We start from the raw sequence: 72,089 nt of genomic DNA on the forward strand, positions 1-72,089 counted from the left end.
AAGTGATACTAAGTAGAGAGAACAAAAACAGAAAATGCTTACCAACAAAATAAAACATCCATTTAATTGTCTAAGACTTAACTTTAGCAAGTTACAGTCTTTGCCCAGCACCTCCAGCCCTTCCAGCAAGAGGCTCATAGAATCAGAGGGTACTTTCCCTGCTGTCCCCTAAGCGGATAACTAAGGGTTCTTTCTCCTTCTTTTTACAGTCAGTAAACCTTTGAAATGTGTTTTTTGAAAAGTAAACCCTGACAAATTCCTTTTCCCTACTGGTATGTAGACACCATGCTATCTTTCTCATCCTTTGGTCAATTTGCTTTTTCAGTGGGCTTAATCACTTTGTTTACCTTAGAAGTAAATGTTTCCATTGTGTCTGGCCTCACCTTGCTCAATTTATGTTGGAGATACAGGTGAAACACCATTTCTCTGTCAATGGTCTCTGCTCTATTCAGATTGCTTGATCTGACCACATTATAATAACATTTCCAGCACACATACTTATATCACTAATATCAATAATATTAATGACCCGGGTGTCACATGATACCCCTCAAGATGCTATTTGGCTAAATATTCTGACAATTGTGTGTTGGGTGCTCCTTTGCCAATTGGCATAAAGGGGCTCTAAGGGTCACACTATCATAAATTTTTAGAGCAAATTTACATATCACATGTCTGCAAAGGGCCAATGCCAAGAGCTTCAGAAAGAGGTCCATAAAGTTAGATTTCTGCGTCCTTATCAGTAAATGACCTTATGTTCAAAAGCACTAAACACCCACAGTTTCAATTAAATTAATTGGGAACTGTGGGATGGTAGACAAGGAGGTGATTTACCATATATAGGTACCTAAATTTGGGTTTGGAACAGAGACAGATTTACAGTAAAACACAGGGTGCCCCCATGACTCTTGGTCCTGCCAGCTCCTGGAGCTCGTGCTGCAGGCTCCACACCCACCGGCAGCAAAGCTCTCCCCTCCCGCACCTCCTCCCCCGAGGTTGCCTGTAGTGCCCCATCACCCCGCCGAGGGACAAGCCCCAGCTAAGTTCCCTTACAATGCCACATTTCTGCCCCTCCCAGTGCTTCCCCTGCCTCCAAACAGTTATTTGCCAGTGCTCCGGTCACTCGGGAGGGAGTGGAAGAAGTGGGGCCTCAGCACACCTGGGGAAGGAAGTTGAGAAGAGGTGGGGGTGGGGCTTTGGGGAAGGGGGTAGAATCGGGGCAGGGCAGAGCAAAAGCGGACCCCTGCATTCCCCCTACACATACTCCCCCCTGCCGTGAGCTGCTCAGGGCAGGGTGGGGGTGGGGTGGGATGGGGCACTGGGAGCCATGACCCAAGTCCACAACCCAAGCCCACACCCCAGCCCCCTGCCATGATTCCTGCACCCCCTCACACCCGCCTGCCCTCCCTCCCTAACACCTGCACCCCCCCACACGCTCCCAGCCCTGACTCCTGCACCACTCTCACACACCTCCAGCCCATTGCCTTCCCTGACTCCTATAACCTCCCCACATCCTCACCTGCACCCCTCACAGCAAACAGGAGCTGCCTCAAGTAAACGCTCCACACCCCTGCCCTAGCCCTGAGCCCTTCCCAGACCCGAACTCCTGGCCAGACCCTGGACCCCAACCCGCAGCCTGCTCCTGCACTGTAACTTCCTCCCAGACCCTGCAAGCCCAGCCTTGAGCCCCCTCCTGCACCCTAAGTCCTGGCCAGACCCCGCACCCCAATGTTTTTTTTTTACTTTTTTTTAAATAAAGCACTCTTATATAAAGCGCTTTACAATAGTTTGCTAACGGTACAAACAATATCTGGAAAGATCATTAAATGGTCCATCAAGCCCCCAGTGATTTTCAAGTGGGCTGTGGAAAAATAAGTTAGACTACAAAAACAATCAAAGTACCTCACTTTATTTTCATTTACTTCCCATTACTTATAAGAGGAGGATGAAGAAAAAAAGAATGAAAAATGGGGGCGGAGTGGAGAGATAAGAGAGAATGTTCTTTTTCTTGGCTGGGTCCCAAAAAGGGGCCCCAAAAAAGGAAGTTGAGCACAGGGCCCCACTAACTCTAAATCCACCACTGATTTGGAAACCTTATTTAGGAACCTGTTTTTGAAAACGCTGGGCCTAAGCTCTTTATGCTGGGCTTGAAATGGGCTGTGGATCTAGCATAAAATGTGGGAGTGTGTGCTCTTGAAGATCTAAAGAATCTTACCACCCACATCCCTAGGACTAGCATGTTAGGATGTTTTAGAGTTGGCAGCCATTGCAGCAGATGCCAGCTGCTGCTGTCTGGTTTTACTTCAGTGGCATGGAGATGAGGGAATTTTGTTCCAGGTTCCAAGACCTGATATGCCTGAAGAGAGAAGGAGAGCCAGATTCATAGGCGTGTCCACACTCTGTGCAGTGCAACACAGCACCCAAAGGGGGTAAAGCAAAGCCTTTCTCTTCCTGGTATGATTCTTCACCAATGAGCAGTTTGGAAGAGAGGAAGGGGGCACTAAAGCTGAAGATTGAGAAGGATTTCCAGCAGTGGGAAGTGAAGCAGCTTGGGATTCCTGCTTGGAGTCAGTCTTGAGCTGCCCTCTCTTCACTGCTGGAAACCATCAGCACTTGGTCTCCATCTCACATGATCTGCCCCTCTTCTATTGGTGCTAAGTCATTCAGCAACCCTACCAAACACTAGGGGGGCAATAGAATAAACTGGGTGGTGGGTTCATAGAGGTTGGGAAGGAACCGAGTTGGCAGCATGTTGGGTGGCACTGGGCATTGGGCAGGGAGAGGAAGGAAATTGGCTTTGATGGGTTGGGGATGAGTTAGGGGTCTTTCAGGTGGTTGTCAAAATGGTTAGAGAAGAAGAGGGTTTCTGTTTTAATCATCTTTAGTGCATATCACTAGTGACACCTAAACTTGTCCTCAGTGTCGTAAAGGTTAATGGAAATACTAAAGTGTAATGTGACATTTGTTTTTCAATGCTACTTGCTTTAAAAAAAGTAAAGTTTTATGTGTATGGAAAAGTTCTTCAGCAGAGGAGCAACACAATGATGATGATAGGTTATTAACTTCCAGAATTCTGCTAAGTTGTAATGAATTATATTTACTGTGCAAGCTTTCAAGCTTTTATCTTAAGTACATGCAGCCAACCCATTAACTTCTCTTATGGCTGATTCTTAGTTTAAAAAAGATTTATGTAAACAGAGCATGGCGGTGAAGCAAAATACTTTTTAAAAGAAAAGAATGGAATCAGTTCACAAATGTTGACTTTGTTGAAGTAAGTATTGTATGTGCATTAGGGAAGTGTTTTCCAAACAAGTGCAAGCTGAGCACAGATCAGGAAAATGGAACCAATCATATCTCCCCAATCCTGCCATGTGTTTTTAAAGGCCTACCCAAAATGAATGGTCACTCAGCATATACTGTGTAGACCTTTGTGATACATCTTCCCTCCTTTCTTATATGCTTTGATCAGTGGAACAGTAACACTTAAAATACCTTAAGTAACACTTAAAGTACCTTAACCATCATATAAGTAGTACCCATTTGAAATGGGACAGTTGACACCTCAGAGCCATTATTCCAGGCTCTCTGCAAACTCAGACAGACATTGCTCCATCAGTTACACTTGAGTCACAGTTGATTTCCCTCCCCTCCCTCCCCCACAACACACACTATAACAGCTAGAATTTAGAGTTTTTTTCCCAAACAAAGGCTGAGACTGAAGAACAATTGAGAACTCAGTATTAACAAGGTACATCTGACATTCTTTCAGATGTTTAGTTCTTACTAACATTATATCTGTGTAGAAGTGGAACCAATTCAATTAATATTGTGCTTTAATAGAATATACCATAATGTAAATTTGGGGAAATGGTAAACACCTGATTGGCATGAACTGTATAAATTCTGCTGCATGTACATTGTGACAGGGATAACAACAGTGCTCCTTTGCAAATGTCTTTTCTCATTCATTTTATGGCACATTGCATCACAATAAAATTATGTATAATTGCTTGAAAAAGCACTTACACATCTAGTCCCCTTGGGGTGCAACTTTGTGAGAAGCATTGCACGGTCAGTGTTTGACTAAGGAGGGAAGTTATCTGCACCAGTACATGGTGTTCTCTGGGACTGGAAACATTTGCAATGCCTCCCACAGGAATGAGCTCCACTGTAGGGGGGCTATATCCTACATACCTTTAATTCATATTTAAAACCTCATTATCTGCCATCTCCTGTAATTACTTCTCCCCTACCCTGTTATCTAAAAACATGTTTCTGATCAATTTAGTTTACTTTGTACTTTTACAATGCCTGCCATCAAGTTTTACAGAACTAATTGATTTTCACAGCAACTTCCATTTTATAGATGCGGAAAGTGAGGAACAAAGAAATGGAGTGACCTGCTCAAGGGCACAGAACAATTCTGAGACAGATCCAGGAATGAAACCCATGTCCTCCATTTCAACCAATAGATCTTACTCCCTCTCCTTCTTCTGTGTAGATAAATGACCATTCTCCCCTTCCTCTCTGCTCCCAAAGAGTAACACTCGTCATCTCGGTTACCTGATATCCCATTTAAGACTTCTGAGATTGGTTTAATTCTCCTTACTAGAGTTGTGTGAATTTTTTTGGATGAGTAGTTGATTCCTCAAAAAAAAAAGTTTTTGGTCCACCCAAAACTATTTGTGGATTTGATGCGCACAGTTTTGGACACTTACAAAACCACAGGAGCAGGTGAGGGTGCTGCTGCCACCACTGCCCCTACCCCTACCCCTACCCCTACCTCTACCCCCAATGTATAACCTTGAGCCCAGTGGTTAGGTCACTCAGCTGGAATGTGGGAAGGACAGGTTTGAATCCTTGCTCCAGGAGGGGACACCCCAAAATGCACTTTTTTTGATTCACCAGAAATGTTCCGATTTGGTTTGACCCTGAAAAATCACTTATTCACCAGCTATTGTCTTTGCTCTCTTTTTTGGAAGGTTCTATCTTGACTGAATTGGGGACCGGGTCTTCTCAGTTTAGCAATTCTCAATGTGTGGAACTACCTCTCTGAGATGGTCAATTGGAGACCCTCCACAGCTAAAATCTTGGTTCCGGGTCTTTCTATTCCAGTCAGTCCATCCTTGACCATTTAAATCACCCTTCTTTATTACCCCTTCCAAGTGTTTGGGTTTTCTTGTTTTGCCCATATTTGTCATTTGTGAGGAACAGCCAGTATCATCAAAGCCAGAATGACGGCAATCACCGTTAAGCTTGTTCTATGGTCCATCCATGCAGATGCTTTTTAGGTATTTTATAAAATTCCCAAACAATGAATAATACACCAACATTTCTAATATGAATGGCATAGCATGTACTATAAGGCATGATCTATTTGTATGGCATTCAGACTCAACAGTGATTAGTAAGTTATCAGTGCTTAGGCAGACTGATGGTGTGGTTTTTATTAATATTGTTTCTGTATGTTACCTCAGTAGTCTGGATCTTGGGTTTGGAAAACCTGACTTGACAGTAGGTTGAAGTGTTCAAACTTTAGAGGCATGTAACATTTTACAGAGATTCTTTTGCACTGTGTGGCAATTTGCCAGTACAATTATGATGGGTCCCACATTTCCTCTTCTTGGGGGTGGGGGGGAGAATTTCCTGTCCCTGAACTAGGGTATCTACTGTCCCACTAGTAACCCAGAGAAGGGTAGTGGAGAGGGAGGGACCCGGGCCCGCCCTCTGCTCCGGGTCCCAGCCCAGGGGCCCAAGGGATAGTGGTAAACCACTTGAACTAGTGCTTCCTTCCCCTGGGCTACTTCCCTCTCTTGCTCTTTAGCCTGTGGGGCTTCCTGCCCTCTCTCTCTCTGCACAAGCCGGGTGTCTCTTTACCTAGGGTCTTGGTCTTCTAGCCAACCACAGCACTCCTCCAAACTCTCCTCTACTTCAAACTGCTCTCTGCTCCAACTCCAAACCAACTCCTTCCCCTGGCTGATTGAAGCAGGGGGTTTTTATCAGGTGACTAGCTTCAGGTGCTCTAATTGGCTTCAGGTGCTTTTAATTAATCTATAGAAACCTTTCTTCCCTCTACAGGGAATAAGGCTTCTCCTCATCCTGGGACTTACATATCTCTCCTAGATCACTCTCCTGCTGCCTTCTGGCCATGCTGTATCACCACTGGTTCAAAAGTAAGCAACAGCTAGAATAGAAGCATGAGCTGAAAGCATGCCTTGCAGTGGCATACACAATTCTCTATTTCTGACTTGAGGTCAGAATGTCCTGTCCTGCAGAAGTAGCTCTGGGAGGGAGTTAGGAATGGAAGGATGTGTGCTTCCCATGGGAGGATTCCCATGCAGAGTCATCGTGGGATGGCTCTGTGGGAAAATTGAAGGGGTTTGCTCCTCTCCCCCTTGGTACAGTCATCAGAAGCCACAGGTTCTATATAAATCCTGGGGAATTTAGAGGAGGCAGAGGCCATCTGCATGGTGGCTCTGTGCAGGCTAAGATACTCTCACTTGATCCTGTGCTGTGTAGCTCCATTGAGGCTGCTCTGGCAAAGGATTCCTTAGTGACAGCTGCCCCAGGGCACAGCTTTTAAATAGGTGTTTCCCAGTGTGGATAGGGTAACTGGAAAGTTAATGCATGGTGGGAATGAGAACAATGTGCAATCTGCTCCTCACATGCCCCAACTGTGGCTCTCCCATAACAATGGGTGGAGAGTGTCACAAAGACAGCGGACATCCTCTATCTGTTGAGATGGGGCAGATCCATGTGGAGGGCACCACTCTTAACTGCCCTACCATATCTGAGTTGTTTATTCCACAGTATTTATAGCTCAGTGAATTCTAAGGATTTTCCCTCTTAGGATATCACTACCGAGCAATATATTATTGCTTTAGCATTACTAAACTATCGATAGATTGGGTGACTGATAAGATAAAGTATGTCTGTGTATAGTAAGGCCACTATCAACAGGCAACAGTCAGAACTGTATGTCAATCTTTGTGCCATCCTGTCAAACTAACACTAACAACCAAACCAGTCCAAGCCGCAGTCTGCCAGATGTCAAACTACATGAGTAACAGCTCCTTATATATATTCTGACAGTGTGAATGGGAAACATCCTGGTGGCTGCAGGAGGGGGGAAAATATCAACATTAATAAAGTCAATTCTGACTTTTGGCCAAAATGTCTACAGTCCCAAACCAGAGCACTCAGTGCAGATATGGGAATGATTTCACTGCCAAGTCTTAGCTATTAATACTACTTACAACAATCATATCATTCTAATCAGCATTGCTTTGCATTAACTTGATTTCAAGCCTATTCCTCTGTCTCCCCGCATTCTGGAATTTACACAACATGTTGGAACACTTAACTCTGTATGGTCTTTGTGATGCATTGTATTGAGTTAAGCAGTACTTGGGGGGAGCACTCTGAGGTAATGACTTCTCCTCAAGCTAAGGAACCCTCATCGTGATTGTCCAGTTCTACTCATGGTTAGATCTAATGATGGGGCTGGCCCAAGGCTCCCAGATCTTAATAATCTCTAGATTTGAAGTTCAGATCCAGAACTGCAATCCATGTCTCTACAGCAGGCAGATCTAAACCCCTTTACGTTGGGGCTGGGACCAGTCTTCACTTAGGTCAAATTTGCAAGAACCATCTCCATGTCACATGATTTTATGAAGCAAAGCCCCTTTCATTTACAAGTTCTCACAATTTCAAAATTTCAGGTTCAGACCAGGCCGCTAATAACCAAAACTTGGGACCATCTGGTGGTGGTTTAGCTTTTGCTAAAATGTGGTAATCTCAGTCCAGATCCAAGTGGACTGGTATTACCTGACAGACATCATTGGTATCAAAATTAGAACCAAATGGCCCTCACATTGTAGCAGCCTCAGTGTACAGACAAAGATTGAATGAACTAGAGACTGTACTATCTTCTAAGGGCCTAATCCAAAGCTTAGAGAAGTTATTAGAAAGATTGCCGCTGACATCATTGCGAACTGGGTCGAACTTGAAGGTTGTTCTTCTAGATCAGAGTTAAAGTGTACTGGCAGGATAGTGTGGGGTATTGGCAGTAAATGCAAACCTATACTGTAGCTTGGATAAATACCGGACACCAGCCTCCAAAGTTGCTAGCCTGGTACTTTTCACCAGTATTTAAAGAACCCATTCGTCACATGACATGGGCATGTATAGAAGATTGTGCTGTTGTTTCAGGTTCCAACCAGACAGCACCATCACTGCATGTTTCCACCCATCTGAATTACAAATTAGTGGCAACTATGTTACAACACTAGTTGCTATATCAAATAAATCAATTAGTTCAAAGGGATGTATTAATTTACTAGTTATAGTAGCAATAACAAGTAAATATGAGATTTCCACCATTCATATAATATTGATTACAATAAAAACACCTTTGAACTTATGTTTTGTGAAAATATCCTACATTGCTTTAAAAAGAAAGTAAACTCATCAGGACAGGGAATGTGTTTTACACTGGTCTATCTCTCTGTCTGTTTTGGTACTTCTGCAGCTGTTGTCAAAGGAGTACTTGAGTTCCTTACATGAATTTTGATGAAAATTAGTGAATTTATCCTCATAACTCCCCTGTTTGTAAAGCGTCTTGTAAATGTACAGAGCCACATAAATGATTACTACAACTAAACAGCACTCTTGAAGGAATGCTTGATCTTGTTGTTCAAGAACATTTCTTGAGCATATGTAAGCATAGGTGCCGGCTCCGTGGGTGCTGCAGCCAGCAGCCAAGCTCCCCCTGCTCCCACCACACCTCCTTCTCCCCTCTCCCTCCTGAGCGTGCCGCATCCCTGCTATTCCCCCTCCCTCCCAGCGCTTTCTGCCTAACAGGTGTTTGGCGGCACTTAGGACTTTCCAGGAGGGAGGGGGAGTAGTGGGGATGAGGCGTGCTTGCGGGAGGAGGTGGAGAAGAGGCGGGGACTTGGGAGAAGGGGTGGAATGGGGGCAGGGCAAGGGTGGTGCAGGGCGAGGCTGTTGGAGTGGGGGTTGAGCACCCACGAGGCAGAGGGGAACTCGGCGCCTATGTATGTAAAGCCAAAGTAAAGCAGTGTCTATGGGATAAAAATGTAAAGACTGTGGATGAGATGGCTTTTATAGCTGATGACTTGGAACAGACTCAGGCGTCTATTTAGGGCAGGCCACTGAAAGAGGGATTTAAAACTGGTGGGAAGGGAGGATCCCATTTTGCCCCTGGGAAGAGAGAAGGGGGTTGGGAGTCTAAACATTCTCTTACCAAAAATCATCCCTCTACTGGTAAATGCTATCCCAAACTTCCCAGCAAAACAGAGGAACCCAAAAGGTGGTATCAGTGTAATTCCACTGATCACCTGAGGAATACATGCCCTATGCTAGGAGGAAGCAGGCGACCAATAGCTCATGTTAGTTCTGTTGTCCTCAACACAGAAACCCTGCAAGCAATTGAAACCTATCATATTGGTTTTGTGAGATCAGCCTCTGCAGAACCAGATCTGGAGAATGTTAAGGTTGTCCAAATTAATGGCAGGGAATACTTGGGGCAGAGGGATACAAGGGCCCAGATCTCTCTGGTTAAGCAGAGTGTGGTCCCAATGGCCAGTATGTTACCCGGCCAAATGGCAGAGGTTGTGGGGGTGGGCGAAAGCAGATTCCTCATACCACTAGCTAAAATTCATGTGGTTTGGAAAGTGTTTTGGCTGTCGGGGTAATGGAACATCTATTTGACCTGCTCCGTGGTAATGATTTTTTTCTTGTAGTTCAGGTTAAAGTATTTGCCTCACATAGGTGGGAGCAGCTTACATTCTACAGGCTGTGCGTGAACAGCCAAGGAGCGGGGGTTCTCACAGCAGAGCAGGGTAAGGCTGGCTCCCAGAGTCAAGGATTGGAGTGACCTAGCAGATCACCAGTCCAGATAATACCAGGGGAACGTCACATACAGATTTCAGGCTGATCTTAAAGCTCTTCTAATAGAGGGAGAGCAGAGAGAGAGAGCTCCCAAATCCTACAGTCTTTGCTCCATAAATTGCACTGTGACATTACATCTGTATTTGATGTGGTTTCATTGCAAAAACACATAAAAGCCTGCAATCTCCTCCCTCCATCAACCTTGTAAAAAAGGCACATATAGGTTCAGAGTCTGGCTGTGATTGATTTGGTTTCTCATCATAACTTCGTCTGGTGCCATGAAATGGCAGCTTCAAAGAGAATGTTACATCCCACTCCCACAGAGTCAGGATTCACTTAAAAACTACAAAGGAAATCGTACCGGGCATTGTGATCCTCACCCCAAAAAACACCCACCCGCTCTCATGACTATCCATCTTTAGTAGTCTTGGAAATTAGCTGCTAAGTCACATCTTGCCTCCTGTATCTCCAAGAGCCTCTGCTTCCACTGGAGCACCAATACTGGACAAATGTACTCTTTCCTATTTCCTTGCTCTCTATCTTCTTTCTCTCTACTCATCTTACAGCTTGTCTCCTCCTTCACCTCTCCCCTTGCATCTTTTTTCTCTCCCAATCCTGAAAGGTTCTCCCTTCCTATCCTCTACAGGTTTCTTTTCCTTTCTCTCGTCCCCACACCAGAGGGCTGCCATCCCAGGATAATGTATATAGACAGGGAGTGAGGCAGGCAGCACTGGTGATTGCCTCCCTGCCTGTGGACTTAGATAGACGTATTAGCAATGAACAAGAAAGGAAAAGTGGCAGCTATAACAACAGATGGAATAGCTACTCCTAATGTCAAGAAGAGAAAAGGAAGGATGGAAAGAGTCATTCTGGAATCTTAAGGACATGGAAGTAACTCGCCTGGACCTGGGATATGCAGAAAATTGGGGCAATCCCAGGCAAATATGCCCCCTTCCCATTTTTACAGCATTTCCAGAATAAACAGATGGATAGACTCTACTAAACTGCTACTACCTGAAAGGGGGTTTCAAAGAGGATGGCTCTAGACTGTTCTCAATGGTAGCAGATGACAGAACGAGGAGTAATGGTCTCAAGTTGCAATGGGGGAGGTTTAGATTGGATATTAGGAAAAACTTTTTCACTAAGAGGGTGGTGAAACACTGGAATGCGTTACCTAGGGAGGTGGTAGAATCTCCTTCCTTAGAGGTTTTTAAGGTCAGGCTTGACAAAGCCCTGGCTGGGATGATTTAACTGGGACTTGGTCCTGCTTTGAGCAGGGGGTTGGACTAGATGACCTTCTGGGGTCCCTTCCAACCCTGATATTCTATGATTCTATGATTCTATGATTCTACTAGACTTTGCTATAACACCCTGGTAGCAACGGAAAATGAAAGCAAATAATGCAGCAGTACCCCATTTATCCAAAGATCTCAGGAGCACCAGAAGCCTTTGGCTATTCTGGGGATGTGATAAATGAAAGGGGGGCTAGTTCCCTTTGATGGAAACCCAGCCAGCCAGTTAGCTATAAAGTCCCTCTTTGTGGCTGTTCTCTGCTTGCTTTACCTGTAAAGGGTTAACAAAGTCCCCCAGGTAAAGAAAAGAAAGTGGGCACTGACCAAAAGAGCCAATGGGAAGGCTAGAACTTTTTAAAATTGGGAAAGAAGCTTTCCCTTTGTGTCTGTAGTTGTTCTCCAGAGAGCGGAGACACAGAGCAGCAATGCTGTAAGCAACTTTAAGCCAGGTATGATCATAAATCATCAAATCATACCTAGAACTACTTATCTGGAACTCCCAAATGTGTAAGTAGATCAGGAATGTTTAGAAAGATGTGATTAGGTTTATTTCTTATGGCTAATGGACTCCTCTGTGCTAACCCCATATGCTCTTGTTTGCTTGTAACCTTTAAGCTGAACGCCCAAGAAAGCTATTTTGGGTGCTTAATTTTTGGAATTACTCTTTTAAAATCCAGCAAAAGCCTAAGTTCCAGATGTATTTTCTTTCTTTTTTGTTTTTAATAAAATTTACCTTTTTTAAGAACAGGATTGAATTTTTGGTGTCCCAAGAGGTTTGTGCACATGTTGTTTGATTAGCTGGTAGCAACAGCTAATTTCCTTTGTTTTCTTTCTAAGCTCTTCCCCAGATGGGGAGTGGGGGAGGGGTGGTATGAAAGGGCTTGAGGGTATCCCACAGGGAGGAATTCCCAAGTGCTCCTTCCTGGGTTCAAGGGAGTTTTTTACTTTTGGGTGGTGGCAGCGTTTACCAAGCCAAGGTCAGAGAAAAGCTGTAACCTTGGGAGTTTAATACAAGCCTAGAGTGGCAAGTATTAATTTTTAAAATCCTTGAGGGCCCCCACCTTCTGCACTCGAAGTGCCAGAGTGGGGATTCAACCTTTACAGTGGAGTTGGTCCAATCTGCTTTGAAGTCTATACCCAGGGTTTCCTGTTTATAGATAATCAGCTTTCCCATTGATGGAGGTGCTGGCAGTTGCCTTATGGTTTGATTGGACTTCAGTGGATAAAGATTACTGTGCCGAAGACAAGCCCTGGGGGACATCTTCAATCTTGGGATAAGAGAGAGCTCCAGTTAACTGCAGTTTGAATAAGAAAGGATTGATAGTACTAATACTTGACAAAAAAAGAAGAAATAATTAATCAAACTATGCCACAAACATATTTACAGTATGTTCAAGGATACACATGTCCAAGTAAGGACATATTGCCAACCCATAGTAATTTATATGAATTTTAAACAGCAGTAGATTCTGAGCTGGCTGAGCCTCTTTCTCAGCAAAACATGCATAAGCATTGAAAACTGGCATAGATTGGTGCTAAGGAATAATCCTTCTTTTCTTTGCCAGGGCTTGAAAACCTTATACATTTCCAAATGAATGCATGAATTAACTCTGTTATTTGAATGACATTCCTCCTTCCAGTGGACTATAGAAGCAATGCAAATGATATTCAATCAATCTGATTCAATTAGTTTGTGTAATATTGATTTTAACCTCATTGATAAAAAACTAAAGAGACATTTTAAATGATTGTTTCCGCTTTTATTGTCTTCCTTCTTTATTCAAATTCAGCACAGCAGAGTCAGTAAAGGAAAAGACTAAAACTCTTTAAATCATTTTTAATTTATTTCTTTGGATTAATCAGCTCCTCTTCTCAAAATGAGAATATTAACAATTATGTACAAAGATGCATGCTGAAATTATAGACTAGATAAATACCCATGATATCATCTTCCCTACCCAGAAAACTCCTCATGACTATGGCCTTTCTTTAACACACTTATATCCTTCTGAATAATATGAGAGATATAGTCCCAATAATATGCCCTAAAAGTCAACAAACATAGACTCTGTCATACCAAAGGATGGGGAGGAGGAGGGAGGGAATGGGGAGGAAAGTATTCCAGAGCTGAAGCTTCTTCCCTGAAGAACTTCACCCTTAACTGTTGGACTTCTCCTATTTAAATTTAAGGGATCTAGATCTCCTCAGCTGAACTCAGCTGCCACACCAGCATATAAGCAAGACAGACAGGCCCAGATCCTGGCAGTTAGCAGCCTTAATATGTTTGAGGATCTGGGCCATGGTCATTAAAATTACCGGGACCCAATCATTTAGGACCTTAGGTCAAAACCAACACCTTGAATTGTAAAAGGAAATAAACTGGAAGCCAGTGCATTTTGTGGTGCGTGCATGTAAAATGTTCCTTGTGAGAATCATTAATGACCATGTGGGATGTTTCATTTACAAGGATGGAGGTTTTGAATATATTTCAGGTGTAGCATTATTTAAAGTACATCGTATAATCAACTCATAAAGTTCTGTCTGAAAGGAAATTCAGCTCTTTGCAGCTGCAAGTTAGGACCTATATATCTAGTGGCAGCTTAGCAGTCAACAGTATCTTCAGGCTGTGAACTTAAATTACAAATTGTAGGTGATCTCCCTCAGCTGAGGAATCTGATAGAATCTCTGCAATTTCTTCCAGTTATTTCCCTCACACCCCATGTAATAGCATTAACTCAGTCTTATTTGGCTACAGCAGGAAGGGCACATAAATAAATTCCAAATTAGGAAGATTTTATAGAATAAAGTTTTTCTAGAAGTACCTCATCAGCGTATGTTAGTGCAGGCCTTTTCAGCATCTGTATTTTATTTCTATCTGTTGTTCAGATGCTTTATTCTCTCTGGAAATGTGGCTGCACATTGAAATAGAGATGCACCAGTATCTGAATAGTAAGCACCAGTCAGATAAAAGGGGTGTCTCAAGTATTAGGGTAGTGATCTATGGCTCCGTGTCTAGTTGGCTGCTGGTATCAAGCAGAGTGCCCCAAGGGTCAGTCCTGGGGCCGGTTTTGTTCAATATCTTCATTAATGATCTGGAGGATGGCGTGGATTGCACTATCAGCAAGTTTGCAGATGACACTAAACTGGGAGGAGTGGTAGATACGCTGGAGGGTAGGAATAGGATACAGATGGACCTAGACAAATTAGAGGATTTGGCCAAAAAAAATCTGATGAGGTTCAACAAAGACAAGTGCAGAGTCCTGCACATAGGACGGAAGAATCCCATGCACCGCTACAGACCAGGGACTGAGTGACTAGGCAGCAGTTCTGCAGAAAAGGACCTAGGGTTACAGTGGATGAGAAGCTGGATATGAGTCAACAGTGTGCCCTTGTTGCCAAGAATGCCAATGGCATTTTGGGCTGTATAAGTAGGGGCATTGCCAGCAGATCGAGGGACGTGATTGTTCCCCTCTATTCAACATTGGAGAGGCCTCATCTGGAGTACTGTGTCCAGTTTTGGACCCCACACTACAAGAAGGATGTGAAAAAATTGGAAAGCGACCAGTGGAGGGCAGCAAAAATGATTAGGGGACTGGAACACATGACTTATTAGGAGCGGCTGAGGGAACTGGGATTGTTTAGTCTGTGGAAGAGAAGAATGAGGGGGGATTTGATAGCTGCTTTCAACTACATGAAAGGAGGTTCCAAAGAGAATGGATCTAGATTGTTCTCAGTGGTAGCAGATGACAGAACGAGGAGTAATGGTCTCAAGTTGCAGTGGGGGAGGTTTAGGTTGAATATGAGGAAAAACTTTTTCACTAGGAGGGTGGTGCAGCACTGGAATGGGTTACCTAGGGAGGTGGTGGAATCTCCTTCCTTTGAGGTTTTTAAGGTCAGGCTTGACAAAGCCCTGGCTGGGATAATTTAGTTGGGGATTAGTCCTGCTTTGAGCAGGGGGTTGGACTAGATGACCACCTGAGGTCTCTTCCAACCCTGATATTCTGTCTGTTTATAGATGTCTGTGTATAAATGCACTCAGAAGGATTAGAAGGGTGCCTGTCCAAATCATACTGACTAAGACAATGGATGCTAAATTCAAGACCAATGCTTTCAGCTGATTAATTTAAAAAATACTTTTTACTCTTCTGTGGAGAAAAAATTAGAACAATATTCAAAAGCTGAGTAGAGAGAACACACTTAAATGACTTGTTTGGTTATACTTTTATGGTCGTGTTCTGCCAAGTAGTTTTTAAATCAGAAGACAGAATAGTATGGGGAAACCCTGTTAATCCCTGACACTGTTTTCTGACCTGTTCTTGTCAGAGTATGAGCTTTGGAAGCAGCAAACTACAGAGAGTCGATGCCACCTCTCTAACATTATTATCCCCCCCTGCTGTTTTAATTTATGTGTTTAATTTTGGTTTGCAGGCTGCAATATGGCTAATTGCTTGAGAACTGCACAACTTTACAAGTGAAATTTTGCTTTTTATAATTGTGGCACATCAAGTGTAATAATGTACATTTAATTTCTCAAAGATAATTATGCTAATAGAATTATTTGAATAAAAATTTACACTTTATGCAAGATAATGGCCTCCACCTCCTAATTTATACTAATGTACTTCTCTAAAGAATTTTAAACAAGCCACTTCAACCTGGAGCTGGCAGGGTGGAAGCACTGGACTGACAGTGCACCAAACCATTAGGGGGAACAGAAATACTTTATATACATTGGTAGTAAACCCTGCCAGAGGTCAGGTATAGGAGCAGTGCTTGACAGACCCCAGAAGGAGCTTCGTCCAGCCCCACTCACTTGGATGGCTGTGTGAATGCAAGTTTGGCTTCTAGAGAGAGAATAAACAGGAAAAGAAGGGTCCATATGTAAGGTCCTTCAGTGATATACCTCAAAGATTCGGTCCTTCAGGGAGCTGAGCACTCCTGCAAAGTGCTGAGTGCCCTTGACTCTCACTGACGTGAGTGGAACTTAAGGGAGAACACATCCTCACATGACAACTCAGCAGCTTGCCCAATATTCAAAAGCGCTGAGCCCTCAGCAGCTCCCATTGACTTTGAAAGCAGCTAGAAATGGGGGAGAGGAAGAGAACATTCCCAGTCACTAAAGGAGTTTGGTTTATTTTTAAGGCCCCTTCTTAAGCAGTGGTTGAGTTTAAGGGCTTGAAGAAGGCTCTGAGCAGGGGCGCTGGAACATGAGCATAGTTTGGGAAGCAGGAGGCTGCATTACCCCCCTCAAACTGCAAGCCTTGTGCAGGCATGGAGTGGTGCTGGCAGGGGCTGCGCTTTGTGACAGGGGAGCTGACAAGGTGATCAGCTCCCCCACTATAAAGCGTAGCCCCTGCTGGTGGCACCAGCCTCTTCTTGATCGGGGAGCTGAGGTAGGCCTTTACTGCAAGGCCTGGCCCCTCTCTGTGGGCCCCTCTCCTGCTCCTCCTCTTCTCCTGGAGGCCCTGCTCCCTGGTCAGGCTGGAAACCATAGCTGAGTCATAGAAAGAGCCATGCAGGGAGCCCAGGCCACTGTGGGGAGCCCCAGATCCTCCACTGCCCTGGACAGTGCATCTCAGGGGGGTGGGGACACAGGCCGGGGGCTGCTCTCAGACACACTGGCCCCTCACCAAGGGCAGGTGGAGGGTCCAGGGCTCCTCACAGAGGCCAAGGCTCCCTGGGCAATTCTTACCATGGCCAAGCTCCTGCTTCTGGCCCGGCCAGGGGGTGGGACCTCAGGAAGAGAAGGGGTGGGGCCACAGAGGGGCAGGGCCTAATGTCCCACCCACTTCTACTTCTATTGAAGTTCTGGTGCTCCTGGCTCTGAGGAGACAAGACACTCCATATGCTGCTCTTTGATATCCACCCACTTAAATGTATTTCTAAATGTTTGAGCAATGCCCATAGAAGAATTTTCATGTGGAGACAAAACTTTCAAAGTTTCCAGTGTGGCTGAATGCAAAACAGCGTCTACTGAATATGAAATTGTACAGTCCTGCACTTTGTCCCACCAAATTATTTCTAACGCAATGGCACTGGATAGGTCAATGCTGTTTTATATTTTAAAATCCTGTGAGCATGTCTTAAATAGATCAGTAATTGAGTCAGAGCCCTGAATTCTCTCCAGATGCTTTGTGCTGCTCTACTGAAGGAAAGGAAATGGTGAAGGAAAGGAGATGAAAAACCAGGCACATTAGGATTCCCTCTGTACCGTTTCTCTCCCTAATCACAGGTGGGAGAGAGGGGACATGGCTCAACAGCTAAGGAGGATCCAAGCTTATAGTGTTTATAGTACCTCAAAATGTCTAACATGAATATCCAGTTGTTGCTTGTAAAACCTTGCCATGTACCTGTTTTACTATTGATTACATCTGCAGCATTTCCCTGTCATTAGAATGAGGAACTATTGTAAATTTCATGGGAACTGCTTATCAGTGAAGTGTGATAAATGAAGGCTTTTAAAGGTGCCGACTGTAATACTGGTTTAATACAAAATGGCATGATTAATGTCTAGATTGTCAGATCATAGTTTTTGCTTTAATTATTGCAGTACTCTTTTCTAAAACCATAAGTGGATTTACTGGTGATGGAAAGTACTGGGTTGACAGCCCTAGAAGTTGAAGAAGTTTATTTATCCACTGAAAAGCTGTATACACAAGCAGCAGGCTGTGCAAACTGACCCTATGCTCTCCCAGCAGTGTACCTCTACTCCGTTCTGGATGAGCCTTCACTCTCCATACTCAGTTAACCATCCCTACCACCTACTGAAATCACAGACAAAGGGTTTTATTTGGTGGTCTTTTTGCAGTGCGGACATCTACCTACTGGACAACAGATTGAAGTCACCCCACCCATTTCACAAACAATGGTTATGATGGACCAAACTATATTATCCAAAATATCCTCATGATTTCCCATTCTGTGTACGGACAAATACTATTATGTCTCAGATACCATTGAGTAGTAACTGTTGCTATGTAATATTGACCATTGTAGGCCATCAATTTATAACTACTTTTACTACCTACTGTAGCAGGTATGGCTTCAATATGGTGATTTACAGGTAAAAGGCTTCAAATCTCTCTTTTTTTTAAGCTCCTTATTTTCATTAGGGACTTCTGAAAAATTGATTATGTGAGAGGGACTCTTGCTTTTATGGAGTTAAGTTATTTAATGTTAGTGTAACACATCTGTAGTTTGTTCTTCTTTTGTTTTCCTCTGATAAGGCAGAGTGCCTTATAACCCTGGATGGGAGAACTGGTCTGCATAAAATAAGAATGGATATGGGTCTTCACAGAAAACACAAACCAAATCTTCTTTATTTTTATTGCTGAAATTTGCAGAATAAACAGATTATAAAAACAGAATAGAGAGAGGTGATAACGTTATTATTATTTATATAGCACCATAAATGTGCATGCTGCTTAACAGACAAATAAAAGCCATCTGAAGAGATCACCTCAAGTTTATCTTCAGCATGGAGTGCAACTTTCTCCTGGAACATTTTTCCTTTTTCTGAATTAGAAAAGCCAACGTTTCCAAACTTGGTTGCCTTAAGTTTAGGAACTTAGGGCTAGAGATTGAAAGTCTTCTCCTTAAATCCTTATTTAAGCACATAAAATACGAGGTTTGATTTTCAACTGTGTTCCGCAGTAGATGACATTGGCAAAACTCCCATTGATTTCACTGGAGCCAGGATTTGATGCTCAAAACTCCCATCGAAGTCCGTGGAGGTGGCCTGTGCACTGCTTCTGAAAATCAGGCCTTTAATTTAGTTTCCTAAATATGCATTTAGGAACCTCGCTTTAGGTTAAAAATGTTGGCAAAAGTTGCTGCTTAGCAACACACCAAAGAGTGTGTTTATTTGTCACCCATCACCAGATTTCCAGTAAAACTATATTAAGTTTTTGTTAAGAGGAGAGAAACTGAAGTTGGTCAGTCCTATAATGAGTCTGTGTGAAAGAAAAAGCATAAAGGAAGGACTGAGAGAAAGCATAGTTGGAGGACTGGTTTGAATTAGTTTATACATCAACACTATTGCACCCACTTCAGGAAGGAAGAGTCTAGATTTTTTCCTCATTCTGAACAATCATTGACTTCCCCCTTCTACCTCTTCTGTCTTGTCTATTTATAGTATAAGCTCTTCAAAGCAAGTGCTGACTCTCACTGTGTGTTGTGATAGTACCTAGCACAAGGGACCGCGATTGTGGTTGGTGACTCTAAGACAGAGGTGGGCAAACTATGGCTTGTGGGCCACATCCAGCCCGTGGGACCCTCCTGCCCAGCCCCTGCGCTCCTGGCCCAGAAGGCTAGTCCCAGGGCCCTCCCCTGCTGTTCCCCCTCCCCCGCAGCGTGGTTGGCCAGGCAGTACCATTGCAGAGCCATGGCCTGACCCTGTGCTCTGGGCGGCGTGGCTGTAGTACCGCCAGCCACCGGTGCTCAAGGCAGCATGGTAAGGGAGAAGAAGGGGTTGGATAGAGGGCAGGGGAATTTGGAGGTATGGTCAGGGGTGTGGATAGGGGCTGTGGCAGTCAGAGGGCGGGGAACAGGGGGGTTGGATAGGGCAGGGATGCTGTGGGGCAGTCAGGGGTGGGGGGTCCTGGGGTAGTCAGGGGATAGGGAGCAGGGGGTGGTGGATGGGGCAGCAGTCCCGATGGGAGGGGGCATCAGGGGACAGGGAACAGGGGAGTTGGAAGGGACAGGAGTCCCAGGGGAGCCGTCGGGGCAAGAAGTGTGTGGCGGGGTGTTGGATAGGAGGCAGGGGCCAGACCATGCCTGGCTGTTTGGGGAGACACAGCCTCCCCTAACCAGCCCTCCATACAATTTTGGAAACCCAATGTGGCCCTCAGGCCAAAAAGTTTGCCCGCCCCACTCTAAAAGCAGTACTATAGTGCAAAAAATAAGTAATAGTAGCCTTAAGCAGAGAGAAACAATTGTCCAGCTGCAATAGTTCCCTGTGTGTAATGGCCTAAAGGTACCCCTGAATCAAAAGCTCAGCTCTTAACATCTAAACATATTAAATGTAGATACACATCTATACTAGGTTTCAGAGTAGCAGCCGTGGTAGTCTGTATCCGCAAAAAGAAAAGGAGTACTTGTGGCACCTTAGAGACTAACAAATTTATTTGAGCATAAGTTTTCGTGAACTCCAGCTCACTTCATCGGATGCATGTTCCACTACATGCATCCAATGAAGTGAGCTGTAGCTCACAAAAGCTTATGCTCAAATATATCTATACTAGTCTTATAACTCACCCTTTCTTCGTCATACACATGGCTTAGGGTTGTGAGGTATACTCTTTGAGTTTCTGTAGCTCCACAGACCATGAAATAATATCCCAATCACTGTACTCCTTCCAGTACTCATCCTTATCCATTTGAGAGATAGTGGAGATGTGCAACCATGTACCAATGGGTGATAATCTTAAATTAAGCCTCCCGCAGACCGAAATTTGGAGAACAAAAACATAAACACTGCATTACTTCCTGCAAGATTTTGGGATTTAAATGCATGTTCCCAGCTCTCTATGTGTGTTTGGAGGTAAGGGATGTAATATTCAAGCTTTTTAAAATCTGCCAAAAATACATGCTTGTCAATAAGTCCTAAACAAAAATTGATTTAAAGGCAAAAATCCCTAGTGAATGCTTGATTTTCAATGTCACCTGTACAAATAGGTAGATTAATAAATAGAGGGAAAAGGGGTAGTAGTCATCTAATTCTCATGTCCTTTAGAGTAAGAACTGACACTCTTTCTAAGAACTGTGAATAATAAAGTAGATATTTTAGTACCATATTAGTTTCCTAAATTGCTCAAATTAGCAGGCCAGAAATGTGTGTCATGAATGGAATTTAAATTTGGAATACACTTGTTCCCACATGGTCAAAGTGATTGCAGTGATAGGGAAGATGTTATTTTTGCTTCAGAATGTTTTATCCTGACAGTTTCAAGGCCTATGCAACCTCTCTCTCTCTCTCTCTCTCTCTCTATCTCTTTATGTTCACGTTCTAATCACTGGAATATTCGGTGAAATTCTGGCTGCAGTGAAGTGAATGGGAGTTTTGCCATTGACTTCAGTGGAGCCAGGTTTTCGCCTATTTATACAGACAAAAACAAAACAAATCTATCAGAGATGGGTCACTGTACAGGGTCAGCTAAATTAGAGCCTGACCCTTCATTTTCTTAATCCATATCATACTGAGGATGGCATCCAAAGAACGTAACGAAGGAGGGGTAAGTAGTGGATGGCATTTATTCCTACAGTCCTATTTCTGAATAAATGCTTCCAGACACAATCCTCTTTCTGAACCATGGAATCAGAACAGAGAGATTATAAATAGGCTTCGAAAGGTGGGCTTTTTGTTGGGAGATGTCAATAAATGTCAGTTTCATCCTGTGCTCACAAACCAACGAAAAAGTAAGAAAAATGCTGCTAGAGAAATTACTTGAGTTTGATTTAAGGTCATTTACTTTGTCTGTTTTGACATGTGATGTTGACAATTTGTGTTTTAACAGTTATAAAGCTTTAATATTTTGAATCTTAACGTCTACTGTCATTAAATAATTGTTTGTCCAGCCCATTCTCAGGGACCACTTCCCCTCATTTCCCTCAACCATGAAAATTTAACTCAAGCATCTTTTTCATTTTTTTTATTAAACACAAATATTAATATTATCTGTCAAAATTATCAAAAAAGAAACACTGAATTCTGCTAAGCCTAATTATAAAACAATTCCAATGACAGAGATGAGAAATTTACCCTGACATTTTATTTTCAGGCATCAGTGAAAAAGGGCAGATAGTCCCTATCTGTCTTTTAAGGGTCTCACTCAGAGCCTATTAAAGTCAATGGGAATCTGCCTATTGATTTCAATGGGCCTTGGATCAGGTGCCAGTCCCAGGGGTTTCAAAAGGCAAGAATTTGAGGTCTATGAATGCACTTACCAACATGCCTTTCCAGAACCCTCCAGGAGGAGCAGTATGGTTGCACTTGGAGCAGTGATCTAAAGAATCATGTGAAGTGCTATGTGACAGTTTACTCAAGCTACCTCTGGCCTTGATCCAGTAAAACACCTAAACATGTACTTCACTTTCAACACATGAGTGATCCCATTGAGGTCATTGGGACTACTCACACACTTAGAGTTAAGCACATGCTTAAGTGTTTTGCTGGATCAAGGCCTCAATTCCCTGAAGAATTTATTAATAATTACAGGGGACATCCCTGTGACAGGGTGTCTGGAATGGACCACACTGAGAGCGCCACACTCAGAACAGACTGCAAGAAACAGGGCAGACAATCCCCATAGACTCGTGGTTTATTCTATAATTAGATTCACCAAAATAGTAACCCAGGAGCTTCTGTAGCACCTTTAGGCATTCCAGCCCTTGTCCCATCCAGACAAACAGGTCTAATATAGTGAGAGGTTACTGAAAATCCAATTCACCATATGTAAGGTTCTACTAATCCCAAAGGATCAGACGCTTACCCCAAGGTCAATGTGTATCTCAGATCTTTCCCAAATATCATGCTGTCAGCCAATCCTGAGTTTATTAACTAAAGATTTTACTAATAAAAGAAAAGAAGAGAGTTATTGAATGATTAAGGAATATACATATAAGTGATTTTCAGTGTTAACAGATCAGGATAATTGCAGTGATGGAATAGACTTCTGGCTTGCAAAAGTCTCTCTGGTAACTTCCAAAAGACTGGAAGGTCTTCAGACCATTGTTCAAAACACTTCTTTTAATTGTAAATCCACAGTCCAGAGAACTGGAGCAGGAATGAGGTAAAATGGAGATGTCTCAGGTGTCTTTTATATCCTCTGCCATGTGAATGAAAATTTACGGTCCCAAACAAAGCCCACAGCTCCTGTGTATGGAAAGTTATTGACAAAGATGGCATCTGAGGTCACATGTCCAAATAACATGCTCTTACATGTTTTGCTGAATCACAGGGGTGACCATTGGCTTCTTATTGTCTGAGGCATCCGCAGGAAGATGCATTGAAAAGCTAATCTCCATTAACGGCCCATCATCATTTGAATGGTCCATCAACAATTGAACGGTTCATCAACACTGGGCAGGCTAGACTGGATGTAAAACTATCTTGTGGGTGTCATGCAAGAACAAAACACATGTTTGAGATACAAATACATAGCAAATATTCATAACTTCAAATACAAAGATGATACATGAGTAAAAAATGGGATTATCATATTTAGTAGATTTACAACTTTTTCCATTGATACCTTGCATGAAATACTTTGTATATGATTTGTTGTAATTGTATAACAGTGGTAGCAACAATGATATAAATGGCCATTTTCAATCATATAGCAGCACAAGCCCTTTACAGAGTATGGAGACTCAGCACACCCTCGTTGGGGTGAACGCAAGACTGTCTTTATTTCCTGTTTACTTCTTGCTCTGTGCTCTTAATGGCCACTCTGAACATCCACAACTAATACCACAAGTTATCTGTCATACTACTGGTCAGTACTAAAATTGATGTCTTTCCCCTTTTTACAGATATCCTGACATTTGGCTTGGCATGCAATGCTCCAGCTTAGTCCAAGAAGTTCTTCTAACCAAAATTCATCTTCTTTAACACCGCAAAGGAATAGTTCCACTCAACACAATCAAACATCTCAGCACCTAAATAGATTAAGCTAAGAACCCTGGACCCACAGTCAGCAGACTGATGATGCTTAATAAAGCCTGTTTAGTCTCTGAATAAAAGAATTAACCACCATATCTAACCATGCTGCTAGGACGCTTCCCAGAATTTTAACATCTCTCTTTAATTGTGAAATGTTCCTATCTAAGGCACATTCTTCTCGTGCTTTCCTTCTATTGGTATAAGCATAATAGTTGCATTGTAAGCAAGGGAGCAATCTCGTTTTATAATTTTTGATAAATTAATTGAAAAACTGTTGGAGCCCAGCATCCTGGTCAATTTGCTCTTTCTCAAGGATTATAGGTAGTTGGTCCTTGGCTAGAGAGGAGGGTACAGTATATTACCTTTATTACCTACTTTGTATGAATACAACTGATTAATAACAGTTCTGAAAAATATTCTTTGTGTCAGGGAGGGTGAAAGTTACTCCCTGGACTTTAGATTCTTTAATTAGTTTTCCCTGAATCTATTTTCTGAGTTGTCCTGGTAAACATGAATCAGCTTTGTTACACCTAAGAAATAATTTGCTCTTATTAAGATCAAGTACTCACTGCTATGATTTAATATGTTAAGTTCACCACTAATATTAGAAAGCCTGAATCAAAGCTCACTGAAGTTAATGGAGAGACTCCTAATGAGTCCAATGGTTTTAGATCAGGCTTAAGCAGGGTTTCAGTCTTACTCTACTTAATGTTTCTTAGTGGTAGGGATTTGATTTTATCTTTTCAATTTGAGATAAGTCCCTGACTGTTATTTACTTTAGATGGTGGCTGGATCATTTCTCCCTTCTTGTAGGCCTTAGCAGCATCCCATACAATAGTCATTTGTGGCACTATTGTCATTTTCAGCTATAATTTTCCTCACCCCCCCCATTTATCTCTTGAAACAGTTCTGAAATCATTCCTATTGCAACAGGTTAACGTTTATTTCACCAACTGTACCCTCCTTGTGGATTATCTAATAGTAATACATTAGTCCCCAGGTGAATCATAATGTCGTTGGACACAATTATATTGTCGGTTGAGCCCACAGAAACTTTCTAGCTGGATTTTTTTCCAGGGTCTGGGGTGGGGGAGGCCATACTGGTACTGAACTGATGTCTGTCTGAATAAAAATTGCATTACTGACTGCAGGCATTATTTTCCCTTCAAGTTTAACTCAAACCTAAATCAGAAAGGCCTTTTACAAGTGTCTAGTGCATTTGTTTATAACACTGGGAATTCTCAGAATACATATGAATTTCAGAAGAAATGGAGCAATTAAAACCCTTCATTAAACAAAACTAACCTCACACATTGTGTAGTGCGAGGGACTGTACGTTTAGGAAAATGACCTTTTAAGGCATTTTAGTAACAGTTGAACAAACTGATAAATTAGGAGTTGCTAGTGAGCAGTAAAGAAGACAAAAGAGAGGAGCTAGGGATTGAGGGGAGGAAATACTGGGAGAAAGGAAAAGGAGGGAAAGGGCAAGGAAAAATTGTGGTGGTGCCAGACCTGAATGTTCCAAAGCTTGAGTCAAGCCCCCCAAAATCAAGAGAAGGGCCTAAAATCATATTTTTAACATATAACAAATGTTGAGTTCCTTTACTTTGCTGTCTCATTTCTGAGCCTTTTAGGTCATGTTTTTGAGCTTTTCTCCACAAACATGATGACTAAAACGTTCATTTTAAAAAAATGAAGATTGAGATTTTCATGTAATCACTTCACTCCAGAAACGGAGGCTTCAAGCAAAAAACCACTTATCATGAGACTCGTGATAAAATCTTTCAAGTTGCAACACTGGAACTGGGCTATGCAATTCAGTCACCAGAAAGGGAGAAAGAAGAGGTCATGTACATGGATAATGGAAAGTATTACCAGGGATTGCTAAAAGAAAGAAAAGATTAGAGAGTTAATCCATTAGTAGCCAACATCTGAACTGTCGAACCAACAATGGAGTGCCAAAGAACTAAAGGCTCCCTGTGTTCCACTATCAATAAGTGAGACAGAAAGAATGGTAGGAAAAAGATCTTTATAAAGTATGCTGAGCAGTCACATATATAATGTTAATAGGCAGATCATATTGTATATCTAAAACCTGCCTATTATCATTTTCTGTATAAGCTTCTTGAGCTGTGCATGTGCATTATTCATTATTTGTATTGTGGGGTCTCAGTGGGCTAGACACATTACATAGGTAGAAACAGTCCCTATTCTGAAGAACTTATAGTCTAAAAAGGAAGGCAATATATGAAGGGTGGGTAGAGAGATATCAAGAAGTGTATAAAGAAAATGTTCATTAATAGGCACATTTACAATGTTCTAAAAACTCACTATATAGTCATAAAAAGCTGAGTTCAGCGGTCAAATGAAGTATAGAGGAATTGCACATCTTGCTATCTAGTCTTCTCCAGAAGATGCAAAAATACAAAGATGCAAAAAAGCTTAAAACTCCAGTATCAATGTGTAGACAGCACTATAGCATATTAATTATCTACCATAAGCCAGTCTGAACATTATTGCTGGACAAGAGAAAAATAACTTTTAGTGATGTAACTAAAAATAGGTTGTTAAACCCCATGATTCATCCTATGAATTCCAGTGAGAGTCTGCTACAATAGCCCTTGCAAACTTCTCTGCCTTTTCAATGTGCTCTAGCAGTGGCAAAAGGTGTTAGTAAAATACAAAAAGGGAACGTGTTTTGTTCTTGTTCCAGACTTTAGATGCAAAGTACATATTAGCTATTCCTCAGACAATACTTGGTTTTTAATGGGGTTAAAGGTTGCACAATGTGTCTGAGTCTCTAGAGGGATATCAGGGAGGAAGGAAAAACTAGTACTATGAAAAGGACAGATAATACCATTACTTGCTTCTTTCAACATGAGTTCTCTGACATGTTATCTAAAATACTTGACTGTGATCATCCTTGGTCTATGACATTTGGAGGGAGGGTGGGAGCAATGTGGTTTTCTGTGTATGTTTGATTTCCAGTGCAGTTTTGCCCTATTGGACCCAGAGTCTCAGGGATCAGAGCTTGGATATAATAAATCTGCACATTTTGTATACCAAAAATCCTCAGGTTTGGCCTCTCTAAGTCCTCAAACTAATCTGTTGTCCAAGTGCTTTTTACCCAACAATCTGATCTTTTTCTCTCTTTCAAGATGGAGAATTGTATTTTCCACTTCACCAAGATGAGAGTCAAAAGTCTTTGATTCATACTCCCCAGTTCTCTCATTTACCGACAGTTCCATTACAGAAATTTTTGACTATCCATTTTGCTTTCAGGTAAGGTTAAAAGCCTTCCAGTTCTGACAGCTGTGGAGCTACAACGGGCTCAGGAGACTTGCAGGAAGGAGTTGTGTGTCCTTTAATGGCAAATGAGAAGGAATTCACATTTCTCACACCGTGGTTTTCTTTTCTTTGATCAACAAGAGTTACTTCTAAGTATGCTAGGCACCCGCTGGTAGAATGGATCAGCAAAGTGACTGTTATTAGGGAAAGGGAAAAATGTATGATATGTATACAGTGTGTATGATAAAACCCATTGTTTCATGTTCTCTGTGTGTGTGTATATAAATCTCCCCATTGTATTTTCCACCAAATGCATCCGATGAAGTGAGCTGTAGCTCACGAAAGCTTATGCTCAAATAAATTTGTTAGTCTCCAAGGTGCCACAAGTACTCCTTTTCTTTTTGCGAATACAGACTAACACAGCTGCTACTCTGAAACCTTCATAAAAGGTGAGAGTACCATCCATTCCCAGTTTCTTAAGTTCGTCAGATCTCTTTACATCCTTTACAATGTCCAGAATGAGATTCCAAACTTTGGTAGTTTGACAAATGTTCACTTAGCCTTTTTCATTATTTGAATGAGAGGAAAACATTTGTTCGCCACTTTGCACTTCCCAGTTTGGGTTGGAAGCAGTAATACCAAAATACCACAAGAAATACAACAGAAGTGTCATGGTACTCTTGGTCTTCAGAGAATAAGGAAGTACTGATAATCTCAGGAGAGCCTGATCTGGTGAGATCCAAAGTGGTTTGGATAAGCCAAAAATTGGAATGGTTAGCTGAGCCCCTGAATTGCCTGAGATTTCTTCTTCATGATGTATAAGGCATTTTGTAAAATTATTTGGATGTTTACCAGATATGCTATAACAACTGCTCTAAATTCATTTTAAATAAGTGTTTACAATATATATTACTGTCCTAATAAACTTTTAATGGTCCCAAAGGAACCATTAAGTTTTATCAACTAAACATATATTTTGGGCCTTTTAAAAAGCATAGACCTCTTGTATTAGGGACAACAAAGATCACCTGAATCGTTCAGTGATGCAGCCTTTATTTTGTATGACTACTCATTTTATTCTGCTCCTGTTGATTATCTTTTTTAACTTGCTCCAGAATATCTGGTATGATAGTGCGTTCACCAGCTCTTCTGTGAATTTATTCCAAGGCCCAGTTGCTGTTACTGTTAGGTGCTTAAGTCTTATTCAAGCCTCACACTTGCAAAGTTTCACTTTACTCAATGAGAATTTGTATGAATGAAGATTATGTGAAAGCAAATTAAGGATCTCATGATTTGTCCCTCTGGGCCTAAATCTTTTTTTTCCCAGCTCCAGGTCACTGCTCTTTGTCCAGTCATCTTCCCACACAATTAATAATTTATTTGAGCTATCCACTAATTTGTATAACTCCTTATTTTACAAGAAATTCAGTATTTCACATCATTGGTGTGTTAACTTCCCTATCTGGGAAAAATAACTCTTCACACAGACTTCTAACCGGGTATCCTCACACCCATATTTATTTTGAGCTTTGGAATCAACATCTAGTACAAAGTCTGTGCCCGGTGTTCATTGTTCCTTCTCACCCTGGTTTAATTCAGTTTTATTTGGGTTTTCAGAATGCAATATGATATGAATGAGAAGATTTTTATTTTCATTTTCTGATGGCTGAGATTTTAAATTGAACATTAGCCTTGCATTAACACTGTTTAGAAACAATTAATTCCCCTGTATTTAATCATAAAAGAGAGAAGAAAAATGTCCTCTACTTTATAACACTGATTTTTAAATATCCCACAGGGACTTTTAAGATCACGCTATGTCGCCGTGGAATTGGAGGACATAAGGTGTTTCTGTTTCAAATTTTTGATTGGGATAAATATTCTGCAAGGCTGGGAGAAGAGGGCAACAGCACATCCATTTACTTTGGCAGTAGTTTTGTTGGAGTGTGACCTGTAACCAGCACTCTGAGCAAAAATGTCAACCCAAGATTAACATAGGAACTGGCAGCGGTGAAGTCAGAAAGCCAGCTCAAGGGACTGGCATGTATGAACTTGTAGATTGACAGTTAAATTAAGAAGCTGTTTTAGAAGTCTTTCGTGCAGGATGACTCATTTTGTAAAACCATCTGAGGTCAAACATGGGGATGGAAGTAGACTAAAATAGCAACTGGTGCTAATGTAGGAAATATACCTCTAGAGGACTTTGAAATGGGAAATGTTTCTGAAAAGTGGTCCATGTGGAAGAAGAAGATCATTTTGGTTCTTGCAGGACAAGAAGCAGACGAATTGTCAAAGACCCAAAAGGCTGCACATTTACAACTATGAACTGGACAGAAAGGAAACAAGATCAGCAATACACAGGAACCCAACAGACAGATCATCTCAGCTGACTGAAAAAGCCTGGACAAATTATTTTGTTCAGGAGTATTTTAATCTATGCCAAAATATATCATTTCAAAGGTTGTTTTTGATTTTTTTTAATGTAGTAAAGTCAATAGACAAATGGTTACCTCAGCTGCAATACAAAATAAAAGACTGCATTTTCATATGAACAAACGTTAAAAGACTGATTTTTATTAGGGGTAAGACACTGAAAAATTAGGAAAAACTGTGATTCGGACCCTAAATAGGGCAGGGAGAATAGCAGGATATGCCAGATATACAAGCAGCAAAATAGTATCTGGCCCGATCAACTTCCTACTGAAGTTAAAAGGAGTTTTTCCCTTCAGTCAAATGGGAGCTGGGATGTTCAGTCATGGTGGGATGTTAATCAGAGATTGATGCTGAATAGGACACGGCCTCCTTCTAGCACCAATACAAGCTGCAGAAATTTAAGAAAGAAGCAGCACTTATCATGAGGGGCACATAAATACTCAGGAAATTCAAAATTGCTACTGGAACATAGGTCAGTTGTTGAAAGTATTGAAAACATTTGAAACAAACAGCAATGAAAAGCCTGTGAGACTAACCAAATTAGTACCCCTTTTCGGCATTAAGAACATCTTTGATCAAAGGGAGACTAAGACTTTAAAATACTTTTTATTACATTTGAACTTATTAAACATATTGAAATACTCTGATGCACAGTACAAATAATAATGTGCAAATGAAGGAGTGAATGCAGATAAGGTGGCATATACAATGTTGTATAGGAAACACACATGAGGGTACTTCTTACTTGCTTAAAGGACAACATTGATTAAAATGAAAGAAGAAACTTAAAAGATAGGGCATAGAAGAAAGAGGGAATAAGAAAGAGAAATGCAAAGACAAAATGATACCAAAGATTAATAGACTCAGAGCTTGAGCACTTCCAGTGTGTATTCATGCTTAAGAGATGTAGGCAAGAGGGAGTTCCACATATACAGTTCAGCGACTGAATATAGGTCCAACCTGTATGGGATATGATCTCATTGGATTCTTTGTCCTAAAACATCTGTAGACTAGCATTAAAATCTAGAAAGTTATTTAGCAACATATATATAGCAGAGGCCAAAGCAATATGGTAGACCTATCACAATGTCAATCCTGGTGCTAAAAACCACTAATCTATTCCATCTCATAAAAATCGTAACAAAACCATCAAACCCAGATTTCACAGAAGTGTAAATTAAGAAAAGAAAATAAACAAACAACTAGACATATTCCAAAAGGCTAATTGCCAGGATATAGTAAAGTACATCTGAAGCCAGACACAGAAATGATGACATACATTGAGAAGCCTACCACTTCAGTGAGATGAAAGGTAACTTGTGATCTGAAAAACATCAAAGTTATTCGAGAAAACTACAATCTTTCCACTTTAGACAATATTACCCACAAGTTAGGCACAGTCACTTTTCTTTCGCATAGTAGATGCACAAAGCAGACCATGGCAAATAAGGCTAGCTAGAAAAAACTAACAACCAGCAAACTGATGACATTTAATGCACCAGTTGGCCACTCATTGTTCACTCACATGCCACTTACAATATTCTCCATACAGGAGATATTTCAAATGAAAGCAAATGAGGTGGTACAAGGCTTAAATGGTGTGGAGGTCATTACTGATGAAAGACTAGTTCAGAGGAATTCAAGGAGCAGCATTATAAAGATAATGGATTTCAAGAAGGCAGACTTTTAGCAGACTCAGGGATTTGGTAGGTAAGATCCCATGGAAGCAAGTCTAAGGTGAAAAACAGGTGAAGAGAGTTGGCAGTTTTTCAAGGAAACATTATAAGGGTACAAGAACAAACTATCCCACTGTGTAGGCAAGATAGGAAGTATGGCAAGAAACCATGCTGAGTTAACCAGGAGATTTTCAATGATCTGAAAGTCAAAAAAGAGTTCAATAAAAAGTGGGAACTAGGTCAAATTACAAACAATGAATATAAATAACACAAGTATGTAGGGACAAAATTAGAAAAGCCAAGGCACAAAATGAGATCAAACTAGCTAGAGACTGAAAGGGTAACAAGAAAACATTCTACAAATACATTAGAAGCAAGAGGAAGATCAAGGGGGAGGAGGGGAGAACAATAACAGAAAATGTGGAAATGGCAGAAGCGCTAAATGACTTTTTTGCTTTAGTTTTCATGAAAAAGTTTAGTAGTGATTGGACATCTAACATAGGTTTTCGGAGTTTGGACAAAAAGTTGAAATTTTCCACAAAGGGGAAAAAAACATTCCAACTAGCTATATAATTGTTTCAGTTAAGGCAAGATGCCAAAAGTGTCGCCATCACCTCTATTATCAAGTGGTAACTCTAGAAATAGACTAAAAGCAAGCGGGATACATTTTAAAACAACCCCATGTAATCAGCTCAGCCTCTCCAAGCTCAGACGACATACTATGAGTCAGGATTCCAAAGTGAATTTTTACATGTGGCTTCTGCAAAGATCATGAAATGAAAATGTTTGCAGCTGTTTCACTAGTTGATGCTATCATATAGAGACAGAGAAAGGGAACTAAATTGTTTTGATGACCTTTTGAGGATCGTAAAATAGGGCATTAGAAGACTAGTAAACTATTATAAAATATAATTTTTTTAAAGTGAAAAGTCTAATATTTCAGCCAGCAAATCTCACAACTTCAAGGTAAGAGCAGATTTTGCTAATGGTGAGATCTAATACATAAGACCAAGGAGATAATCATGACACAATGGGACAAAAGTTCTCCATCTTCACCCAAAGCCTCTACTTGAAACAGGCATCACTTCTTCAGAATGTGCACCGCTTGCTTCTCCAAGCTGAGGATACCATCCCTCCAGGATTTCCAGGAAATCAGGTTCATGCTGTCAGTTAGATTTATCATCCATGGAGTCATTACTAATGTAAGAAACCTTCATTAGTGGGCATGTCGCTGTCTGAGATGGGTTTGTTAAACCCCTCCTGGCCAGCTGATAATGCATGATAACAGTAGACACAAGTTTTTAGGGATTCTGAGGACATGGTAAACACACAAGTGATGCACTCAGTGGCAAACAGTCCTTGCTGGGAACTCTATTCTATTTTATTTGGTATTTGTATTGCAGTGTGGTATCTGTAGATTTACATATTTTACAGTTAAGAGCTGAATATGCAGCTTTCCGAAGAGCACCTTCAAATTCCAGGATTCAGTCAAATCCCTTTATTATAAATATTTCATCTCTGAAACAAAAAAGAACATTTGCTTCATTTTTATTTTAGTTACAGGTGGACACCGGTTAGCACACACTAGGTTCTGCAGTACTGTTAGAGCAGCGTTTCCCAAATGCGGCCACCAGGGGCTTTTCTTGTGGCCACAGCTGTCTGGGCTGTGACGGGAGGGAGGGGAGGCCTTCAGTAGTGGTTGGGTCCTGCCCCCCTCTGGAAACACAAAAGTTAGAGGAGCAGGCAGCCAGTGAGTTCCTCACCTTCCCAGGGTCAGTAGGGTCGGGCCTCAGCTCTTGGGTGGTGGATGGCAGGCTCCAGCCATGGGGCTTCAGGCTTCATTCTCTGGCTGCGCACTGGTAGGCTCTGGCCACAATCTCATCCCACCATCACCCTGGCCCTCACTGCCTCCCCCAATACCCCTTCACTACTGGCCCCCGTTGCCTCTGTACCCATCTCCCCATCCAGGGCTGAATTTGTCCCCAGGCTTACCAGGGCTGAGTAAGTCTGCTGTGAAAAGTGATATGTGGATGTTTGTTAATATCACTTTTCACAGCACACGTACTCTCTAGCAAGTCTTAAAAAAGCAAAAGAAACAACAAGAAAAAAGACAAGAACATGCAAAGCACCTTGTTTGTGTTTCTTTTCTGTTTAGGTCCAGTAAAGACTAGAGACAACTGTATCTTATTTTTAATATTGAGTCTGCAAAAAAAATCCTACATAAATAAATTACAATGATTTGGACATGGATATGTGCATATTTTTGTTTTTCATAATGTTAATTACGTATTTTAGGAAAAATTGTGAGAGCGGCCCCCAGCAAAAGTTGGTGGAAGCACTCTGAGGACACCAAAAATGTTGTTGTGCGAACCCCTGTATAAGACCTTTCATCAGCCAGTTGATCCCTCATTTATTATAGTGTTTACTGGCCTACAGTGAATGTAAGGACACAGATCCTCAAAGGTATTTAAGTGCCAAACTCCCACTGATTTCAAAATAACTGAATCGTGGGTCCATATTGGAGGCCATGAAGATCTTTTTCTAGCACTTAATACATTACCCTGTACTAGGGCCGCAGTGTACACTTGTGCAGCAGCTGCCTCATTGGTGGAATGTGGCCTAAGCAAATATTGGCATGAACCTCACTCCATAGTCCAGCACTTTCAAGATGTTTTCAATGATTTCAAGGGGAGTTAGGCACCTAAATATCTCTGGGGATCTAGACCTAGGGTACTATGGTAAGGTTAACTACTAAGCTGCATTATAAAATCCCTCCCCCTCCATACACTTCCCTCTCCCTCCTTTCTCTTGCTGATCATGTTATTAAAATTCTCTTTTGGAGGTGAAACTTCCATTATCTTAGCTCACAAGCGAATTCCCCCCCCCCTTTTAAGTTGGAGGAAAAAATCCCTGTTTTTCAGTTATGGAGGAATGGGTAATAACAAAGAAAGGGTTTTTGTTTTCAGTGACTGCAAAGATGGTTTTAGCTCATCCAATGGCAGAACAGGATCCCCAAGTTGCCACAGGGCTGAACCATCAGGGGAAAGAGCCACTTTACTAAGAATGGAGGGAAAAATAAAATGAAAAGGTTCCGAGTGTCCAAAAGTACTCTTTTAGAGAGCACCCCTGTCACACCCACAGAAAAGAGAGATGTCTGTCTCTTTGCAGATAGTTGACAGTGCTGCATATTTTTGAGCATGGATTTCTGGATTCGTAGGCACAATAAAACAATTTGTTGTGCACTGTAAGCAGCGTCTTGTGTACAGTTCCTTACATAGCTCTTATTAGTGAGCTAAGATCCCAGGAGAGCCTTCTGAAACCTTGCCCCCTTTGTGATTCCTGTTGGCAAATAATGCCCTGATGCCGCAAATGTGACAGCTGTCGCCTTGGCCAACACACCAGGGCTTATGTTTGGGACCTACAGAGCTAAAAGTGTGTATTGCTACAGTTTGAACTAAGAAGCCAAGGCTCTGTAGCTGCGTACTGTAACAACTCGCATTCTCTATGAGTTGGCAGGGGGGACACACAATAGGTTACCCAAAAAAACAACAAGCAGTCTGGTGGCATCTTAAAGACTAACACATTTATTTGGGCATAAGCTTTTGTGGGTAAAAAACCACTTCTTCAGATGCTTGGCTTACACATGTTACACAAACACTTACACATATGACTTTACATACATGGTCTCCAATTCAGCAGCCCATACTTATTAAGCAAAACAACTAAGCATGTGCTTAACTTTAGACATATGTTTAAGTCTATGGTCTTTCAATTCCCTATTTAAGGTGCACCCACCGGTCAACTGTTGAAGCATAACTCTCCCACTGGTCTTCTCAGGGTTTTTTCTCTCCATGGTGTTGCCCTGCGTGTTTCATTAATTTGGTGTCATTTGCTTCCACCTGGCTTATTGTGGTTGGTGGCAGCACATGTTTAAATGTCCCGGAGCAGTCCCACTGAACACATTACTACATTGCTATTGCCGACATGCATAAAGCTACTTGGGTACATAAGTTTGCAGGATTGGGGCCTCATAGAAGAATTGCATGTTCTCCCTGAAAGAAAAGGAGTACTTGTGGCACCTTAGAGACTAACAAATTTATTAGAGCATAAGCTTTCGTGAGCTACAGCTCACTTCATCGGATGCATTTGGTGGAAAAAACAGAGGAGAGATTTATATACACACACACAGAGAACATGAAACAATGGGTTTATCATACACACTGTAAGGAGAGTGATCACTTAAGATAAGCCATCACCAGCAGCAGGGGGGGAAGGAGGAAAACCTTTCATGGTGACAAGCAAGGTAGGCTAATTCCAGCAGTTAACAAGAATATCAGAGGAACAGTGGGGGGTGGGGTGGGAGGGAGAAATACCATGGGGAAATAGTTTTACTTTGTGTAATGACTCATCCATTCCCAGTCTCTATTCAAGCCTAAGTTAATTGTATCCAGTTTGCAAAGTAATTCCAATTCAGCAGTCTCTCGTTGGAGTCTGTTTTTGAAGCTTTTTTGTTGAAGTATAGCCACTCTTAGGTCTGTGATCGAGTGACCAGAGAGATTGAAGTGTTCTCCAACTGGTTTTTGAATGTTATAATTCTTGACGTCTGATTTGTGTCCATTCATTCTTTTACGTAGAGACTGTCCAGTTTGGCCAATGTACATGGCAGAGGGGCATTGCTGGCACGTGATGGCATATATCACATTGGTAGATGCGCAGGTGAACGAGCCTCTGATAGTGTGGCTGATGTGATTAGGCCCTTTGATGGTATCCCCTGAATAGATATGTGGACAGAGTTGCCGCATTTGCTCCAACCCCTCAGACAGAGACAAACACCTACAAGATCTCTATCATGCATTCCTACAACTACAATACCCACCTGCTGAAGTGAAGAAACAGATTGACAGAGCCAGAAGAGTACCCAGAAGTCACCTACTACAGGACAGGCCCAACAAAGAAAACAACAGAACGCCACTAGCCATCACCTTCAGCCCCCAACTAAAACCTCTCCAATGCATCATCAAGGATCTACAACCTATCCTGAAGGACGAGCCATCACTCTCACAGATCTTGGGAGACAGACCAGTCCTTGCTTACAGACAGCCCCCCAATCTGAAGCAAATACTCACCAGCAACCACACACCACACAACAGAACCACTAACCCAGGAACCTATCCTTGCAACAAAGCCCGTTGCCAACTCTGTCCACATATCTATTCAGGGGATACCATCATAGGGCCTAATCACATCAGCCACACTATCAGAGGCTCGTTCACCTGCGCATCTACCAATGTGATATATGCCATCATGTGCCAGCAATGCCCCTCTGCCATGTACATTGGCCAAACTGGACAGTCTCTACGTAAAAGAATGAATGGACACAAATCAGACGTCAAGAATTATAACATTCAAAAACCAGTTGGAGAACACTTCAATCTCTCTGGTCACTCGATCACAGACCTAAGAGTGGCTATACTTCAACAAAAAAGCTTCAAAAACAGACTCCAACGAGAGACTGCTGAATTGGAATTACTTTGCAAACTGGATACAATTAACTTAGGCTTGAATAGAGACTGGGAATGGATGAGTCATTACACAAAGTAAAACTATTTCCCCATGGTATTTCTCCCTCCCACCCCACCCCCCACTGTTCCTCTGATATTCTTGTTAACTGCTGGAATTAGCCTACCTTGCTTGTCACCATGAAAGGTTTTCCTCCTTTCCCCCCCCCTGCTGCTGGTGATGGCTTATCTTAAGTGATCACTCTCCTTACAGTGTGTATGATAAACCCATTGTTTCATGTTCTCTGTGTGTGTATATCAATCTCTCCTCTGTTTTTTCCACCAAATGCATCCGATGAAGTGAGCTGTAGCTCACGAAAGCTTATGCTCTAATAAATTTGTTAGTCTCTAAGGTGCCACAAGTACTCCTTTTCTTTTTGCGAATACAGACTAACACGGCTGCTACTCTGAAACATGTTCTCCCTGCTTAGTCTGACCAGTGGCTTCGCGAGGAGAGAGGCTGCTGGAACAATTTACAGGAGGGAGATTGTCAAGGTCTCGCATAAGAGAAAAATCCCCCAAAAATGTCTTGATTCCATGAACAAGAGTTGAGCCTAGATGAGAAAAAAGCTTACAGATCCTCTGGTTTGAACATCTTCTCTGCAACTTTTGCTGCATTCGATAATTCTCTGCGAACTTTGAGCTTCCATTTAAAAGAAAAATAAGTTTCTGTCTTTTTCCATTTGCGAAGATATAGCCATTGCCCTGTCCCCAGACAATGTTATAAAAATGAATCATGCTCAGAGGCTTCTCAAATACAATAGCTTTATTTAACTGTCAGCATACAACTACTCAGCTCCCAGTCCCTTGAGTTCACTCCCTGCTACCAGTTACTGTGTTAGTCTTAAAGTGACAAGGTCTCTCAGAGTGCTGGCTGCTGAGCTCATTAACTTGTATTGCTGACAATATCATACATCCCCCTTTTTTTAAAGGTGCTGTAACTGGCCATCATAATACCTAACTCATACTCTTCATTCTTTTAGGTTTCTGGGGGCTCATTATCCAGTAAAGTTAACTTGTAACAAAGTCATGCAATTCTCTCAGTTTGTGCTAATGTCCAGACCCAGAATAGGTTGGGTTTTTATGATGTGTGTGTGTCATTCAATTTCTCTCGAGAAGACTGGTGCTGATAAATCATGATGCACATTGATTTGATTTGTTTTTCTTTTCATCTCACTTTCTGCTGTACATCTGTCTATTGAGGTTTTTGTTCTGCACCCACCAACCAAGTATCTGATTACCTTCTGCTGTCTTTCTCACACTTTGTTTAAATTTTTTTCTCTCTCCATAGTTATGCTCTGCATATTTCCTTCGCATATTTATATTTGCTTCTCTTTTGTTGTAGAACAAAACACCTTTGAGTATGATCCCTTTGTTTTGTATGAATTTTGCACCATGATTAGGAATTCTTTATTTCCATTGGTGTCTCCCGATGATAGGCTGGTCACGTATCTTCCCCTGTTTTTGCCACTTTCTCCATGATTGGATCTTTCTGTGTTTTTTGCAGGATTTCCTGGAATTTATGAACTTCCACTAGACAGTTTTTGACTATAGGGTGAATCTGTTTGTTCAGCCATAGCCTCCACATGGTTCATGTCCTTATAATTAGGGTTGGAGGAGGAGATTTGATATTGGTTTATATTTCCTTGGGTTTATATTTAATAGTCAGTGCATACTATAGTAGTTTTAAGATTATCCTGTATGATACATATAGCAAGCAGCGATCATGCCTTTTGTTTCAGAGTAGCAGCTGTGTTAGTCTGTATTCGCAAAAAGAAAAGGAGTACTTGTGGCACCTTAGAGACTAACAAATTTATTAGAGCATAAGCTTTCGTGAGCTACAGCTCACTTCATCGGATGCATTTGGTGGAAAAAACAGAGGAGAGATTTATATACACACACACAGAGAACATGAAACAATGGGTTTATCATACACACTGTAAGGAGAGTGATCACTTAAGATAAGCCATCACCAACAGCAGGGGGGGGAAGGAGGAAAACCTTTCATGGTGACAAGCAGGTAGGCTAATTCCAGCAGTTAACAAGAATATCAGAGGAACAGTGGGGGGTGGGGTGGGAGGGAGAAATACCATGGGGAAATAGTTTTACTTTGTGTAATGACTCATCCATTCCCAGTCTCTATTCAAGCCTAAGTTAATTGTATCCAGTTTGCAAATTAATTCCAATTCAGCAGTCTCTCGTTGGAGTCTGTTTTTGAAGCTTTTTTGTTGAAGTATAGCCACTCTTAGGTCTGTGATCGAGTGACCAGAGAGATTGAAGTGTTCTCCAACTGGTTTTTGAATGTTATAATTCTTGACGTCTGATTTGTGTCCATTCATTCTTTTACGTAGAGACTGTCCAGTTTGGCCAATGTACATGGCAGAGGGGCATTGCTGGCACATGATGGCATATATCACATTGGTAGATGCGCAGGTGAACGAGCCTCTGATAGTGTGGCTGATGTGATTAGGCCCTATGATGGTATCCCCTGAATAGATATGTGGACAGAGTTGGCAACGGGCTTTGTTGCAAGGATAGGTTCCTGGGTTAGTGGTTCTGTTGTGTGGTGTGTGGTTGCTGGTGAGTATTTGCTTCAGATTGGGGGGCTGTCTGTAAGCAAGGACTGGTCTGTCTCCCAAGATCTGAGAGAGCGATGGCTCGTCCTTCAGGATAGGTTGTAGATCCTTGATGATGCGTTGGAGGGGTTTTAGTTGGGGGCTGAAGGTGATGGCTAGTGGCGTTCTGTTGTTTTCTTTGTTGGGCCTGTCCTGTAGTAGGTGACTTCTGGGTACTCTTCTGGCTCTGTCAATCTGTTTCTTCACTTCAGCAGGTGGGTACTGTAGTTGTAGGAATGCATGATAGAGATCTTGTAGGTGTTTGTCTCTGTCTGAGGGGTTGGAGCAAATGCGGTTATATCGTAGCGCTTGGCTGTAGACAATGGATCGAGTGGTATGATCTGGATGAAAGCTAGAGGCATGTAGGTAGGAATAGCGGTCAGTAGGTTTCCGATATAGGGTGGTGTTTATGTGACCATCGCTTATTAGCACCGTAGTGTCCAGGAAGTGGATCTCTTGTGTGGACTGGTCCAGGCTGAGGTTGATGGTGGGATGGAAATTGTTGAAATCATGGTGGAATTCCTCAAGAGCTTCTTTTCCATGGGTCCAGATGATGAAGATGTCATCAATGTAGCGCAAGTAGAGTAGGGGCATTAGGGAACGAGAGCTGAGGAAGCGTTGTTCTAAGTCAGCCATAAAAATGTTGGCATACTGTGGGGCCATGCGGGTACCCATCGCAGTGCCGCTGATTTGAAGGTATACATTGTCACCAAATGTGAAATAGTTATGGGTCAGGACAAAGTCACAAAGTTCTGCCACCAGGTTAGCCGTGACAGTATCGGGGATACTGTTCCTGACGGCTTGTAGTCCATCTTTGTGTGGAATGTTGGTGTAGAGGGCTTCTACATCCATAGTGGCTAGGATGGTGTTTTTAGGAAGATCACCAATGGACTGTAGTTTCCTCAGGAAATCGGTGGTGTCTCGAAGATAGCTGGGAGTGCTGGTAACGAAGGGCCTGAGGAGGGAGTCTACATAGCCAGACAATCCTGCTGTCAGGGTGCCAATGCCTGAGATGATGGGGCGTCCAGGATTTCCAGGTTTATGGATCTTGGGTAGCAGATAGAATACCCCAGGTCCTGGCTCCAGGGGTGTGTCTGTGCGGATTTGTTCTTGTGCTTTTTCAGGGAGTTTCTTGAGCAAATGCTGTAGTTTCTTTTGGTAACTCTCAGTGGGATCAGAGGGTAATGGCTTGTAGAAAGTGGTGTTGGAGAGCTGCCTAGTAGCCTCTTGTTCATACTCTGACCTATTCATGATGACGACAGCACCTCCTTTGTCAGCCTTTTTGATTATGATGTCAGAGTTGTTTCTGAGGCTGTGGATGGCACTGTGTTCTGCATGGCTGAGGTTATGGGGTAAGCGATGCTGCTTTTCCACAATTTCAGCTCGTGCACGTCGGCGGAAGCAGTCTATGTAGAAATCCAGGCTGCTGTTTGAATTTAGCCGTATAGAGTGGAAATCTGTCAACTTCATGAAAAAACTCGCACAGATACAGACAGACATCATCTTCCTCTCCAAATGCAAACAGATGGACATCATACCGAAAGGACTGAAGGTAAAAAATCCATTACAATCTACATACCACACAGACTATGCTGACAGCTTGTGCCACACACTCTCAAGGAAACTGCGGAACCACCTGATCAACATCCTCTACAGCAAACAGGGAAAGATTAAGAATGAGCTCTCAAAACTGGATACTCTCATAAAGAACCAACCTTCCACACAAACTTCCTCGTGGCTGGACTTTACAAAAACTAGACAAGCCATTTACAAAACACACTTTGATTCTCTACAAAAGAAAAAGGACACTAAGCTATCTAAACTACTATATGCCACAAGGGGCCACAACAATGGTTCCCGTAACCCACCCAGCAATATTGTTAATCTATCCAACTATACTCTTAGCCCAGCGGAAGAATCTGTCCTATCTCGGGGCCTCTCCTTTTGCCCCTCCACCCCCACGAACATGATACAGTTCTGTGGTGACCTAGAATCCTATTTTCGACGTCTCAGACTCAAGGAATATTTCCAACACACCTCTGACCAACATATTAACCCACAGAGACCTTCCTGCCAACACTACAAAAAGAAGGATTCTAGGTGGACTCCTCCTGAAGGTCGAAACAGCAGCCTGGATTTCTACATAGACTGCTTCCGCCGACGTGCACGAGCTGAAATTGTGGAAAAGCAGCATCGCTTACCCCATAACCTCAGCCATGTAGAACACAGTGCCATCCACAGCCTCAGAAACAACTCTGACATCATAATCAAAAAGGCTGACAAAGGAGGTGCTGTCGTCATCATGAATAGGTCAGAGTATGAACAAGAGGCTACTAGGCAGCTCTCCAACACCACTTTCTACAAGCCATTACCCTCTGATCCCACTGAGAGTTACCAAAAGAAACTACAGCATTTGCTCAAGAAACTCCCTGAAAAAGCACAAGAACAAATCCGCACAGACACACCCCTGGAGCCAGGACCTGGGGTATTCTATCTGCTACCCAAGATCCATAAACCTGGAAATCCTGGACGCCCCATCATCTCAGGCATTGGCACCCTGACAGCAGGATTGTCTGGCTATGTAGACTCCCTCCTCAGGCCCTTCGTTACCAGCACTCCCAGCTATCTTCGAGACACCACCGATTTCCTGAGGAAACTACAGTCCATTGGTGATCTTCCTAAAAACACCATCCTAGCCACTATGGATGTAGAAGCCCTCTACACCAACATTCCACACAAAGATGGACTACAAGCCGTCAGGAACAGTATCCCCGATACTGTCACGGCTAACCTGGTGGCAGAACTTTGTGACTTTGTCCTGACCCATAACTATTTCACATTTGGTGACAATGTATACCTTCAAATCAGCGGCACTGCGATGGGTACCCGCATGGCCCCACAGTATGCCAACATTTTTATGGCTGACTTAGAACAATGCTTCCTCAGCTCTCGTTCCCTAATGCCCCTACTCTACTTGCGCTACATTGATGACATCTTCATCATCTGGACCCATGGAAAAGAAGCTCTTGAGGAATTCCACCATGATTTCAACAATTTCCATCCCACCATCAACCTCAGCCTGGACCAGTCCACACAAGAGATCCACTTCCTGGACACTACGGTGCTAATAAGCGATGGTCACATAAACACCACCCTATATCGGAAACCTACTGACCGCTATTCCTACCTACATGCCTCTAGCTTTCATCCAGATCATACCACTCGATCCATTGTCTACAGCCAAGCGCTACGATATAACCGCATTTGCTCCAACCCCTCAGACAGAGACAAACACCTACAAGATCTCTATCATGCATTCCTACAACTACAATACCCACCTGCTGAAGTGAAGAAACAGATTGACAGAGCCAGAAGAGTACCCAGAAGTCACCTACTACAGGACAGGCCCAACAAAGAAAACAACAGAACGCCACTAGCCATCACCTTCAGCCCCCAACTAAAACCCCTCCAACGCATCATCAAGGATCTACAACCTATCCTGAAGGACGAGCCATCGCTCTCTCAGATCTTGGGAGACAGACCAGTCCTTGCTTACAGACAGCCCCCCAATCTGAAGCAAATACTCACCAGCAACCACACACCACACAACAGAACCACTAACCCAGGAACCTATCCTTGCAACAAAGCCCGTTGCCAACTCTGTCCACATATCTATTCAGGGGATACCATCATAGGGCCTAATCACATCAGCCACACTATCAAAGGCTCGTTCACCTGCGCATCTACCAATGTGATATATGCCATCATGTGCCAGCAATGCCCCTCTGCCATGTACATTGGCCAAACTGGACAGTCTCTACGTAAAAGAATGAATGGACACAAATCAGACGTCAAGAATTATAACATTCAAAAACCAGTTGGAGAACACTTCAATCTCTCTGGTCACTCGATCACAGACCTAAGAGTGGCTATACTTCAACAAAAAAGCTTCAAAAACAGACTCCAACGAGAGACTGCTGAATTGGAATTAATTTGCAAACTGGATACAATTAACTTAGGCTTGAATAGAGACTGGGAATGGATGAGTCATTACACAAAGTAAAACTATTTCCCCATGGTATTTCTCCCTCCCACCCCACCCCCCACTGTTCCTCTGATATTCTTGTTAACTGCTGGAATTAGCCTACCTGCTTGTCACCATGAAAGGTTTTCCTCCTTCCCCCCCCTGCTGTTGGTGATGGCTTATCTTAAGTGATCACTCTCCTTACAGTGTGTATGATAAACCCATTGTTTCATGTTCTCTGTGTGTGTGTATATAAATCTCTCCTCTGTTTTTTCCACCAAATGCATCCGATGAAGTGAGCTGTAGCTCACGAAAGCTTATGCTCTAATAAATTTGTTAGTCTCTAAGGTGCCACAAGTACTCCTTTTCTTCATGCCTTTTGTGTTATTTTTTTATGTGTGTTACATACCAGTGTGGACTTTTATATACAAAAAAGGCAAATGAACATAAGACAATATATGACTTCAAATATGTAAAAGTTGCTGTTTACATTATTTGAATGCAAGCTATGCATATTTTTGTTTCATGTGGAAGATGAAATGTCAGTATTTAGTATGGTTTGATGCCAAAATTGTTCACTGGAATGATATTCTGAAAGTCAGACTTCTGAGGTTTTCACTATAAAATCATAGGATGGGAAGGGACCTCGAGAGGTCATCTAGTCCAGTCCCCTGCACTCATGGCAGGACTAAGTATTATCTAGACCATCCCTGACAAGTGTTTGTCTAACCTGGTAGGGTAAAGTTTGAGTAAAAATTTCAGATCTGTTTTGAATGGAACACTATAACAATTTGGAAATGTTTAGTGAACTTGAAGCAAAATGCAAAAATTTGGCATTTTGAGATTTTAAAATTTTTTGGATGCATACTTCATTATTTCATACAACTCCAGCAATCACATTGTAGGACTTCTGCCAGCATTTTCAGCCTTGACAGACTTTTATGCTTGTCTTTCCCAGGGCAGTGGTACAAATATATACACTAGTTTTTATCTTGTGTGTGAATTACTGTGCTAACTATATTGTTTCTGAAGTACTAACATACCGAGTTTCTGGTTTTAGTGCAAATTAAGGTCTTTGTGTCATCATGTCTGGGTTTCTTTAATAGCTGTGATTGTAAGTCTTATCCCCTTCCACTCCAAGTGTGTTTGAAATCTCTCCAACCGTATGAAAGGGCTCTGGAGCAAAACTGAAAATGTGTGCTTCAGAAATTATCAAGTAAGAACTTTAGATAGTAAAATAAGTTCAAACCGAGGACTTCCTAACTTTTTCCAGTTAAGATCTACTGTTTTCATTAAAACCTTTAAGTGGGACCATAGACATGTAATGATCTTACCATACCTGCCATATTGGAATTCATTTTGTTAGTTTTTTTTGAGAAGAAACACAAAGCTCAAAAGCTGAATAGGGCTTTTGAGAAACGGGTGAGACATGACCCTTAGTTTTATTAGTACCATTCAACTGAATTGACCAAGTCTAGTATACGGTGTTCAATGTCTACTTTGCTTCAGTCTTCACCAACAAGGTTAATGGTGAGTAGATACTCAGCACAATTAATATTGACACAGAGGGTGAAAGAACATAAGCCAAAAACAGGGAAAGAACAGGTTAAAATATTTAGATAAGTTGGAGGTATGCAAGTTGGCAGGGCCTGATGGAATTCATCCCAGAGTACTTAAGGAACTAGCTGAAGCAATCTTGGAACAGTTAACAGTTATCTTGGAGAACTCGTGTTGGAGTGGTGAGTTCCCACAAGACTGGAGAAGGTGAAACATGGTATCTATCTTTTAAAAGGGGAACCGCAAAATTACAAATCTGTCAGGCTAACTTTGATATCTAGAAAGATACTGGAACAAATTATTAAACAATAAATTTGTAAGCATCTAGAGGACAACAGGATTATAACAAATAGTCACCATGGATTTATCAGGAACAAATCATGCCAAATCAGCCTAATTTCCTCTTTTAATGGGGCTAATGGGGCTAGTAGATGGGGAAAAGCAGTAGACATAATATACATTGATTTTAGTGAGGCTTTTGACACAGTCCCACAAAACATTCTCATAAGCAAATTTAAGAAATGTGGTTTAGATGAAAGTACTATAAGGTGAGTGCACAATGGGTTGAAAGACAATACTCAAAGAGTAGTTATCAATGGTTTGCTGTCAAACTGGGAGGGTTTATCTAATGGGATCCCACAAGGATCAGCCCTGGGTCTGGTACTAGTTAATATTTTCATTAATGACTTGGATAACAGAGTGTAGCGTATGCTTATAAAATTTGCAAATGATATCAAGATGTCTGGGTTGCAAGCACTTTGGAAGACAGGATTAGAATTCAAAACAACCTTGACAAATCAGAGATTTGGTTTGAATTCAACAAGATTAAATTCAATAAATATCAGTGCAAAGTACTTCACTTAAGAAGGAAAAATAAAATGCACAACTACAAAATAGGGAATAACTGGCTAGGTGAAAAGGATCTGGGAAATATAATAAAACACAAATTGAATATGAGTCAACAGTGTGATGCATTTGTGAAAAAAAAGCTAATAACACTTTGGCATGTATTAACAGGAGTGTAGTGTGTAAGATAAAGTAGGTAATTGTCCTGCTCTACTTTGCACTGGTGAGGCCTCAGGTGGAATACTATATCCAATTCTGATCGCTATGCTTTAGTAATGAGGTGTGGTCAAATTGGAGATTGTCCAGAGGACAGCAACATAAAAGGTAAATAATAAAATCTGACCTATAAGGAAAAGTTAAAAAACTGGGCATGTTTACTCTTGACAAATGACTGAGGGGGAACCTGATAGCAGTCTTCAAATATGTTAAGGGCTGTTATAAAAGGAATGGCTATCAATTGTTCTCCATGTCCACTGGAGGTAGGACAAGAAGCGAGGGGCTTAATCTGCAGCCAGGGGGATTTAAGTTAGATATTGGGAAAAACTTTCTAACAATAAGAATAGAGTCCTCATTATTGGAGGTTAAGAACAGGTTGGACAAACACCTGTCAGGGATTTACTTGGTCCCTCCCTAGTGTAGGAGGCTGGACTTGAAGACTTGAGGTACCTATGATTTTTTTGATTCAGTGGATTCCTGTTTTAAACAAATAGATCCAAGATATTAATGTAATCTAAAATGTTACATTTTGGTTAACAGGTCAGAATTCAGATTAATCACAGAGCAGAATTTACAAGCATAACTTTGTTTCCATATCTTATAACACAATTTACAATCATAATAATTGGTTATTTTCCTGGAGACTGATTTTACCACAGTTCCAAGTAATTACACACATCTGGTGAGAACTTTAAAAACTGCAGTTGTAAAAGGAACTAATCTGAAGATTATAGGTTCCCTACACCCCCATAGATCAGCCCAGGGGCCAACTCCATGAATTTCAAACCCTTTAAGGATTTTTGGAAAGAATAAAAGATAAAGTTGTTTTTAACATCTCTTTTATTAACATCTGTATTATAGAGGACCCTGATTTTTCCCAGCCATGGAAAAGCAGCATTATAGAATGTTTGATTCTGTGCATGTCTCTAATTAAGTTAACTCCCCATTATAAGGAATGAGAATGAGATATTTTAGAAATTCCATATCTCATTGGCGTACATGAGAAATATGGTTTATCTTCCTGCATGAGTTTTTCATAGCAACTAGAAAACACATATACATATATATTTCCATATGTGGTGGGGATGTACATGTGATAAAGGGCAGAGCCATATGCTATATACATTTTTTCAGCATATGGTTCAGCAGTTTATCATGCACTGTTGGCACCTCATTACACTCTGCCTACTAATCCATTTTCCCTGGGTCTGCTTCTAACACTCTAACCCTCTTAGTAGCTTCAAACAGCTGTCATTTATCAAGTAATCTGACAGAGAAATGTTTCCTTCTTTCCCCAGACTGTGGATTTTCCCCACTCAGTGAGTTGAGAATCAGTAGACAATATTTAGTCCACAACCAGTGACAGAATTAAGGCATGATATCTCCCAGTCCTTCATACGTAGAAATAGGAGCCTCAACATGTTTAGAAGTTGTGATTCTCACCTTACCAATGGGAAATATTGTACTTGTTTCTATTTTGAGTATTTACATGGCCCCCATTAGTCTAGTATTTGAGCACGTCACAATCTTTCATGTATTTATTGTTACAATATTCCTTCATATTCCTCTTATCCCATCAACTCGGATCGGTGGTTGGGCAAGCATTTGCCATCTCTATCTGTATGAGGTAACACTAAGGTCCTCCTGCTTACCATCTTTGATGCAATCCATCCATCATTTCCCTGGCTTTCCTCGAGATCTCTTTCCTACCATCCTCTCCTGCCATCCTAGCTTCACCAGATCTCCATTCATCTCTGATTGTGTCTGAACCAGCGAAGTCATGCTTCCTGGATTTTGTCAGTGATGTCATGGACTTCAATACCCATTCTAAGATTACTTTCATTTTAAAATCTGTTTCTTCATGTAACACCTCTTATGGCACAAAGACATCTCATCGTCAAACACCTTTAGGCAATGAACCTGCTGTCTCTTTATTGCCCATCCTTCTGCATTGAACAGCATTGTGGGGTGAACCTCACAACACCCCTGTGAGGAGAGAAAATTGTATTAGCCCCATGTCACAGATGGGGAATACAGGCACAGACAGACACATGCAAGATTGTGCAAAAAGTGTATGGCAGAGAAGGGTATTAAAACTGAGATCTCTAGACTTGCAAGTGAGTTCCCTGACCACTGGGCCATGCACTGTCTCTCTCTCTCTCTCTCTCTCTCGCTTGCACTCTCTCAAGCTGTGGATAGTCCAGAGTTATCAGGCCATACAATTGTGACATTTTATGTACAGAAAAAAGCTATTGTAGGTTATTTTTAGATTTTTTTTAGAACTCCCTGTGAAGTCTGTATAATTGGACTCAAGCATCTGATTACACAAGTGGTGGGACATTAACACCTTAGACATTTTTATTGGGGCTAAATGGCATATACAGAATACAGGATAGCATAGTGGACATTGATATTTAATCAGCAGCAGTTGGGGATGGTCTGGATGAAAAGTTCACTCCTGGATTCACCACTCAAAGATAATGCAACCATCCCAAAGTCATGCCAAAAAACCATCAGACCACACCGCACCATTGTGTATATTACAGAAACAAATATTTTAGGAATGTTTAGAGAACTCTTACAAAAATTTCATCAGGAATAATTCTTCTAACCCTCCCCCTGAAGAGCCAGATGCCTTAATATCATAAGTCCAATTGTAAGAGTTAGAGGGAAAGGGAAATTATAACTAACATTTTTTGAAATAGACCCAGAATGCAGTTTATGTGTGTGTGAGCCAAGAAAGCCGCCAAGGGTTTGAGTTCAGAATACAGCAGCTGGCTCGTACCCAGCAGAGAGCTGCAGACCTACTGATAGCCCTCACTCTGCAATGCATCTATCTTAAAAAGCAGGGCCAGGGTACTTCTCCATACACCTCTGAATCCTAAAATGGTTTGGGTTCAGTGGAGGGGACAGGGTTGAGGTTTGCACTGGGTCTTTGCTTTTTAAGATTCACTTCATCCCTATCACTTTTTTCACACCAGTGCAGTATGGGGCCTCAAAGAATCACACATCTGTAATGCATAAAGTGGCTTATCAAATGATCGTTATGAAAGGAGATGTTGGCTAGTAAAGATTTTCTCTGATTTACTGTACAAGATGGACCTCATTAGCCAACATCAACTCCATGCAAGGGAAAAAAACTGTTGGGGAAAATGTTTTTTCCCCTTCAGATTGAAATACTACAGACAGTAGGAGACACTGCTAAACTTTGCATCTGAGTTTTGAAACCAGCTCTCTCAGATCTCAGCAAGCTGAAATCTTCTAGTAAGAATATTCTTTCTTAACACTACTGGTATCCTTCCTCTTACATTTGGCTACTGCAGGTAGCCTTTCCTATCTAGTTTCTGAGGAAATGAGATTTAATGATGAAAATAAGGTAACTATAAGTTATAAAATAGTAACAGAAATGGATGTAAAATTGGCCACCAGCACCTGAACTGATGTCAGCTGTTGATGTATAGTTCTTCCCTACAAAATACATATTGGAGTAATAGAAATAAGGTAAAGATTTTAAAATATAATCTTTTATACAATTTTCCCTTATCTTAATTTCATCCCCAAATGCTTAACAACTGCCTCTAAATGTGTGCCCATTATTTTAATCTTCTAGACTCAAGGTATCATGCTTGCTCTTTGTATGTCAGCAGCATAATAGCTTGCACAATCACTCGTGCCTGCAAAGAAACACAAAATTCACAGCCACAGAAAGTATTTGCATGCGCAATTCAGGCCACTGAGAGCCTTTTATGTGGTTAAAAAGGGGGTTTGTAGACACTAATGTTGCCTATGCTTTCAAAATACAAAAAACCTAGACATATACTTTCAGACTAGATTATTTTATTTCAGAGGAAATAACAAATATAAACATCTCCGCAAGAGCCAGAGAGACCAGAAGGGGACTGTGTCTGTGTGAGACCCTCCATTTGGAATCACCGCCCAGTCCTCAGTGTTGCCAACTCTCGCTATTGTATCATGAGTCTTACAATACTTGGTGTTTTTCTTAAAGTTCCAGCTGCTGGAGGAATGTGATAGTGTGAAAATCTCAGCTTTCTTTTTTCTTTTTTCAAAGTAAGTTTCTAGCCCTCATGGATTCAGAGAAAAGCCTGAAAACATGAAGAAAGTACAAACTTAAAGTCTCAAACCCCCAGCAAGCAAATAAAAAGAAACCCAGATTTATTTTTTTTAAAGAAATCATGAAACCCTCTTGGTTTTTTGGGGGGGTCCTGACCCCTGGTTTTGGAATTCTTAAGACTGGCAATGTTGAAACAGTCAGGCAGATTTCTTACATGTAAAGGCATTGTACACAAAAGATAATCACAGCTACATTCACCACACTTATAAAGAGACTGGCTTGAGGTTTTAAATGTCCAGTATAAATGGTCAAAGGGAGTGAAATTCAGAGTTAATGCTCAGAATCTTAGATTAAATCAATCTATTGCCACTACCAATTGCATCTTGTATTTTTTTTATTACTTAACATTAGCCAGTCATCATCCATATCTGAAATGACCTACACAATATGTTGGCACCATGGGTGAAGTGAGGACAGAGGGGTAGCCTTAACTTTTAATTTCCTGGCTTTTTCTATTTCAATCAGGCCCTTAACATTCTTTTAAATGACTTTTTTATATTTCTTGTATGGGAGAATAAAGGAATTTATTCTAGAGAGGCTTAAATGACTGTGAATGAGGTAGGTATGAAATCTAGCTGAAGTGGGTTCCTTGTTAAAATGAAATTGTTGTACAGGGGATCCAACTCTGATGGAGAAAATAGCAAACTGTAGGCTGCTGGATTCCTATGTACTTTTGCTTTCTTGTGCTATTTTCTGTAATTATCAATTTGCCTGTTGGGGAACAGGACATTGGAAATGGGATTTTGTGTAATTTAGTGATGCAGTCCATTGACTCTGCTGTCAGAACTAGTGGACTGCATCATGAATTAAAACCTACATTCGGGGAACTGGTGCAACCCTCAGTAGTGGGCATAGCCTCAGGCCCAGAACTCAACAGACTGAAAACTGAAATCCTAAGTTATACTGCTATCTTCTCTCATTTCTAAGGAACATTCAGCTCTTCCTAATATTCTATTGCGAGTTGTGCCAGTCTCTTTAAAATGGAGAGAAGGTAATCATTAATTAAATCAGTGTTGCTATGCTGCATAATGAGCCTCTCTCAGCTTCCTGTATCTCTGTTTTTGTGAATTTCTTTGGAGTTATGGAGGCAGCCTGTTCACCCTTCCCTCATCTCATAAAAAGCAGTGAAAAATGTTTCATAAAACTATAAGCTCATTTAGGTTGGAGGCAGACTGTCTTCCTGGCCTGATGCCCACCAAGGAAATAAACAAGAGACATGCATGCAATTGCTCCCCATAAAACACACACACATTCTCTCTCTCTCTCTCTCTCTCTCTCTAAAGCTGATAAAAAGTAGACTGTCCTTTTGGCCTTGCCTCTCTGCTAATTCAGTAGTTCTGAAGTAAAACAGACAAGAGCCTTATAATCAGCCAGTTGGTTTTGGAATATTTTGCTTTTTTCCATGCCACACTCTTTATAATAAAATGGGAGGAAGGTGTGAAAGTAAAATCGATGTGAAAAAAGAATGCAAGCCAAAGGGATCGCCCCTCCTCGCTTTTTCACATGAAGGGCCCGATTCTATCAGGGGCTCAGCACTTCATGCTCAGCGCTTTGCAGGCTCAAACACTGAAGACCTAAATAGCTGGGCTTTTTCTAATTCAGTCCAGCCCAGGCATGTCTGGAATAGAAATGAAGTTGTTTGTGCCGTGCACATCAATTCTAGTTTCATTGCCTTAAAATAAAAAAATAAATCCTTCATTCTTTTCTTCCCTTTCCTTTCTCCAAGTGTTACCAAATTACAGGTATTTCGAAGTGCCCATGCTCTGTAGAAGGCTGACCGGCCACTAGGTTCTGGCCCCTTGTTAATAAAGACTTGGAACATTCAGAGGTTCTGATTAACTATGAACATTTTATAAATGATGCTCTGAAAGCAGAAAAGTCAGTCAGTCTCCACCTTCTGCTCTTCTACGCAACTAGATGCTCCTGCTATTAACTCCTGCACAGGAGCAGTGCTTTTATCTCTATTGGTTTTTAACTACTATTTGACACCACAAAGTTTAAAGGAAAATTCTGCTAATCGCAGATGGGGAAGGGAGGATGTTTCGAATAAGAGGTGTTGTATTTCTTTCTATTTACTGGGAAGAACTTCTTTGCGAGTTTTTCTGCATTATCTTTAACACTGAGCAGCTCCTTTGCTTCCACTCCAGTTACTCTGTGGGAGGCATCAACCTTTTTGTACGAGAGAGGCTATATACGTGCTTCAGTACTGGAGATAATCCTTGAGTTGTAATAAACAATCTGCCCTGTTCTCCCTTCCAAAGCAGGCTGCAGTACACCTTTAACAGAACAGCTGCTCTGATGAGAACAGGCTAACATCACCTAAAGTGACCATGACAGCCAAATGGAGCTGTGGCAGAAATGAAAACCAGTGCTAAATGACATTTACAGAAACTAACTAAAGTTGCTGTACCCAACAGCAGCACTGAAGACAGCATTTGGCAATTGCTCTAATGCCTATTTATTGATATTTTTATACAGTACAGATATTGCACATAAGAATTGCCCACCACTGAACACTTGCCTTACAAATATCCCAGCGCTAACAAGCACTTTCTAACATAAAAGGAATATATCATGGAGTAAATAGGATTGTCTCCCATGTACTTATGCTTAGCAGAAATTAAAACCTTAAACGTGTGCCATTGATTGCTCTGTTCTTAACCGGTGAAGTTGGCGACTCTGGATATTTTCCAGTTTTACAGCTGTTATTCAGGGGAGTCACTATCCATCCTTGCTGTATTTAAACAAGAATGTCTCATCTGAGTAGCTATACACACAGTGGTTATACTGGGTAGAGTAGCAGAACATTACATTGATTATTTAATACTTATATTGCAGTAGTGCCTACAGGGGCCCTACTGGGCTGGGTGCTGAGCAAATGTAGACAATAGGACAAGATCCAACGTGGCCAATTCTTGTGAATTTATTGTAACTTTTCCAATATTTGGTGTGGGGTTTTTGTAAAACCCATGCTGAAATCAGGTTACCAGAGAACTTCAGCTTTTGTTTTTTAAACAAAGTATGTTTCTAGCCCTGCAGCTGCAGAGAAACATTTGAAAATGTGAGCCATAAATGCTCCAGTGACAGAGGGCAAATAAAATATAGATTATTTTATAACTCTCATGATTTTTAAGCCAATCTCATGATTCTGGGGGGGCATGACTCAGGATTTATGAACGCTGGAGGTTGGCAATACTTCAGACCCTGTCCCAAAGAGCTTGCAGTTTTAAAACAGGAGGTCTTCTTGACTAGACTACTTGCCTTCAGTCTGGAAGGGCAGAAGTCCCTAACAGTTGGTTCTATGACATTCACTCACACATCTTAGGATGTAACATCGTGGCATAATGTACCATTTGCACCCAAAGATATGCAGGGATATTTTAGTGTCCCATAACACGCCTCACTGCAATACAGATAACAGTGTGTTATTCCAGCTTTGCAGGGGGTTGTGGAAAAAAAATACTCTATTTCAGTTCAATTTTATTTGGCTTCAGCTTGTTCTCTGGGTTTGAACTAACACCAAATCTAATGAGAAACACAGTCAAACCTACGTGGTTTCATGTTGAACCATGTCAAACCAAGAATTGCCCACAATTCCTTTTGCAAAGCCACAAAGTAGTTTGGGGTCACTCAGAAGTCTCTGATTTTTGAATTTATAACAAAGCCTAAAAACAGGTAAATGTTGCCTGGGGTTCAGAGCTCATTGTGAACCTTCTATATAGATTATCTAGTAGCCCTGGCCAGATGTGTATGAACTATCTAGCAGAAAGGGATTCAGAGTCATCCTTTCCCGCTTTCTCTAGCACCGCAGCTGTCCTGCTTCATTTTTCACCTTTGTTTGTTTTCCAAGTCACCCATGTGATGACAGACTATTTTATTATCTTTTCTGAAGACACGTGATATTTTCTCTTTCCAGGTTACACACACTGGTCTCCATGTCTTTAGAGGGAGAACATCCATCTGTTTCAGTTGCTGACAGACTATCTTGAAGAGTGCTCAGAAATTTATGAATTACAAAAACTCTCCTAGCCAATATGTTCTTGGGGTCAGACAGAGTTGTCTCTGTGCATGTTGAAAGCCATCTTGAGGGAGGCAATGGAGGAGGAAGAGACATTCTTCAAATGAATTCCCTTGTGGCATTAATCTTGGATTTAGGTTTTTGTTAGTCAAATACCAAGATTAAACCCAATTATCTGGGGCTAAAACAAACAAAAACTTAGCTAAATGAAACAGTAAAGAGACATACAGTTAAACAGAAAAAGAAATAAAGAAAAGTTGTACCAGCTTTGCCTGAAAGTGCAATGTGACTGACACTGGCCTTTATTGGTCATTTTTAAGCCGCAAATTTTTTTTGATGAGTCAAGGAGTTTAAGGCCAGAAGGGATCACCAGATGATCCAGTGTGACCTTCTGTATATACAGGCTACCAACACCAGGCAGCACCTGCACATTAAACCCAACTATTGAAATTAGATCAAAATTAGACCACAGAACTGAGAAGACTAAACTATTGTGTGTCATAAGATGAGAAGAAGAGAGACTGGATGTCACCGCTGGAGTGTCTGATGTGACAGGGAATTGATAAAGTGATTAGTTTCCCTCTAAAAGACCACACAAAAAATTCTCCACACATCTATGGGTGTTTTACTCCTCTATGCAGCTTTTCCCATGGTTTTCCAGAGGTCTTTCATTAGTAATCTCTTGTTTCATCATTAGTACTCTCTGGCCCTCTATCTTATTTCCTTGACCTCATTCTTTCTTTCTTCAATTGTTCTATTTTAGTCAGGGGTTTCAAGGTAGACATTATCCACCATTGTCAAGAATTGGTCTCTTGAATAGAACAGCTTCTTTAAGGTTTCTTGAACAGTGCCACTGGTACCCTGCCTTCCCTTAAGGGAAACCTTGACAATCTCCATCAAAAAGGAACTTCTAGATCAATGCAGGTCTTCATTACATCATGGGATCAGGCTGTTGGAATGACCACAGCAGAAATATGGGTCTGAGAGGTCAGACATTTCTATTTGTAAGTAAGAATAAATATTTGCCAGCAGGGGGGAATAGCCTGGGCAGATGCCAATTATTCCCTGCCATTTTGTTCCCAGCTCCTTATTCTTTTTGGATTAGCCACATTTGTATGCATAAAGACAATGTAAATATCAACTCCCAGGGCCTGATATTTCACTCTGTTGCACCAGATTTATGCCAGTGTATCTCACTGGAGTTACACCATAGAGAAGCTAGTGTAACAGAGAGGAGAATAAGGTCCATATAATCAAGGCACAGGGGAGGGGGAGGGCAGAATTTTCAATAGTGCCCATGTGACTTAGGAGCACAAGTTCCATTGATTTTCAACAGGACTTGTGCTCCTAAACCATACTTTTAGGAATTCCACCCATAGTAGATTAGATCAACTGGTCCATCACCCTACAGTACAGGTTTATGTGTCAGCGTGTGATTATGCAGAATATGCCACACCATCGGGTGTACCTGCCAACATCAGCCAATGTTTCATTTGTATTTGCTATCTCAGGGCTTCAAAATTCCTGCACAATCCACATCCTTCCTTCTTTTCCAGGGAAAGGAGTGGCTGTTTGGTTTCACAGCAGTACATTCCCTGAGCCTGGTGCAAAGATGAGCAGCGTATTAAGATTAGTTCTTATTGTAACTTCTGTTTGCATTGCAAATGTTGAGAGCACACTGCAAACAGGGAATGTCAAATCTAAACTGTGAATTAAAAAGGGCTTTAATCATAAATGTGTGTGAGAGAGAGCTGAGCCGTACAACTCTTGACAACACTGCTCTAATATGGTCATCATAAGGATTACTACTGTGCACACATTTGTGAGGGATGACACATTTTCTGGTTAAAAAGTTCATTTCGTTTTGTGTAAACTTAAAGCGCTGGTTGATTTTAATCTCTTGACCATGACTGTCCTGGACATGAAGCCAGAAAGTACTGAACTCTACATTTTGGCCACTGTAGCTTCAACAAATAACATTTTTTTAAAAAAGTGTGGATAGCAATGGAGAACATAAACAATCTAAGTTCAGAAAGCAAACTCCTTCACTCCAAGGGCATGATTATTACAGATTATAATTATGCTGTGTTTAGGTCACGTAACTTTCTCGGAAGAAATGCAAGTGAAAAACAAAACTCGTCTGAACAGAGCAGGATCGCTGCACATCGGTTAAGGTAAAGGTGGTGTGTGACAGGACAATCAGCTGATAAATGGCAGAGGGACCATTCATTTCTGAAAGGCTGCAGGTGCAGAACCAGGAAACAGAGGGAAGGAAACAGAACAAAAATGGAGCAAGTTTTTCACGGATGTATGAAATGAATACAAAAAATATTCTGAAAAGGCAGATGGTCTAAACTTATGTGACCTATATGTACTTGACTGAGACGAAGCTTCCACTGACCTTGGTAAGATGACAGGGATAATATTTTCTCAAGGATGAAATGTACTTGAATACTGTAGCTGGGATAAGCAGACAGTACGTACCAACTCCATGTGATCTTTTATTTTTTGCTCACCTAAGCCAATATGTGTAATAGTAATCTAAAGCAATGGCTCTCAGCCTTTCCAGATGACTGTACCCCTTCCAGGAATCTGATTTGTCTTGTGTCCCCCAAAGTTAAAAACTACTTGCTTACAAAATCAGACATAAAAATACAAAAGTGTCACAGCACACTGTTACTGACAAATTGCTTACTTTCTCATTTTTACCATATAGCTATAAAATAAATCAATTGGAATATAAACATCGTATTTATATTTCAGTGTATAGTATATAGAGCAGTATAAACAAGTCATTGTCTGTAAGTAATTTTAGTTTGTACTGACTTTGCTAGTGCTTTTTTAGGTAGCCTGTTGTAAAACTAGACAAATATCTTGATGAGTTGACCTCCTTGTTGACCTCTGCATACCGCAGGGGTATGTGTGCTCCTGGTTGAGAACCACTGATCTAAAGAAACAGACTTGGGTCCTCCTAAGTATCCCACATTACTGGATGAATAAACAACCTTGTTACTCACCCCATGGTCTCTTGAGTGAGAGGTGTGCACATGTGAGCACAGGCATGTGCTCTCAATACTTCAATGTCATGGAGCATTTTGTGGCCTTCTGCAAAAAGTTTAGGAATTTTGAATGTATTTTCCTCAATTTGGTATGCAATGATGTCAATGATGCCACTCTGGCCTGGTCTCATCTTAAAAGTTTTGTCAGCATTGGAATCTTGGTTAGAAGTGTGGAAAATTCACACTCCTAACTGACATAGCTCTGCCAGCAAAAGTCCCAGTATAGACATAATTATAATGGCAAAAAAAAAGTGCTTTTTCCAGGATAGCTTATTTCATTCAAGAACTGGTATAAATGGTGTCTTCACTAGGAGGGTTTTCTGGTATAGCTATACCAATATAGCCATAATGGCAAACCCTTTCTAGAGTAAAAAAGACTTTGGATTCATATCCTGAGTGTGCAGTGAAGGATACCTGCTTCTGATGATGATGAAGCAAGAGCATCTAAATGGCAAGCATGTTTATTTGGAAGATCTTCATGAATGTTCATGAATGAAGGAAGGAGCAGTTCCTTTGAGCTATACCACAAGATCATCTTGTTGCTACCTGTTACATGTCAGTAAAAGCTATTCCTTGGGAGTTTTTTTAAAGGAAAATGTACTAGTGATAAAAGGATGAATCTAAAAGAGACTCCTGGATTGTACTTCTGTTTGGACAAATGCCCCTTCTTTAGGATACATTCCTAAACTAGCCAGACTTTTTAAGTTTGCAAGATTGGAATGCCAATCTCTTAAAAAATCTTCATGAGTTTTCTTGTGATTTTGATAGTGCTTCCTATCAGGTCAGAAATTCCATGAAAGAGTCTTTCTATTTCAGCCTAGCTGTCTATTTTGATATTAGTGCTTCTAAGCCCAGATGGATTCTAGAAATGAAGAGGTACTATAGGTGGTGGCCCTTCAAAACTCTTGAGTTTTACCCAAGAGAAGCAGATACAGTTATCACAGTATTTTCAGTATTTACTTGTACTTCTCTATGCTTACTACAGGAAATACCTTGAATGTCACAAATACTCAAGTTATCTAACTTCAAATAACTATTGAGTTATCTAAAGAAATTGGCAAGTTTTTAAGCAACTGTGCAGAACGTAAGCAAACTTTTTCAAATCTTATATGAAGTCTATTGAAGTACAGTGCTGCTAGGTGGGGGCAAGTCAGTTCTTCTTATAGCCAAAATCAGTTTTACTCACATATGCTTGAAAACTCAGTTGTCCATCTGTCCCTGGACTGCAGCATGCGTCTTGATCATTTGGATATTTATGCTAATTATCATTATGAACAGCTAACATATTCAAGTACTCAACACTGAATAAAACAAAGTGTCGTCTGTATTACTTGCAAAGATTTGGAGCTGATTAATTAGAGTATGGCCCCAATTCAGCAAGTTCCTTAAGCCTATACCTAGTTCAAGGACATAAATAGTCCCATTAAAGAGGTTGGGACTACCCATATACTTGACATTAGGCACATGCTTAAAAACCTTGTGGAATAAGGCCCGCTAAATAGCAAGAATGATTCAGAGCTTGGGCGTCATTTATCACTGTTTCACTCAAACGCTATCAAGTCAGATAAGCAGTTGGCAAAACTTGGAGGCGTTTCAATCTGCCTTTTCTTAGCATATATTCATGAATTCCATTTCTCTTTTTCTGTTGGGTCCTCACCAAAACAACAGGAAAAGGCACTCATGTAGAATTGCCCCAAATTGGATTGCACACTACAAAAAGTACAGTTCATTGTGAGATTTTTTTTTATTAAAGAGAAAAAAGGAATATTTTCTTTAAACTAAGAATGTAGAGAGTTTCTTGGATAAAGTCTAAGCTGAACCAAAAGGGCAAGATGCTTTGACCACACACACACACACAGACTTTCACTGACAGCTCTTAGTACTCCTGGATGTTTATATTTATTTCTATCTTTTTTGTCTTCTGCACTTTAATAAACAGACCATTATCAAACAAAATGGCATATTGGTGTGACATATCAAATGATACCAAAACCCCAGTTTACAAGAAATCAATCTCAAATTGATCAAGAACTGTGAAGCAGTTTGATTACAATTTATTAGTGTAATTTGTGCAGTTTGGGCAGCAGAAGTTTCTCTTAAGGCTCAAAATTTGTTCACAAAGAGAAATAAAACTTGGAATTTTATGCAGGAATTCTTTTTAAGCTCTACTCCACCATAAAATTATTAAAGCCAAAATATTTTATTATGTTTTAAGCAGAAAATTTGTCTTTTCAGGGCTTCCTCCCCCCCATCTCTGTTTTCTTTCCTGCAACTTCAGTTTTGGTTACAGGTAACCATCTCTGCTCCTACTAAAGTCAACAACGAGACTTTTACATTGAACAGCTAGCTTCTGCCAGTTCACTGAAAGCCAGCCATTGCTAAGGAAAGCTGGGTGGCATGGAGATTTGGGAATAGACTAAAGAGATTTTTCCACCATAAGGTCAATGGCTCAACTCTCACGAAGGTCAGAAATAGAGGTCTGTTTGCACTGAAAGCATAAATCCAGATAACTCCGGACTGTAGTGGAGATGATCAAAATCCAGACTAACTCTCACTTTTTCTACCCACTTCTTATTTATTTATTATTTCTAAGCCCAAAGGATGCTGAGCCCTATTCAGAAGCAAGTAAAGTCTCTGCCCCAAAGAAATTAAAATGTAAATTGCAATATGATATAAAGAAACAAAATGGAGGGAGGGGAGATGTAGGAAAAGGATCACAGTAGTAAAATAATGCAGTTACTCAGGCAGTTGAGATGGGGGATGGGTGTTAATTGTTGTACTAAGTCAGTTCTTGTAGGTGACAGTGAATACATGCTTTTTAGGAGGGATTTGATTTATCAAGAGGGTGGCTACTTGGTGAACAATTATGGGAGTGTTTTCCCTGGGTAAGGGGAAGCATGGAATAAGGAGTCAAGACAGGACTGGAAGATGGGACCTCCAGCTAAGATCCTTCCTCCAGTGGTCACCCAGTCCCTGAGTCATATCCCCTCTTCAGATTCACCAGAACACTTTCCTTCCTTCTCTTTAGCTTGTGGGTGACTTCCAATGGAAAGTGTTTTGTGACACCCTCTGTGGGTGTGTTTACTCCTGTGCAAAGGTCTACATTTTATTATTACTGCGTACGAATGTGAGGTCAAAAAGTTGGTCTGCATATCAATAGATGGGGTTCTTGATGGCAGGGACAGAGCAGGTAGCTGGAGGCTCTGGTTTCGGTGATAGTGCTCTGTAATGTACTAAGAGAGTCACTGGGCACAGTGGATAGAGCACTGGGCAGTCACCTGGCTTTTATTCTCAGCCTTACCACTAGTGTGCTGGGTGACTTTAGACACATTAATTCCATTTCCCTGTGCCTTGGGTTTCTCCATCTGTAAAACTGAGATAATGATACTGGCCTTCTTTGCCAATCACTTAGAGAGATAATGATGAAAAGCAAGTATTACTAATAAAAGAATGTAAGTGTTAAATACAATCTCTCCTTGCTTGACTGAGAACACCTACCAATGGTACCTATAGTAGACAGATGTGAGAATAGCCGTGAAAATTTTCACACCAATTCCAGACGTATGAACAACAAGCAAAAAGCCAGACAAGACAGATAGGTTGAACCAACAGCAGAATTAAGGGTTGAGTGCAATGTGGAGGAGTTGTGGAAGCATTTTAACAGAGGTTCATGGTATATGACTGCAGTGAGTTCAGGCAAATGAGCAGTGCCAGGAAAGTGGCCTTATTATTAACTGTACCAGGCCTTGAGACCCAAGGTATGTGTAGTAGCTTGAAGCTTTTGTCATTTAAACCCTATGTAGTTAACTGATTCAAAGGTTTTGTGCTGATCCTTTGCTTATGGGTGAATTTCACCTTATAGGAAGTGTTCTACCTAAATTTTATATTGCACTGTGCTGTATAAGCTCACTGAAATTTTCTTTTGGAATTCAGATAGTGTCCTTCCCTAAAGAGAGAGAGAGTGGAATTAGAGTATCCTTATTTTTGCCAACTTCTGTGTCCCATTTCCACTCAGATTGTGCACTCTGTCTCTCACCTCCAGAAATTCAGGAAGATGAGAAAGAGCGCAACCAGCTAAAGCCAAAACAGGCATGTAATCGCTTGGCAGCAGACTTTTTTGGCATGAGCTCCCAGCCAGAAACTGGACTTTTTCAAGAGAACTGTGTGCAGAGAGTGGATTTCTTCAGGAAAATTTAACTTGTTTTCAATCTTTCCACAGGAGACAACCCCATCTGTTTCACACTTCCATGTGCCACATGCTTGTGCCCCCTGTTTCTATGTAAAAGCAGTAATAAGTGTGGAAATGGACATGTAATCTAGCCTGTGATTGGGCAAAGAAGTAAGATCCAGATCCCAAAGGTTTTTAGGCACCTAACTCCCTTTGATTCTTATGAGAGTTAGATGCATAGATACTTCTGAGGATCTGGATCCTCTTCTGTATCCTATGGTTTTACATTACAACATGCTATACTTGTAACTTAATGCCACCTGGCAAATGCAAATATAAAAGAGCATATTTATTTTCTGGGATGTAGCATTCATAAGTTCATTGAGCAGGTATCTTATTACACTTAATGGATTTGTACTGAAGAGGAATCAGTTAACAGCAAGTAAAGCATATCTTTATTTCCCCGGCCTCGCCCCCTGGGAGAATTTGTGTTAAAGCAAAAATGTATTGGTCATTTTGTCCTATTAAGCAAAACAACAAACATGAAGGAAGAAAACCTTGGGTGGTACAAACATGATGAGGAGAGCAATGTAGATGAGTTCTGAATGCTTATCTGGACTATTAGGTTAGCCCTATGAAAAATCACCTACAGCTTTTCTTCCTGGTCCACAGGATATTCCAGATCTGTAGCTTATTCATTTCCCAAGTGGATGACACATGGGTTCAGTATGTAACAAACAGTAACATGATCGCATTTCAAACATATTTTCCTGAGTTCTGGTTTCCTGAGAACCCCCCTAGCCCCAAAGGTACATTTCAGGCTATCAGGAATTGACATGATCATTAAGTTTAGCTGGAAGTTTGTAACATAAAGCGATTCCCCCTTAGCAATCAACAGACTCGTACTAGATAGGCTTGTAACAATATTCTTGGTGGAGCTGTTAGTGGATAGAGGAGGAGAGGAATGGTTAAAACAACCAACCATTTCTAATCAATTTATATCTATCTTCTAGCTTAACTGTAAATAGTAAATGATTTTCATTATGCATCCAAAAAGCAGTGTCACAGATTTACAGAAAGTATTCAAAGTCCTGTTGAATTTATCTTTATTATTTTTATTTGTGGCTATGTTTCTTTCCTCATCAGTCCCCTTTCATATAAATTGAAGTTTTGTGGCAGGAATTCGTACCTCGCAGTCTCTAGAACGTCTATCAGGTATAACAAATAACAGGAAATAGAAGCTGTGCAAATTCCCTCTGATAATCCAACCCAGAAATACTTGCATGCCAATGTGGCCATACAATATGCAAAGAAAAGATAACCTTGAAGAAAAATAATAAATCTAGAGAGCAGCTGAAGTTCTGGGCTCTCTCTCTAATGTGTGCTCAACTTCTGCAGTGATCAAAGTTCTTGGAGAAAAGCAGCATGGCTCATGCACATTCCTGGAATCTCAGAAGGGGGAGAGTACCAGAAAGTGAAAGGCGGAGGGCAGAGAAAGCCTGGCTCACTGCCAGCTCACATTTTCATTTGGAACAAATGTGTGTAACAAGTTTAGGTAGAGCCCTGTGTTTATCTGCTAGGCTCCCATGAAAGCCACAAAAGCCTTCTGTTGAAATCTCGTGAAATTATCCCTTTAGCAACCAAGTAGAGACAATCTTGTTTCAGCTTGAGAAGACTGGGGGCAGAGGAATTTGGAACAGAATAGTCCTCATTTTGAGAGTTAGTGAGGCTATTTATCATTTCCATTTACAGCACCTCTGACCTGGCCTTTGCCTCTCTAGCAACATGAATGGAAGGTGTAGCAGGCATTTTGCTTTATGAGTTGATGTCATGTACTGAACCAACCCTGGCAATAATCCATAAAGTGAGAGCCATATGGGTGTGAATTTCAAAAAGCTTGGTTGCAAGCTAGTTCTGAATCATTAAAGTGTGTTCTTATTCTCTTTTATCATTCCCTTTTGTTGAGGCGCCGTCTCTAAGTAGTACATCATTGATTTGCGGAAATGGCAGGGGGAAAACATCAGTTATGATGAGTTTTATATAAAAGTTTGGTATATACTGTTTAGCTGTGGGAATAAACAACAACTCGGTGGAAACCCACGTTCTCCTGCAGCCTACAGAATAGAGATGCCTTTTGCAGTGATTGGGAGCATGAGTGAGATTTTTCTGAGCTTTGCAAAAAACTTTTACAGCTAATCCGCAATCTGAAATGAGATGTGCCATACCTAACTGGGATTTCCACTTTCTTGCTGTACCACCAACCACCCTGACACTGTGCCATTAATATATTCTTTGGATATGTCTACAAAGCACACATACACACACACAAAATACCTGCATCAGGGAGTCTCAGAGTCAACTGACCTGAGCTCACAGGGCTCGCACCCTGAGGCTAAACATAGCCCTGTAAATGCTTGGGCATAGGTTGAAGCCTGGACTCCAAGATCTGACAGGGTTCAGAGCCCAGGCTCCAGCCCAAGCCTGAACATCGACACCACTACGTTTAGCCTGGCAGCACAAGATCCATGTGCCCGAATCAATTGACCCCGGCTCTGAGACTTTCTGCCGCAGGTCTCTTTTTTTTTTTTGCTGTGCAGATGTACCCTTTGAGTTTTAATATTGAATTAGTTGCATTTCCTGTACATAGTAGTTCAATCTAATCTATATTTATCCAGGTTCCAGCTGCTCCTGTATCTTGATATTGCAGGCAAATCAATGAGGATGCCTTTTAGATTTAGAGGCTTTGGAGATTAGCAGGATAGAAGAAAAGAGCTACACAGAAGAGAGAAGGATGTCTCCCATTTGTACAGTGAAAAGGAGTGAGGAATGTGTGAAGAGGGCATGAGTTTGGCAGCCCCAGTTAAGTTTCTAGTTAACACTCATCTCTAAATGTTAAAAAAAGAAAACAAAACAAATCCCATGGGGAATTTTTAGTTGACAGGAGAGAAGCCAACTGAGTTACAACTGAGGCAGACTAATTTATTACGCATTCAGGATATGATCTCTCTAAAAGCTAAGTCAAAGTTATCAGTAGTGCTGCATAGGGAAGCTTACATTCCCTCTGACCCAAAGAGAAACAGCAGCTTCAGTTTCTTGAGTTACCAGCTCCTGAAGCTTCCTGTGTACAAATATTTACTCAGCATGTTTTCAGATATTTTAGTGGGATTAAGAAGTTTATTACAGGCCTGATCCGAAGCCCACTGAAGTCAATGTAAAGACTCCTCAGATCAGGCTGTATGAGTGGGATTTTCAAAGGGGGCCTGGGGGCCTGGTCTTCAGATGTATGTGTGCAGAATGCTTAGCATAACAGGCATTGATCCTAACTGAGGCCTGGGGGTGCAGCTGTAAGATTAATGAAAAGGTCATCATTTATGGCCCAGGCACTTGCTGTGGTCAGTCTGTGCCTCAGCAATTACTGCACTTTGAAAATCTAGGGCTCAGTTCTGCTCAGCTCTTTACTCACATTGAGCACATGTTCTTTAATCAGTAGTCTCATGAGTAAGGGTTAAAGGACCTGGCTGAAAAATGTAGAAGGGTTATTTTTATTCTATTTTTTTCTTTAGTTCAAAATTTTTGAGAGCTAGTGAAGATCCTTCTGTTTTGCTACAGTATGTTATCTAGCTATTCATTTATGCCTAACAGTGGGATAAGGCTTAGCAATTCGATGAGCTACAAATAATTTCTGAGGTAAAGGAATGAAAATGTGTATCTATTCGCTGAAACAAAAATCCATTCGTTGTGATGGAAGAGTGCTGAAAAGCAGGACTGTTTTCTTATTTTGCACAGGAAATGGCAGCTTTATACTGTTGTCCCTTGCTGAGTCCCAGAACTTAGTCCAAGCCTGAATATCTACCCTGGACCAGCTGCGGGTCTTTAATTGCTGTGTAGACATACCTGGGTGACTTAGGATCCTAAGTCCCATTTTCAACAGTGATTTAGGGCCAGATTATTAAAGGTACTTGGCTCCTGAAGATGCAAATAGGTACTACGTGGGATATTCAGAAGCACCTAGGTATTTGGGAATTAGGTACCTAGTTGCTCTTCAAATTCCCTCTAGGCACCTTTCTGCATTGTTAGGTGCCTAAATACTATTAACAATTGAGCCATAGGTCACTTTTGGAACTTTTGGAACTGAGACTTCTAAGTTACTTAGACCCAGATACTCAAAAGTATTCAGGCATCTAGTTCACATTGATTTCAATGGGAGTTAGGTGTCTAAATGCCTTTGAGGATCTGGGCCTAAGGCACGTTTGAAAATTTTACTCTAGCTGATCATAATGGTTCCTACTGGCCTTAAAAACCCATGAAAGAATGAAACTATCCAAGAAAGTCACATTTTGTTCTTAAGAAATTTTGAAAATCAAATGTTGTTCTGTTATTTTATACCCAATCCCAAATAAATCAGTGATGCTGGTACATAAGCATATAACTTCCTCCTTCTAGAACAAAGTGGGTTTATTTTATTCATTTTAAAATGTTTTAGTCTGATAGGTGCTTCCAGTATACTGATGTCTCCCCAACCTGTAATGTAATTCATTCAAATAAGCTCTTTGTGGTAGGCCTATAGAGACCTTTTTTTAAAAAAACTGATTCACTTGAATTTTGACTTATGCCCCATCTGTCTCTGCTAACAAGACATTTATATTTTGAAAATAGTTTGAGATAGCTTGTGAACATTTCAAGGTACTCTCAAGAACACTGTTTATAAAAGTCATTGGTGTGTGTAGGCAGTGGCACCTAATGGATGATTTTTTGTAAAATGAGTAAGTGACTATCAGCGATAACAAGGGAAACTTAAAACCCAAACTTGGAATGACAATTATTACATTTGAGGTACACTCTGTACTAGGGTTGAGTGTTCTTCACAGGTCTGGCTATTTATTGGTGTGGTTGGTGGAGGCTTGGCCAGGGATCAAGGAATGTTATGTGGAATAATCTTGTCTGTTTCTAGAGAGTGTATTACGTCTCACAGTACTGGACAAATGGAGTAGATGAATGTCTGTCTTTAGAAAAGACTACATGTATGACCAGAACATTTGACATTGTGTGGAATGCATAATTGGAGCTTGAACTAATTAAAGTGTGACCCATCTCCCACTGGGAAGTGAAGGATAGGTTAGCTATTCATTATTACAACTGAAGATCATCAAACTCATAGCAGGGATTAGTCTCACATGCCACTATCAGACCACTAAAACTACTGTACTCCAGTTTACACCAGCTCAGGATTTAGCTCATTGTTCATTGTATTGCTTGAAATAAGATTGATTGATGTTTTGCCTTCACAACAAGGTTTTCAATGAACATAGTTTTCAATGAACACTTCTGAGGCCTTGCATACATTTTAATAGGGGTCCATAAAATAACACATGGTTCCAAGAAAGTAAGGGGCAAATAGAAGCCCATGTTTTTTTATAATACAATGACAAGGAGAATGAAATGAAATAAAAAAGGCATCAATTGTCAAACTGATAAAAGGGAATATCTCTATACACTCAATGCAAAAACTGAGGTGAAATGGATACAGAAAGGGATTAGTAACCTGCATGAATAACAACAAAGCCCACAGTCACCTTACCCAGGACACAAAGTAGAAGGGAATCAACTTCCATGCTTCAGGCCATATGCAACTTCCAGCTTGCTCAAGTTAGAAAGAAACTTCCCTCATGGGTATGTTTATCCATTATTATAAGATCTATAGTTTTTATCAAAGCATCTGATACCAGATACTTGTTGGAGAACAGGGGTGAATCTTGGCCCCATTGAAGTCTATGGCAAAACTCCTATTGACTACAACAGGGCCAGGATTTCATCCCAGATTCTGGAGTAGATGGCCAATTGATCTGACCCAGCATGATAAATTCTGTATGGCTATGCTATAAAGTCCAAAAGCTTCTCTCTCGTACTTGAAAACAAACCTTACAATTGGCACTGTTGTCGACATCTCAGCAGCTGAACCAAGGATCAAGTGGTCTGTGGAGAATGACCTATCCTCTAACATCTAGATGTGGTCCTTTCAAAGCTAGGAGACAGCAAACTCACAGAAAATTAGGGGGAAGCTTATATTGTTACTGCTCATGCTGTGATTCTTTCTGTGGAAAAAAGAACCACAGGACTTGAGTCTCCAGAATCACAAATTCATCATCTTTCATCAGCACTAAATTCACTCAAAAATTAAAAATCATAGAGCTCTGTTCTATTAGTTTCTCATATTTGTATTCTGATTTTGACCGTCTGCCTGTAATTTCTACCTGCATGTAAATGTCAGTATTTCCAGTAGTCCTTAGAATTTATACCTTGACTGTGAATAGAAACTCTGCAAAAAATTCACGTCTCTTAAAATAAAACATGAATGAGCCTTTGAAGAAATAAAATTGCTCCTGAATGCCAGCTTTTAAGTCTTCCTTAAATTTCAGACATGCACGTTTCAAAGGACCATTTAGTTTACTGTGATGCTGAAGGCTAGTGAATCAGAAATAATCTTCTTGCTAGAAAAAGATGGTAAAGTTTAACCTTTCATGGTTAATACCAAAAAAAAAAAAATCCCTGAAATGCACAACACATAATTCAGTAAATCCAGCAATATTAGCTTAGTCATTGCATCCCATGGTAATTACACACAGTTGCATAGGTCTATCCACAGGCCTATACAGTAATACTAAAATCTCATAAGTCTTTAACTAAGGGGAAATTTAGTTCCTTTCACTTTCTGAATTAAGATAACCCAAATTAAGGCCCCTTTAATTCCAATGAGAGTATCCAATGGCTTAAGGCAGTTTATCTAATCCACTTTAAATTTGCACCTGTAGTTAATCTGGATTAATTCTGCAGAGTCCTGCACTTAGGACGGAAGAATTCCATGCACCCCTACAAACTAGGGACTGAACGGCTAAGCAGCAGTTCTGCAGAAAAGGATCTAGGGGTTACAGTGGATGAGAAGCTAGATATAAGTCAACAGTATGCCCTTTTTGCCAAGAAAGCTAATGGCATTTTGGGCTGTATAAGTAGGGGCATTGCCAGCAGATCGAGGGATGTGATCATTCCCCTCTATTTGGCATTGGTGAGGCCTCATCTGGAGTACTGCGTCCAGTTTTGGACCCCACACTACAAGAAGGATGTGGAAAAATTGGAAAGAGTCCAGCAAAGGGCAACAAAAATTATTAGGGAACTGGAACACATGATTTATGAGGAGAGGCTGAGGGAACTGGGATTATTTAGTCTGCGGAAGAGAAGAATGAGGGGGGATTTGATAGCTGCTTTCAACTACCTGAAAGGGGGTTCCAAAGAAGATGGATCTAGACTGTTTTCAGTGGCACCAGATGACAGAACAAGGAGTAATGGTCTCAAGTTGAAGTGGGGGAGGTTTAGGTTGGATATGAGGAAAAACTTTTTCACTAGGAGGGTGGTGCAGCACTGGAATGGGTTACCTAATGAGGTGGTGGAATCTCCTTCCTTTGAGGTTTTTAAGGTCAGGCTTGACAAAGGCCTGGCTGGGATGATTTAGTTGGTGTTGGTCCTGCTTTGAGAAGGGGGTTGGACTAGATGACCTCCTGAGGTCCCTTCCAACCCTGATATTCTATGATTCTATGATTAAATCACAGACACTGTCAGTTCAGGGTCAGATTGTGCAATCCTTACATAAAATGAATTCCCACTGCTTTCACTGTGAATACTTGAGTGGTAAATTGCTATTTAAAGTGTGTAAGAATAAATTGGCCCTTAATTTGGGCCTAAACTTTAGGATTATATAAAAAGAGTTATACAAACGCTAATACGATTGGAAATATTATGATGATTTTGTACAATTTTAATGTATTCTTAAATGTAAACATTAGTCTGCAATATTGCACTAGTTAGTATTTGAGGACTAGAAACTGAAATTAGTTATAAACAACAGTCTAGTTTCATTGTCCAAGATGGGTGAAATGCAAGGATGAAACAAACTTTTTTAGTGAAAAGCAAGTTCAATTTCTTTCCAGTTTATCTAGGGAAGGTGGTGTTAGTAATTCTAATGAGGAAAGTATAATTTAAATATGTAAATTGGATGTCTCGTTAAGACTCATCTTGTCATAGCCTGCTTAATCTGAAGATGGAACTACAGTCATAGAGTTTAGGCCCAGAAGGGATCACCAGATCATCTAGTCCAGTAGTTCTCAACGTGTACCCCTGGGAGTACGCAGAGGTCAACAAGAGGTTTCATCAACTCATCTAGATATTTGCCTAGTTTTACAACAGGCTACGTAAAAAGCACTAGCAAAGTCAGTACAAACTAAAATTTCATACAGACAATGACTTGTTTATACTGCTCTATATACTATACACTGAAATGTAAATACAATATTAATATTCCAGTTGATTTATTTTATATTTATATGGTAAAAATGAGACCGTAAGCAATTTCTCAGTAACAATGTGCTGTGACACTTTTGTATTTTTATGTCTGATTTTGTAAGCAAGTAGTTTTTAAGTGAGGTGAAACTTGGGGGTACACAAAACAAATCAAACTCCTGAAAGGGGTACAGTCATCTGGAAAGGTTGAGAGCCATTGATCTAGTCTGACCACCTGTATACTGCAGGCCACCAATACCACCCTGTTCCTGTACACTGAATCCAACTTCTTTTAATCAAATCTGGTCAGATATCAAAGACCATGTTTGAAATCCTCACAAAGGGCTGGATTGTCACATGACCTACTTAGCCAGGCAGGAGACTAAGGCCTCTCCTCATTCACTTTCTTTACCTTGCTCAGATGTGTCTCCTGAAGAGAGGGGCAGGCAGGGGCTACTCGTAAATAGGCAGGGCGGAGGCAGAGAGGAGTGTAGTGTGGTGGGGATCCCTGGCTCTGCCCTTTCTCTCCCCCATCCCTACCATACATTGTCCAGAGTAGCTGGCGGGATGCGCAGCAGCAGTGAGTTTCTCCACAAAAAGGGATGAAGCGAAATATTCCCTTCTCAATACCAGGAGGAGCAGGGGGAGAAGTGTGCCTCACAACTCCTTTGCAGGCTGCTCCTGAGGTGGAGCAGTTACATGCCACCTCTTACTCAGGGCAGGCGGTAAAAGTATAGTTTAGCCCTAAATGAGATGCTCAAAACATCAGAGTCTTCCTGCTGCTGTGTGGAACAGCTGTTGTGCAAGGACTTGGAAGGCAAGTGTTCCGGGAAAGATCAGGCAATGGCAGAAGGATCTAGTCACTGTTATATAATGGTTGAATAAAGGACTAATTTAATTGTTAAATACAGGCTCATGTCACTTTAATACAAAGAATATTATGGGGGGGGGGGTCCTGGAGTTTACCACTGTGGGTGGGGGCTTTTCAGGCCATGACTTCACTGCCCGAAAGGGTCATTTTTACAATGACATAGCTAACTCGAGTTAGCTATCTTACTGTTAAATCCTAGTGGTGACAAGGCCTGAGTAGTTTTTATCCTCAATGTAGCTAATTGAAGGCATCCTATCCTCCTGGACACAGAGCTTTTCTTTGCAATACACTGAGAAATAAGAGAAAAGTCAGCTATGCCATAAGACTCAGCGTGTTGCTTGTTACAGTTAGTCTTTCTTCATGGACTTCATATTCCCTCTTAAGAAAGGTCACACGTTGATTACTGTACATGGTACATTTCATTGAGATTACTGAATACCATCAATGGAACTGAAATAGAGGACTCCAACACTTTAGAAGAATCCAATATTATCAGTTAGCTGATAGATGTGTCCCCTCTTCACGATGTTTTAACTGCTCCTAGAAATGACATTTTCTAGTTCTTTAACTGCCAGAAACATCTTATCTGTTCTTTTGAGAAAAATGCAGCTTTATGAGAATAGAGGGCATATATGGAGGTATCATCTCAGGGAAGTATTAGGACAAAATGTTCACTTTGGAGTTAGGCACATAAATAAATGGCCTGATTTTCATAAGTGCCAAGCACCTGCACATCCCATAGACTTCATCTGCCAGTAATGTGTGATGAGCACTGCTGAAAAACAGGCCACATATTCAGATGCCTAACGTGGATTGTATTGCCTAACTTTAGGCACCAGAGTTTGAAAATTTGGGCCCTACTTTTCTGTAGTACAGGCATTTTTTTTTAATATGGAATCCTGAGCCCTGTCTGCTCTTCCCACTTTTAATTCCCATAATTTGTGTCACTGAGCTGCTTCAGCTGGCGCAAGGAGTTTGCCTGCCAATGGGGTAGCCTCACGAGAGGAAGAAGTAGTAAATGACTGACAGAAAGATGACTGAGATGCGTTTTCTGACCAGCTGGTCTGTACACTGTAATGGGAAGAGCTGCTGCAGATGGTCTTAGACCTCTTCCTACACATTTTTTAGGAGACAGTGCATCAGGTCTCCACTGTCTCTTAAAAAGACATCAGCAGCAGTTACTTAACCTCAACAGGGCTAGCCTTGACTGATAATAAAGTGCTTGATGATCTGTAGGAACAATTGGATACTTACTGATTTATTTTGGTAACAGGCTTAGATAGTTAGGGAGCATTCTGCTAATTCTTCCAAAAATAATGGATTGTACTATTAAGCATCCACTGGAAAACCACTGGTATGTCACTTTAGATGCTAAGATCTCCAGGAAAATAGACCTCCTATGCCTTAAGCAATAAATGCAATTCAGGCATTAGAT

At 41.1% G+C, this 72,089-nt stretch overlaps 2 long non-coding RNA genes across 3 annotated transcripts; one reads left to right on the plus strand and one right to left on the minus strand.

The window, feature by feature from the left end:
- The first annotated feature begins 11,534 nt into the window (after positions 1-11,534).
- Positions 11,535-29,705, plus strand: LOC122457774. 2 transcript variants are annotated; one of them, XR_006277450.1, is made up of 2 exons: positions 11,535-11,653; positions 28,952-29,705. It is a non-coding gene; the product is annotated as an uncharacterized LOC122457774 (long non-coding RNA). The 2 variants fall into 2 exon arrangements; XR_006277449.1 differs by having other exon boundaries at positions 11,587-11,711.
- Positions 29,706-51,726: 22,021 nt separating this feature from the next.
- Positions 51,727-69,770, minus strand: LOC122457775. Its single transcript, XR_006277451.1, has 3 exons — positions 69,620-69,770; positions 53,523-53,530; positions 51,727-51,738 (listed from the first exon to the last, which is right to left on the minus strand). It is a non-coding gene; the product is annotated as an uncharacterized LOC122457775 (long non-coding RNA).
- Positions 69,771-72,089: the final 2,319 nt, after the last annotated feature.

This window comes from Dermochelys coriacea, chromosome 1 (assembly GCF_009764565.3).
Source record: "Dermochelys coriacea isolate rDerCor1 chromosome 1, rDerCor1.pri.v4, whole genome shotgun sequence".
In the NCBI taxonomy this organism is placed as follows: domain Eukaryota; kingdom Metazoa; phylum Chordata; order Testudines; family Dermochelyidae; genus Dermochelys; species Dermochelys coriacea.